At 43.0% G+C, this 72,089-nt stretch overlaps 2 protein-coding genes across 2 annotated transcripts; both read left to right on the forward strand.

The window, feature by feature from the left end:
• Positions 1 to 4,098: 4,098 nt before the first annotated feature.
• Positions 4,099 to 6,254, forward strand: PFDN4 (prefoldin subunit 4). The gene is made up of 4 exons (XM_053452735.1): positions 4,099 to 4,332; positions 5,029 to 5,136; positions 5,540 to 5,677; positions 6,051 to 6,254. The coding sequence occupies exons 1-4, from the start codon at positions 4,309 to 4,311 to the stop codon at positions 6,180 to 6,182; spliced, it is 402 nt and encodes a 133-aa protein (XP_053308710.1). The 5' UTR covers positions 4,099 to 4,308; the 3' UTR covers positions 6,183 to 6,254.
• Positions 6,255 to 8,748: 2,494 nt separating this feature from the next.
• Positions 8,749 to 13,967, forward strand: DOK5 (docking protein 5). The gene is made up of 6 exons (XM_053452734.1): positions 8,749 to 8,814; positions 10,736 to 10,843; positions 12,167 to 12,281; positions 12,655 to 12,774; positions 13,232 to 13,421; positions 13,506 to 13,967. Exons 1-6 carry the CDS (start codon positions 8,749 to 8,751, stop codon positions 13,672 to 13,674), a joined length of 768 nt encoding a protein of 255 aa, XP_053308709.1. The 3' UTR covers positions 13,675 to 13,967.
• The last annotated feature ends 58,122 nt before the right edge of the window (positions 13,968 to 72,089 follow it).

A 72,089-nucleotide genomic window follows, 5' to 3' on the forward strand; every position in this document is an offset into this window, starting at 1 on the left:
AATTTCAAGGAAAGAAGATGGGTGAGAGGAGTAGCTTCCATTATGTAGCACAGAGCCTGGTTGGATGAGGGAACCAGGTCAATATACACTATGTACACAAACGCATAAGGGCACCTGACCATTACACCAACAGGGGCTTTTAGGAGATTGCATTCTATATACATAGACATTAATATGTAGTTGGTCCTCCCTTTTGCTGCTACAACAGCTTCTGCTATTCTGGGAAGCCTTTCCACAAGCTTTTGGAGTGTTTTTGTGGGAATGTTTGCCTATTCATCGGGTAGAGCATTTGTGAGGTCAGGCACTGATGTTGGACAAGAAGGTCCGGCTCACGATCTCTGTTCCAGTTCATCCCAAAGGTGTTTGATGGGACTGAGGTCAGAGCTCTGTGCGGGCCAGTCAAGTTCTTTCACACCAAACTCATCCACCCATGTTTTTATGGACCTTGCTTTGTGCACTGGGGCACAGTCATGCTGGAATAGAAAATGGCCTTCCCCAAACTGTTACAATGACGTTGGAAGCATAGCATTGTCTAAAATGTCTTTATTTCCTTTCAGCATAGCAAGACATTTTAGACAACCCCATTGAACACCTTTGGGGTGAACTGGGAGGAAGATTATGAACCTTCTCGTTCAACATCTGCATCTGACCTCACAAATCCTCTACTGGATGAATGGAAAATGATATACCCTGTTGAAAACATTTTACGCACTCTTAGGCTAGGTTTCCACTTGTTTTTTTTTGCTAAAAACGCCCATAAAAACGCCAATAGCGCCACCTGGCGTTTTTTTAGTGAAAAAACGCTGCAGCCAGATGTTAGCTGTTCTTCAATAGGAAATCGCAAAATGCCATTTCCACTTGGCGTTTTTCTGTTTGGCGTTTTTTCAGTCCTCTTTGGCGTTTTTCTGCTTTTTTGGGCTCTGTGGCAGTTTTTCAGAATCGCAGCATGTTGACACTCTGGCGTTTTTTGCAAGGAAATCTTGGCGTTTTTCTCCAATAGAAGTCTATGGGAGAGAAAAAACGCCATGAAAAAGCCATGTGGGTTTATTGCCTTGGCGTTTTTTATGGCGTTTTTTCCACAGTTACAATGCAGAGGATGGACCCAGTATCTGTGTGTCCTACGAGAAATAGGCTGGAAACAAACAGTTTCACACAAAACAAAGTCCTGGACTGGTTCATATTGAATTTTACACCATTTGGAACAAACATGCCATTACAAACAAACATACCCGACGCATCAACTGGATCCTGCGTGCCAAAAGCAACAGCAAACAATTTGCACCATCATTTGGGGCCAATCTTCCCAGAGGAGCAGACATTCGGAATAAAGCATGCCTTACAAACCACAGAAAAGAGACAAAAGGGTCTACCAAGTAAATGACATCAGGAGAGGGCAGATACTTGCCATTTATCCTAATCCCTTTTAGCTGGGTGAAACTTCTAACTTGTAAAGGCTGGAAAAACTGCCTAAGGTCAAAAAAAGCAATTTCCACAGAAAGGCTAAAACGCCAGAAAAAACTCCAGAAAAAACGCCAAAACGCAGGTAAATGCAGTGGCAGTTTTCTTGGCGTTTTTCCTGGCGTTTTTCATCAAGAAAAAAACGCAGGACAAAAACCCAAGTGGAAACCTAGCCTTATACCTTGTGAAAGACAATGCCCTATTCCGAAGATAAACATTGTGGTAGCTTGGTTACATATTCTTTAAACATCAGTTGATATTTGCTCTAATCTAAGTGCCCCTCTTTGATTATTCAGTGTTAAAAGGAGTGGTTCAAGAAGAAAGAAATGAGGAAAGGAATGTGTAGGATGCACAGGGCCTTTCCACATACCTAAGAAAAGGCTTTTCATGGGAGCCCAATAAATGAATAAACAGTCATTTACATAATACTTTATTTTCTTCTATTTCATTTACAGTGGACATGCCATTTAGAACTGTCAAAACTAGAATCAAATTTACCTAAGAAGGAGGAGTAACTTAATAAGTAATTTAAGGAAGAATATTCTTAATGTTAAAAGAGGCAGGTACGGCAAATGCACCCACGTAAGGTGGAATTCTAACATATATATACATTTATAAATGCCATTGCAAGTGTTTATCCAGTACACAGATAATATTGGATAAATTGTTTATTTTTTACAGGGTGCCAAAGCTGTCCAAACCCACCAACTGGCTGAAGCAAATTTCCAGCCAAAACTATATATTCTATTATCATGTCATTATACAACCACTGACTTAGATTTAAACTGAACTAACAAATAACACTCCCCTATAGAGCATAAAAATGGCCACACTTTTTATAAAACTAACAACTTGAACTCCAATGAAGAAAAAGGAGGAGACCTTATGGTCGCTCTTATGGACTGAAAGTTCAGAGAAGGACTACTAAAATGGCTCATGGATTACAGGATAAAGCTTACCAGGAATGGTTAAAGGATCTTAAAATACCGTATTGGCTCGAATATAGGCCACACTTTTTTCCCCCACTTTAAGTTTTTAAAGTGGGGGTGCGGCCTATATTCGGGCTCTAGCGCCCGACGCCCGGGACATGCAGTCCCGGGCGCCGGGCAGGCAGCGGGGTTAAGATACAGATCCCCCGCAGCGGTGCAGGGGACCTGCATCCTACTGTCTGATACGCTCAGACAGCCTCCCCTGCCAGCACTTCCCACGGGGGGGGGGGGTGCCGGCACGGGAGGTTATCTAAGCGTTTTACCTCTGCCCACCCCCGACTTACCGGAGCAGACTCCCGCCTGTCTTGCGGGGCCGGCGGGAGACATTTACGCAATACGCCCATGCAACTTCCGGTACCGGTACCGGAAGTTGCATACGCGTATTGCGTAGATGTCCCTCGCCGGCCCCGCAAGACACCCGGGAGTCTGCTCCGGTAAGTCGAGGAGGGGGGGGCAGAGGAGGACAGCGGCAGCGTATCGCGGGGAGGGAGGACAGCGGCAGCGTATCGCGGGGAGGGAGGACAGCGGCAGCGTATCGCGGGGAGGGAGGACAGCGGCAGCGTATCTCGGGGAGGGAGGACAGAGTGGCAGCGTATCTCGGGGAGGGAGGACAGTGGCAGCATATCTCGGGGGGGGGGACAGAGTGGCAGCATGTTTTTTTTGGTGCTTTTTTAAAGAAAAAAAACTTTTTCTTTAAAAAAGCACCAAACTTTTAGGGTGCGGCCTATATACGGGGGCGGCCTATATCCGAGCCAATACGGTATATAGCCTGGAAGAAAGACGTGACAGGGGGGATATGATAGAAACATTTAAATACTTAAATGCAATCAACACGATAAAGGAAGAGAGTTTATTTTTTAAAAAAGGAGAAATACTACCACAACATAGTCTTAAGCCAGATGGGCAAGGGTTTAAAGGTAACATCAGGAAATTTTACTTTACTGAAAGGGTGGTAGATGCATGGAATAGCCTTCCAGCAGAAGTGGTAGATGTTAATACAGTGAAGACACTTAATCAAGCATGGGATACTATAAGGCTCAGCTAGATATAAGATAAGGCTAGGGACTAAGGAAAGTATTCAGAGGTTGGGCAGACTGGATGAGCCGAATGGTTCTTATCTGCCGTCACTTTCTATATTTCTATGTAAGCTGGGTCAATACCAGAAGATGATGAATAAGAACCAAAACAAGAGCAAGGTCAGGACAAGCCTGGTCAAAACAGGTAGAATCCAACAGGGAACTGCACTCCGCAGCGCAGTACAATGTGTCATATATCGCCATCATATTCCGCAGCGCAGTACAGTGTTTTACAGGGAACTTGAAGGGAGAGGGTCTCATGAGATACCCATTTGTGCAAAGCAATCTCATTAAGTCCAGGGAGACAGGGGAAGAAGGAGGGACTGGACAAGCTAAAAAGAGACAGCTGGTAGGTAAGAACTCAGCATATGGAGGTCTTGGACCAATTTCTCAGTCTCCGCTGACCCCCTAAATCCACGCTTTGAGAAATGAACCGCGCCAGGTGCACGAAGCCGCCACCAAGTGGCGCTATATACACATCTCTATATGGAGAAAGAGAGCGAGAGAGAAATAGCTTCCTCGCCCTCTCTCTCCATATAGAGATATGTGTATAGCGCCACTTGGTGGCGGCTTCGTGCACCGGCGCGACCATTCCTTGTCCCGCCCGGACCGTACCAAGTCCGTTTAACTCTTCGAACTGTGATCTAAATTATCACGGAAACGGACCAGACGGGTTGTTGTCGGTGATTTCTGCCCTCAGAGAAGCTGACAGTGCGGCTGGTGGCGGTATTTGGATAGACTCGTGTGGTTACAGAAACCCGACCGGCGGTTGGTTCATTCCCAAGATGGCGGCCACCATGAAGAAAGCGGTAAGAGGACTCGAGCTGGCGGTTTTTGGGAAAAAGTCGGTATTTCGGGTCATTTCTCAAAGCGTGGATTTAGGGGTCAGCGGGAGACTGAGAAATTGGTCCAAGACCTCCATGTGCTGAGTGCTTACCTACCAGCTGTCTCTTTTTAGCTTGCCCAGTCCCACCTTCTTCCCCTGTCTCCCTGGACTCAATGAGATTGCTTTGCACAAATGGGATCTCATGAGACCCTCTCCCTTCAAAACACTGTACTGCGCTACGGACTATGATGGCGATATATGACACATTGTACTGCTCTGCGGAGTATGATGGCGATATATGAATAATAATAACACACATTGTACAGCGCTGCGGAGTATGACGGTGATATATAAATAATAACATTGTACAGCGCTGCGGAGTATGACGGCGATATATAAGTATTATTATTTATATATCGCCGCCATACTCCACAGCACTGTACAACGTGTTATTATTATTATTATTAACACATTGTACAGTGCTGCGGAGTATGACGGCGATATATAAATAATAATAACACACATTGTACAGCGCTGCGGAGTATGACGGCAATATATAAATAATAACACATTGTACAGCGCTGCGGAGTATGATGGCGATATATATACACACGTGCGTTTGGCTGGAGTAACGAATACGTTGTGTGTGAAGCTTCTCGTTCATGTTCCGGGTTATCAGGTAGCGGAGGACGTTAACGTCACATTCGAAGACCAGCAAAAAATCAACGTGTTTGCAAGAAGCACCAGCAGAGCGACGGAGCTGAAGGATGAGATTGAGGTTAAGAAGGTGAGCTTTTACCAAAATGCTGAGAAACAGAAAAAACTAAAAAATATCCGCAGATTAGTCCCCGATCCCCGGAGCGTGGAGCTGGTTACCCTCTTGGGTGATCGGGACCCCTGCCAGCCTGTTTACATTATGGGGGCAGGGAGGGCTGCGCGGAGCTCCGCAGTGGGGCTGGTGGCTGGGAGTGCTTCTCTGCGCCACGGGATGTGCTTGGCAGCGGTTGCCTCTCGGTGTCAGTTCTGTGACGTCATTTTCTTGGTATACTCGCGGCTGTACCGATCCAAGCGCCGATCGCTATCTGCCGCCGTGAAATCGCTCACTCGTCGCGCAGGTTCCATGTCGGTGAAAGCGTGACACACGTCGGCCGGGAGACTTCATGCTTTTCCGTGTTTCATCTGTTTTCCAGAAGCAGCTTCGTAACTTGGAGGATGCCTGCGATGACCTCATGATGTTGGACGATGCGCTTCTCGTTCCGTATCAGATCGGAGATGTCTTTATAAGTCATTCCCAGGAGGAAACACAGGAGATGCTGGAAGCCGCAAAGGTCTGAAACACCGCTAAGAAGGAGCAAGTAGCCGAGAGACGCACCATTTAGTTTGCGCAAGTACAGACATGTAGGGGGCTGTAATGTGCAGAGCCGGCTGAGGGCCCCAACCCTCTGACTTCAGCTTTCCAGTTAGGAAAAATAGGATTTTAGACCCAAAATGTAAATCTTTCTAATGAGAGGAGAATTGTTATTAAGACGCATGCACAGTGCTGTACGGTGCGCTCCGTTATTCAGGCTGCGTGAAACACTAGGTTGTCCCTTTAACTTGTGAGCGGGAGCCTTATGTGCAGAATCTAAATCGTATAAATCGTAGTAACTGCTGAGCCCCCGTCTGCTGAACTCGTTTCCTGAAGTCTTTCTTTTTCCCCAGCGAGCTCTAGAAGAGGAGATCGAGGGGTTACAGTCTCAGGTGGGATCCATCCATCAAGTTCTTGCCGATCTCAAGGTCCAGCTTTATGCCAAGTTCGGAAACAACATCAATTTAGAAGCGGATGAAAGTTAAATAATAATATAAATATCCCCCCCCCCGTTCTCTTTTTATATTATTGTTTGCAAAAATAAAACCTGAAAGCTCTGCGGCTGTTTGTTGTCACTCGGTGAACCCCTTCGGTTGACCCTCGATGCCTTTTGCTGTCCCATGTGCACTTGACGCTCTGAGTAACTGATGGTTCTTGAAGGGTTAATGTTGGCATCCTTCTGAGGGGTATTTTATATCTAGTTCTATGGACGTGCAGCCGGTCTACAGCGTATTAGACTGCAGTTATCACCCCCCCCCCAGGGAGTAGGCCACTGCATACTAGCAATGACCTTTGCGTATATTTACCGGGGGCTCTGTGGGGTCCAGCACAGGCGAGAAAGGATAAGTTGGAGCGACTGCTGCCGTCTGTTCCGTTGATTGCTTGAGTTTTGCCCCAGTCCCGGCGTATTTGGCTGCTCCGTAAATCCTGTGCAGAATCTGTATTGTGCATGCACGATGTGAGTCCTTTTGAGGACTAAGACCGGAGCTGACGCACGGCTCGGGGCCCCACCTGTGCTGATGCGCAGCTCGGGGCCCCGCTGTCTTTACACAACAAAACACAAAACAAAAGTCTGGCATGTGTGTTTTTCTTGGTCTGGGCTCAGTAGCCACTGGTGAATCGCTAATTACTTGGCATCAGGTGTCAGCCTGGAAACACCGCATCCTTCAAGGGTGACGCACCCTACACTAGTGCCTGAGCATCCGGGGCACGCCGAGCGGATTACTCTCCTGTATGACGCAGGATGAGAGGAGAGCAATTTCAATGGCAGAAAAAAAAGACAATAAAACATGGCCTATTTTACCTAAAACTTGCAGACTACTGTTGGCTTGTCCCGCGTGATGGGAGTTGTAGTAATGTATAGTTGGGCTGCATGTGTTTAGTACATTCTGCTTCCTGGCCGAGTGAAGAACCCTGGTGGGGGGGTGATTGGTGTTATCCCTACAGGCTGTGCATTGGTTGCTATGGCAATATGCTTGTTTTTTTTATTTTAATGTATACAGGCAAAATGACACTTTTTAAGGAACGGGATCGCGCCCCGGGCCATGCATTAATGTTTGCTTTCTAGGTTCCAGATGCATATAGACTGATTGAATACGTGGACCGCATTCATGCCGCTGCGGGAGCGCAGACCCTCCATCCGAACCCCAATCCGACCCCCCCATCCGACCCTCTATCAGACCCCCATCATCCTCATCTTCAGCTGTCTGTGATCTGCATTCTCAGCCGGTAAGATGGAGTCTGGAATGAGCTCTATATTAAGGAGCAGACATTCCTGACGATCGGCGTGAAGTCCGTCCTGCCGCTATTTAAGGAGCAGAGAGATCCTGGGACGACTTAGGGCCGCAGCTCGGCCCGCGTTTTATTAAAACATAAATACTTGCGATGCGAGTCCCCCGACATCGGAGGGCCTGGAAATCCTGCATCCCGACGCTGCCTGACTCATAATATTAAGTAAGATTTTTCTGCCCTGGAATAAGATAAGTCCTGAGTTTGTCCTTGGAAATAAAAAACGGGATCGCATTACGCTTTATGTCGCTCCGATCAGAAATAATGTTCCAAATCTGAGGTTTTTGTACAGAAAGGCCGATTCGTTATTTTCAGAGCCTCCTTTTCCTGCGCGAGAAACACGGAGCACCCAACACGGGACAAAGGTGACCTGCAACATGCGCCGAGAAACCAAGACGGGCTTTTATTGGTCCGAACTTTATCGCTCATCCGCAGCTTATTGATTATGGTTCAGCGCAGAGTAATGGAATGAGAAAGTATTTCCCCAAGTTAACAGCAAACTTACGGGCTCTGGGTCATTCTAAGAAATATTCCACCCCCAAACTGCTCCCGTTCTATATATCCAGCCTCGTTCTTTAATCCTGCAGATCGGCTAAACAATAATAAAATATATTTAATAGATTATTAATTTATCTCCCCGAGATTCAGTAACCAACACAATCAACATACGGAACGAGCGCCATCCTCACGCTGTACGTTATTCACCCCTTCGGCACCGAGAGGGTTAATGTCTGCTTGTTAAAGAGAAACCCCGGACCTGCCAGCAGATCGGCCCCATTCGGCCCCCGTCTAGTCTCCCGTTTCTCCTGCTGTAACAACTCAAACCGTAATCAGTCGTTGGTCTCGTCTTAGATTCAGGAGCCGTATGTCTATCCCATGCATGTTTAATACCCTCACTGTATTACCCTCTACCACTTCTGTTGGGAGGCTGTTCCACTTATCTACCACCCTCTCTGTTCCATCTCAGCCTCTGATCCTCTAGTGTTTGAAATATATTCCCTCCCCTCCTTTACCCCTTTATGTATTTAAATGCTTCTCCTCGATCGCTTGGTGTGGGTACCACGGTGGGAAGTGTTTCTCCTGCCTCCCGTGATTATCCGGCTGTCAGCTGACGCTCTCTGAGCTCGTCTTTCTCTACAGAGTGGATTTAAATAAAGCGCAGAGTAGAGCGAGTCTCCTGGAGGAGCTGAGGAGCCTCCCGTGGCCTCTTTCTTAAAAATCTCCATCCTGCCCATCGCCTCCGGCTTCTCCTCCCGGCCGGGAATGGGCTCCGGTTTCAGTGATGTTGTGAAGCAGGGCTACGTCAGGATCCGAAGCAGACGACTCGGGGTGAGTTTATTCTTTATATATTTTCCAATTTCTTTTCTCCTCACAAATGAACTCACTGCTCAAGGGAGTTAAAGGGTCAAAACCCTCCTCATAGCGGATGACGGGACTAATTCCTGCGCCGGTACCTTCCATTATTCAGTAAAGTCCCACCTCACACTTTTATCCCGATTAATGCGATATCTATTACGGGCAGACGCCTGTCGAGCCTCGCTCTTTGTAATGGATCATTCCTCATTAGCCCTTTCTACCTGGATTCTATTAGGTCGTATCTGGCTTGGCACTAACGCAGGCAACTTGTGCCACGGGTAAAACTTTACTCCCCCAACAGCGAAGGAGCAGATCCTGGGGGTCAAACAGTCTGGAGCGGACTCCTTCCTAGTCTTCCCCCTGCTGGGATCCCAGTTGGTGCTTTTGCCCCAGCATGTTATGGGTGATTTACCTGCTTGAATGCAGGTGATTCCATTAAATGTATCTTTAAATAATGACAAGTCAAGGTTTCCATGACGACCGGTATTACAGCCATAAAGCTGCATACATTCCCATAGTGTCCCTGTATAGGCTGTATAGTGTGTCAGGAACTGGGTCCATACAGATGACTGTAATGACCCAGAGCGCTACTTTAAGCAAGGATAGGACATCATAACTGGGACATGGAGAGAGGAACCGAAATCCTCAGATGATTCAGGGTAGAAAGGCAAAGGTACACAAATTACAGACACACATGGATACAGGAACTAGCCTAGGACTATAAGATAACAATTGGAGATTCCGTCACATCATATGGCCATAGTACGCTTAGCCCACCACTACGCCAAAGTACTCCAATATTCGGTGGGTCCTAACGCTAAAGCCTGCCTACTGAATTACTAATAAACTGAAACTAAACATTGAATCTAAACACAAAACTGAGAAGGACATACCTTTAGACTGCAGACTGAGACTAACATAACAAACAGGTGGGGCAGACCTTATAAAGGAAACAGGAGCTGAAGCAAAGAGCAGGACTGGAATCCAGGAATCAGAGGTTCAAGACAGATCATACGGAAATGCAGGAACAGATTACAGCAAAACATGGGAACTGAGGCAAGGCAGGGAAAACCAGAGATATGCAGCTCCGCAGCCTGGATGGACCCTGACATGTTCCTTCTATAGGCTGTATACATTCCCATAGTCCTCCCCTTCTATAAGGCTGTATACATTCCCATAGTGTTCCTTCTACAGGCTGTATACATTCCTGTTGTCTCCCCTTCTATAAGGCTGTATACATCCCTATAGTATCCCTTCTATAAGGCTGCATACATTCCCATAGTGTCCCTTCTATAAGGCTGTATACATTCCCATAGTCTCCCCTTCTATAAGGCTGCATACATTCCCATAGTGTCCCTTCTATAAGGCTGTATACATTCCCATAGTCTCCCCTTCTATAAGGCTGCATACATTCCCATAGCCCCCCCTTCTATAAGGCTGTATACATTCCCATAGTGTCCCTTCTATAAGGCTGTATACATTTCCATAGTCCCCTTCTATAAGGCTGCATAAATTCCCATAGTCCACCCTTCTATAAGGCTGCATACATTCCCACAGTGTTCCTCAGGGGATGGAAATAAATGCTTCCCATTCACCGGCCTCCTGCTCACTTCAGATTCCATAAAGTGTATCCCAGGCCTTCAATGCCCCTCAGACCTTCCTGAGGCTGACATTATCGCAAGAACCTCTTTTACACAATAAAACACAGAGACCTGGAACCGACCCTGCTGATCCACGAATGACCGATCACAGTAACTTCCTTTACAGAGGATCATTGTGATAGGGCTCGACGCCTTGCTTCCAATTTCCAGCTTTTCATCTCTATCTGTTTCTCATATAATTTTGTTATTGTTATTATTATTGTTATTATTTGTATTTTCTTTGTGCTTTTTAGATTTATCGGCGCTATTGGTTAGTATTTAAGAAGCCATCGAGCAAAGGACCAAATCGTCTGGAAAAATTTGCGGATGAGCGGGCAGCTTACTTCCGCTTCTACCACAAGGTGCGTGGGGTAAACGCAGCAGAGGGTCCTTAGCTCTTCTACCGCCTCACTTGGTGTTCTTGCCCAGGCATCTCCCTTAACGCACCAAATCAGTTTAATGTGAGACTTGGGGACAAAACCCCAAAACCTGGAACAAAACAGAATCCCTGCCCTACGGAGCGCCGCCGCCTGTTCTCTCCCCACCCTCTCCATGCTCTCTCCCCACCATCTCCCTGCGCTCTCTCTCTCCCCCTCTCCCTACTCTCTCTCCACTATCTCTCTGTTCTCTCTCTCCACTCTCTCCCTGTTCTCTCTCTCCACTCTCTCCCTGTTCTCTCTCTCCACTCTCTCCCTGTTCTCTTTCTTTCTTCTCTCTCTCCCCACCCTCTCCCTGCTCTCTCCCCCGCCTTCTCTCCCTGCTCTCCGGCCAATAGAAAATCCACAATATCCTCTCGCTATCTGAATGAATGGCAATGAAGCACATTTCCCCAAACATGGCTGCTGCTTCGTGTTTATATCACAGGGTCCAAAAATACTGTGAGTTTAAAAACATTTAAAGATCTTTAAGATTGTAAAATTGTGACCTTTTAGACTGAGAATAGCGGATATTCTGCAAAACCTGAAAAATCTGCTAATTTTTGATAATAGGAGAAGTGCAGAAGATTAATTGGAATTTATTCACTGGGCCCGCAATAAAATCATAAATATGTGAAACCGAATACGGCCAGCCTCCCGCTTAATCCCCTGAAATCTAAATAAGAAAATATTGTATAACTAGCCTTGAATGTTACTATGGCAACCGATCCCCCCACCCAGGTCATGCTTAATGTGAGAGGGTGGGAAAGAATGAGGAGTCTGGATAGTTAGGATTAGTGGGGCCGTTAAATAAAATTCCTTGTTTATATATAACTCGTACTCCCTGTATTGCTATATAAGTATATCAATATATAACTTTATAGATTTAAAGCACCTGGCAGTCCCTGTATTGCGGTGTTCTTTTTTTTTCTTGTTTGGTGGTCATTTGGGGGACGTTACTGGGGTACTGTGCCATTTTGCTATGCTATTTGTTTCTTATCATGTTGTACCCTGGTCAAACGTAAAACACCTGGCAGTTATGCCACACTCCCAGCCTGTAACTGCCCCCTCCCCAATAGATGCCCCAGGCACCTTTGTAGGGGCTCCATGGAAGGCGTATAGTTGGGGTATTGTGCATCCCATATCTTTACTTCCCTCCACCAATGTATAAGCGTATACCCCAGAGTACAGTGCCGGTTGCATTAGAGATAATTTACCGATTCTCCACGTGGTTAACACATTTACAAGAAACATCCTTTTTTGGTCCAGGTCACAGAGCTCCGTAATGTGAAGGAGGTTCTTAGGCTTCCCAAAACCACCAAAAAACATGCGGTGGGGATCATTTTCTCAGATGACACCTCAAAAACATTTGCCTGTGAATCCGGTGAGCTGATACATCGACTCTAGGTTCTTAAATAAATGTACAAGACCCACGTCCAACTGCTTGGTGGAGCCAAGGCTCAGCAGGGGAGGAGTCAGCCAGAGACTCCGCAGGGGAGGAGTCAGCCAGAGAATCCACAAGGGAGAAGACAGCAAAATACTCTGCAGGGAGAGACGGTTTAAGATGGCACTTGCAGTTAATCTCTTTATCGTCTATCTTTATGTCTATATGTCGGTCTATTTGTCTGTCTGCGTCGAAGCTCTATCTTTCTGTCTATATTCATCTACCCGTCACCCACATCTGTAAAGACAAGCAAAACATAATAATATATTACTTCTAATAATAATATTTGAATGATTCATTTCTATTTGCCCAGAACTGGAGGCTGATGAATGGTGTAAAGTTCTGCGCAGCGAGTGCCTGGGAACCCGGATTAACCACATCAGCCTGGGGGAGCCTGATCTTTTAGCCAGCGGGGCAGAGCAGGAACACAATGGTGGGTGACGCTGTACTGTGTGCCGCTAGCGGAACCCGGGGCCCTTTATTTTAGAAATCCCATCCTCGTTACGTTTTTAAACGCATTTGGCCCAAATATTTATGCTGGGTTTCCTCCGGTCTCTGCGAGCAACCAGCTGGATTATGGATTTCCCAAACCTCATCACCGAGTTTATCCCTGCTGACACTGATAAAGATATATCCTGCAGCAAATGTTGTCTTTATTGTTTATTGGTCTGTGTATTTGAATATTTTAGAGGGATATTTGGGTATTTTGTACTTAGACACTGGATATATTAAATCTGCTGTGTTTGGCCAATAACAGTAGGAAGGTCTTTGGTGGGTGCCTCCAATTGGCTGAAACAATTCTGAATTAGAGACAGTTGGATTTTGTTTTTTATGTATTTTTGTGCTGCTCAAATAAAAGACTTAAGACTAATATTGTGTTTCTCCCCCAGAAAGATTCAATGTGTATTTGGTGCCATCCCCTACTTTAGATGTCCATGGGGAATGCACCCTGCAGATAACCTCTGAGCACATCAGCCTTTGGGATATCCAGAACCCTAGGGCCAGGCTGGTCTCTTGGCCGCTCAGCTCCCTGCGCAGGTACGGGAGGGACCCGGCGTGGTTCACGTTTGAAGCTGGCAGGTAGGTGGCCTGAAAAAAAACCGTAAGTTTCAGATAGTGACCTCTAGGCGTGGATATGGTAACCGGCATCGTGTCTGTTGGCAGGATGTGCGACACCGGCGAGGGGCTGTTTATCTTCCAAACCAAAGAAGGTGATGCCATTTATCACAAGGTCCATTCTGCCGCTTTGACAATGGCTGAACAACACGAACGCTTCTTGGAGAGCACAAAGAACACAATGGTACATGCGCGACTTCTATCTGACATCATTTAAAGGATTGCCTGAACCCCCCACATGCAGATGGGTCACGAGATATCGAAAAGGTGTGCCAGGCGCATGTTCTCCGACACTGATACCCCTCAACTATATCACAGCAAAGTGGGCATTAGTTAACCAAATTGCAATAAAAAGACTCCATTTCCCTTTAATGTTTTATTGTCTGCTGCTGGCATCATTCTGGTGAGGGTCTCCGCTCTGTGATCTGCTCTGTTTGGGCTTCAGAAGCCATTTTGTTCGTCTCTTCCTTCTGTTGTAATTAAAATCCTAGAAAACACGTGTTTGAAGTACATTTTTAAATCATTTGGTTTGATGTGAGGGACTGAAAGGAAACTCAGGAGGTTTGGCAGACAGTCCGATCCTCGCTCGTGATCAGGGCCCTCCAATTATTTTTTTTGGCGTTTTCACCTCCTTTCAGTATTAACAGACTTCCTAAGAGACCCTCAGGGAATTTTCTAATTATTATTCGTAAATGAGACAGTTTAATGTCCACATGAAATAACCTCGGAGGCTTGGAGGAGTAAAAGGCCCCGGGACGGAAAAATGGCTGCACTTTATAGAAAATGCGATTTCATCTACAGGTCACATTAGCCAAACGTTAAGGAAATGAATGGCCCTCCTCTGGGGCCGGCGTCCGCGTGGAGATCGGGGACCAACAACTAATGCTGTTAATACTCTTCATCTCAAATTATTTGCGGGAATATTTAGCCGTGCAATGGATGCCGTGACCTCGACGTCTCCTCTGTGTTTTATAATCCTCCTGTGATTTTTAGTAATTAGTAAATTGGGTGAAATTTCTGTGTTAGGCTAGGTTTCCACTTGGGTTTTTGTCCGGCGTTTTTTTCTTGATGAAAAACGCCAGGAAAAACGCCAAGAAAACTGCCACTGCATTTTCCTGCGTTTTGGCGTTTTTTCTGGAGTTTTTAGCCTTTCTGTGGAAATTGCTTTTTTGACCTTAGGCAGTTTTTCCAGCCTTTACAAGTTAGAAGTTTCACCCAGCTAAAAGGGATTGGGATAAATGGCAAGTATCTGCCCTCTCCTGATGTCATTTACTTGGTAGACCCTTTTGTCTCTTTTCTGTGGTTTGTAAGGCATGCTTTATTTCGAATGTCTGCTCCTCTGGGAAGATTGGCCCCAAATGATGGTGCAAATTGTTTGCTGTTGCTTTTGGCACGCAGGATCCGGTCGCGTATGTTTGTTTGTAATGGCATGTTTGTTCCAAATGGTGTAAAATTCAATATGAACCAGTCCAGGACTTTGTTTTGTGTGAAACTGTTTGTTTTCAGCCTATTTCTCGTAGGACACACAGATACTGGGTCCATCCTCTGCAACTGTGGAAAAAACGCCATAAAAAATGCCAAGGCAATAAACCCACATGGCTTTTTCAGGCTAGGTTTCCACTTGGGTTTTTTTAGCTAAAAACGCCTATAAAAACGCCAATAGCGCCACCTGGCGTTTTTTTGTGAAAAACGCATGCAGCCAGATGTTAGCTGTAATTCAATAGGAAATCGCAAAATGCCATTTCCACCTGGCGTTTTTCTGTTTGGCGTTTTTTTAGTCCTCTTTGGCGTTTTTCTGCTTTTTTGGGCTCTGTGGCAGTTTTTCAAAACTGCAGCATGTTGACACTCTGGCGTTTTTTGCAAGAAATCTTGGCTTTTTTTCTCCAATAGAAGTCTATGGGAGAGAAAAAACGCCATGAAAAAGCCATGTGGGTTTATTGCCTTGGCGTTTTTTATGGCGTTTTTTCCACAGTTACAATGCAGAGGATGGACCCAGTATCTGTGTGTCCTACGAGAAATAGGCTGAAAACAAACAGTTTCACACAAAACAAAGTCCTGGACTGGTTCATATTGAATTTTACACCATTTGGAACAAACATGCCATTACAAACAAACATACGCGACCGGATCCTGCGTGCCAAAAGCAACAGCAAACAATTTGCACCATCATTTGGGGCCAATCTTCCCAGAGGAGCAGACATTCGGAATAAAGCATGCCTTACAAACCACAGAAAAGAGACAAAAGGGTCTACCAAGTAAATGACATCAGGAGAGGGCAGATACTTGCCATTTATCCTAATCCCTTTTAGCTGGGTGAAACTTCTAACTTGTAAAGGCTGGAAAAACTGCCTAAGGTCAAAAAAAGCAATTTCCACAGAAAGGCTAAAACGCCAGAAAAAACTGCAGAAAAAACGCCAAAACGCAGCTAAATGCAGCGGCAGTTTTCTTGGCAGTTTTCCTGGCGTTTTTCATCAAGAAAAAAACGCCGGACAAAAACCCAAGTGGAAACCTAGCCTCATGGCGTTTTTTCTCTCCCATAGACTTCTGTTGGAGAAAAAACGCCAAGATTTCTTGCAAAAAACGAGTGTCAACATGCTGCGATTTTGAAAAACTGCCACAGAGCCCAAAAAAGCAGAAAAACGCCAAAGAGGACTGAAAAAACGCCAAACAGAAAAACGCCAAGTGGAAATGGCATTTTGCGATTTCCTATTGAAGAACAGCTAACATCTGGCTGCAGCCGTTTTTCACAAAAAAAAACGCCAGGTGGCGCTATTGGCGTTTTTATGGGCGTTTTTAGCAAAAAAAAACCAAGTGGAAATCTAGCCTTATACGGACATCTCGCAGGGAAAAGAACTCTCGTTCCTTTGCTGATGTTTGTTGGAAAACTAGCGGGAGACGTTAATTATCCTAAAGGAAATAGGATTTGCCGCCCTTTTAGAATAAGTTATTACATAAAAAAGAATCCAGAATATCTTGCAGAACAGACGATTTGTAGGAATTTTTACTAATTTGTTTTCTGCCTAATTTCAGAATTCCTGACACAAAATGACTTACTACGTGATTAGGTAACACTAGACGCCAAATTTAACGAGGCTAATTATGTTCACGAGGTAAAAGCTACCGTTTTATCCTTTCTCTCCCCAAACTTCTCCCGGATCCACAGAAACTCCAGAGGAAGGGCGAATTTCCAGCTTACGGATCCGAGCGCTGATCTCCCCGTCAGACGCTTTCGCCCCGGAGACCTGGTGTAACAGTTCTGGGAATTGTGTGAAAACCCCAAAAACTGAACATAACTTTCCCTCTACAGCACAATGTTTTACCTTCCCGCGCTGTTTATATATTTAAGGAGTTTCTGTTCCATATTCTGATGCAGAAAAGTGGAAAATTACATTTCTTTTTGCATTTTTTATATTTCCATTCTGCTGTCTGTCCTCTGATGTGTATCCGTTGGCTGTGACATCATTGTAGGGGAGGCTTGGTGTCTGTGTGAGGTCACTGACACAGCCCCATCTGTAACTGGTGAAGCTATCAGAAAAAGAGGGGTTATGGATGCCTGTGATGGGCAAACTTGTTGAGAGTGATTTAAAGTCCTTCCAACCTATGAGCAGAGCAGGAGGAGGAGACACCAACTATCAGTTATATGTTCACATGTTCATAACTTGTCTGAAGCCATGAGAGGTGGAATTAAAGTTTTTATTTCCGATAAATTTGTTTGTTTAGACGATCACACCGTGGCATCAAGTTTCTGCTTTCAGGGGTTTCACACTCTTTCACTTTGATGTATTTATCTTTTAGGTTGCGAGGCCGCTGCCACCTTCTGTCATCTTGTGCCCCGGCTAATGTCTGCGCTCAGATAACATCTTAATATCGGATGTTGATTGAGCGGCAGATTCCTCCGTGTCGGCCTTTCTGCTCCTCAGTGAATTTCCGAGACTTATTTAGTTCTGTCTGAAAAGGCTTTTGATATAATGAAATATCTCATTCCACACTCTGCCTTTTATATGGAGTCATCTCGGCTTCTTCTAATTTATGTTGTTATATTGAGAAGAAGTTCCTATGAATAGAATTAATTCTGTCTTATTTACAAAGAAAATAATTAATTCTGTCAGTGATTTGGACCAAGTCTAGAATGTTCTACCCCCTGGGTGGCTGCCCTGGGGGGTTTAACCTCCATAGATTAGGGAAGTTTTTGCCTCATTCCACTCCATGTTCTGGATACTGAGTGGATTTAATGTCAGATGTCTCCAGCGCTTGGGCAGAGTTTGACGATGAGGGTGGATAGAAGCAGAGATCGGACGTGGTTCCCACACACGCGGGAAAAGGTTTCTGACAGCTGCAGGTGATCTCCCCGCTGACAGTAAACATTTAAACCTTGTTTTCACAAATGAACGAAAGCATCTTTGTTAAATGAGGGTTACCAAAATATACAGTTCATGTTCACATAGTCTGCGCACGTATTTCCCCGCACACACGTGATATTGTGGCTCGTGATGTTATTAACCTCCAGAGTTTGCTGCAGAAAGTCCCCAACGTGCAGATAACATGGAAGGAGCTCCGAGACATCGAACCGACGCGACCTCCTGCTTTGGGTTAAATCATGGGGAAAAAGTTTCTCCTCAGCGCTGGGGATGTAATAGAACTGAAATAAACGAGTTACCGGAGAACACCTGGAGAAACGCCATCCATCATTTTCCAACCAGCGACACCGCAAAGCAATATATGGGGCCTTCCGGGCGTTTAACCACTTTACTACCCGCACGGTAATTAGATAACATCCGGTGTGCGCGGGGGATTATCCCGTTTATTGGCAGATTTTCGGGTTAATGCGTCTGTATCAGCGACACCCAGTTCTTGAGGAGACCGGTTTGTGGAATCTAAACTAAAGTCGGAACGGTATTTCGGAAACAACCTGATTTGGCGAAGCGAAAAGTCCAAACCGGAGTCCCGCATCTTTAGCGCCCAGGTCACAGGACCTTGTTAGGGTGAGAGTAGTGGTGGGGTAATAAAATATCCTGGTGTTTGTTATTTGTGCAGTAATAAGCCCCCAGCGCTGTATACAGTAATACAGACATTATAAGTATCCCCCACTGAGGGAGAAAACCCAGCACGTAAATCCTGTTAACGCGATGAATGAACTCCCTTTAATGAATAAACCCACTTAAGGCTTGAGAGGGAAAATCATCCAACAAACCAGGAGACGCAGCAGCAACTTCTTGGTACTCAATGGCAGACCCCAAAATATGAAAATAGGACCCAAAAACAACACTTATTCCAAAGATGTTAATGGCAACATAATTCCACACTAGATAAAGAGAGCTGGACCTATAGCTGTTAAAGGCTGTCAATGATTAGACTTCACATAATAAATAAAAAGCAAATAAAGCGCAACTAAACACAAACTGCTATAAAAAAGGGAATTGCACCCCTCTGTTTAATATACGGTTTGTCCACCAGGTGGCAGTCACATACCTTTATACCGGTGTCTGCGAGCGTCAGAGAGAGAAGCCGCTTACTTTATTATTAATTATTTCATTCATATAGAGCCATCATATTCCTCAGCGCTGTGGCTATCATAACATTATTAGTTATTGTTTGATTCCGTCTGTAAAGAGTCAATCCTTAATTAGGCCTTGTCTTGGATTCGGGAGCCATATGTCTATCCCATGCATGTTTAATACACTCACTGTATACCCTCTACCACCTCTGCTGGGAGGCTGTTCCGCTTATCTACCACCATCCCCAGTAAAGTAAAACTTCCTTCATTCTATTACTTCTGATTCTTGTAAATCACAGTAATCGGGTGGAAAGGTTATTCTGCTCATAATGAAAACCAATGTACCTCACTGACCCCAAACACTGACATCCGCCATCATAATAGTAACATTTTGTCAACCATTTATTTTCAGACCCACTTCTGTAATCAGAACCTAATGAGTAACAATTAGCCCCGTGTAATAAATGCGTTTTTCATTTTATGCCAACATTTCTAAATCTTATTCACATAAATGGCGCAATGAGTAGTTTAGGAAAATCTTATTTTAAAATAAGTGTCTTTATAGAAATTTTAAAAAATAAGGAAATTAAAAGTTATTTGTATCGCAGATGATTATCCCACATTAAAAAGAGAGAATTTTCAGAAGAATAAAGAGGGGCGCCTACCTTTCGAATTTCTATACTGTTTTAAGTTACTTTATTTGATATTCCTGAGAAGCCTGCTGTGTGTCATTAAAGGGCTATTTCCCTGAAAAAGTTCATATTTCTGCAAACGCAATAAATAACAGAAACCTAAACCTACCAATAATGACATGTGTGATGAGGACTCCTGGCCACTAGATGACACTAGCTGCTTCCAAAGCGGGATGAAGCCCACTTTCTGTTAACTCTTTTGGGGGGAGGCTTTGGAAGAAGCTGGCGGTGGCTGGAGGTTATGGGTTGGGTGCATCCTCTCCCTACACTTAAGCCACTTACAGTGCTCAGCATGAAGTTTTCTGATGGATCAACTATCCGGTCAAGGTGGTAGCAGCATCTCTCCCATGCCATTGGTTTGCTCGGCTCTGACCATCAGGCTTTGGGGTTTTTTTACCATCACAAATTGGGCCATTTTCTGCACTTATACACCAATCAGCCATAACATTCTACAGGTGAAGTGAATAACGCTGATAATCTCGTTATCATGGCTCCTGTCAGTGGGTGGGATGTATTAGGCAGCGAGTGAAGATTTCGTACTCAAAGTCGACGTGTTAGAAGCAGGAAAAATTGGCAGCATAAGGAAGAAGGTGGCCAGGTACGTCGCTGACCTGGAGAACACGCGGCACCTTGAAGTATCCATGGGGGCCGCACTTTGCAACTTAAAGGGTCTCCTGCTAACATCTCAGTGCCAGACACCACAGCACAGCTTCAGAGATCTAGCGGACTCCATGCCTCGACGGGTCAGGGCTGTTTTGAGGGACCTAGACAATATGAGGCTGGGGGTCATGGTGTTGGCTGATCGGTATAAATGTTTTGCTCCAGCAGTGCCCTCAAAAATAGGTTTAGCCTTCAGTTTATGACCAGATGATGATACAGTAGATTAATAACCATTAAGTTAACAATGACCTGACTTACAAAGTTTAATAAATGAGAGGTAAAGTATATTATAAAAGATCAAGAAGTAGTAATAATAGCTTTGTACAATATGTAATTTAAGTAAAATATACCAAAAGGGCGATTCCTTGAAGCATCTGACCCCCTGCCCCGCATGGAAAGGGTTGAGTCAGTATGGTGGGAAAGCAAGGAGTTAACGCGGCATTGTGAAGCATTTTTGCTATGTCTCTTGTGTCTCTCGGGGTCTTCACTTTTACTGCAGATGAGAAAACGTTGGATCTGGAGAACTTTAATGGAGACTTCAGTGACCCTGGGGAAATCTGAAGTCTCCTGGACTGACTCTATGAAAGCTCGGTCCCTCGTGTCCTGGAGAAAGTACTTTTATTTTAATGAATATTATTCTGTCACAGAAAAGCCAAAGGCGGATTTTACTGACGTTTTTTGCAAAAAAAAGTGAGCACCTTCCGAATTGTTATTTACTTTTAACTGGGCGAGTAAGTTCCCTGTTACAAGAACCTGAGACATGACCCTCTGGGAACCGTCAGAAGCCCTGCCTGTCTGGAGGAGTCTCATCCTGTTGAATTAAATGAATTGTGAAGAGTACTGAACACTCTCTGATTGTTCTCAAGTAGCTTGAAGTGCCTAAAACTTTCTGCAGTGCTTACAATCTAATACCCTCAAATCACGTTACTGGCTCTGTGATTCTGTAAAGACTTTCGGACGGATGCGTTTGACGTTAGACCCCTCATAGAGCCGGTTGTCTTGTGTATCCAAGATCCTGATTCACAAAATAGAAAGAATAATGAGTATAATGTCATCAGGCCAATTTATGATTGCAATTTAGATTAGACGTGACATAGTGCTTTACAAGTTAAAGCCGACCATTTAGCACCTGCGTATACGTGCGCTATACATCTGCCCCCAGGTATACTGTGCGCAACCCCATTTTTATATCCTTGCCCCATACCTTATCTCACTTCTCCAAGTTCATAAAATCAGATGCAAACCGCAGACTCCTCTCTGACCTTAGAATAATAACTTTCCCAACAACAGGAAGCATCTTCCCTCCCGTCCTTGATGGAATAAGACGCTCGACATTAAGCTTCATCAGCCTAGAGTTAACTGCGCATTTATTTGTTATTTTTTCCAGCTCCATTTTCTCCAGCTCAGTAATGCTGTTTGCGTGAAGAAGGAGCAGCGTCACGGCTGGTTAAAGGTGTGATTATCTCTTGCTGTGTTAAAAGTATTCTCCAGAAGGGATTTGCATTTAGTCACCAATAAACCTGCCATTATCTTCTATATACTTGTTTTTTTTGCAGGAAACATTTATTTTCTATTTACACTACCGGACTAACACAGCTATCCCAAGCTAGATCACATTCCCCCCCAAAGACTCTTCCATGTGTCTGGTCCCGGCACATAGGTGGAATCCATTGGGTCCTGGCATATTAACGTGGGAAACACTTTGTGAGATGGTCAAAGCAATAAGAGGATATAAAGTTCTTTAAGGTGCCCCGTCTCCCACATGACTGCAGGAGGGCCTACCTGGCAGCCCCTCTTTTCTCCTCCTCCCATAACCACAATAACAGACGTAAACCAAATGTAGTTTTAACAATTGAGTTTATTAATTTTTTTCTTAACAATGTCAATAAAAGTCAGATATGGATTATTTTGTCCACGGTGCAATCCAACTTGCATCTCTGCACTGTGACACTAACACAATGAAACTGTCAAGGGTTAAGTACAATTAATTCTTCGTAAACTTCGCTGCAATGTGTTGGGCGCTTAACGAACGCCCCCTTTTAACAATTAACCAACCACCATCAAACTGAAACACTAACCAGTGTAACCATCAATGAATAACACCAGCTGGTATAGGCGTGTAAACCGTATACCCGCTGTGACTGACGGCGTCCCTTGCCCGTCAGCCCCATGGCTCCACCTTCACTTTTCCTCTCACTGATTTCTGGGCCTAGAAAGTTTTGTGACTACAAATTCAGGACTCAGGATAATTAAAATGAAATAGTTCTATTTATTCTAGGGATGCGGCAAAAAGAAAATTCTGGACCAAAACATTCACGGTTCACTTAGCCAAAACCGAAAATGACCCCCCACCTAAAATAATAATAATAACTCACATTTTTAATAAAAGTAGGTAACACCTACAATTGGACAAAAAAATAGCAATTACAATAGCAACAGCAATTACACTCCTATCATACCCAGGCAGCCAGTACATGCTGGTACAGGGTGGCTGTAAGTTATGTGCAGACCCCATATTGCTGGCAGCATCAATACACAAGGGGGGCAGCTAGCTAGGTCTCGGCATGTACTGGCTGACTTGGCATGATAGAAGTGTGATTGCTAACAGCAATCACGGTCCCATCATACCTAGGTTCCAGCACTTACACATCCAACCAGTAAATGCTGGAACCTAGGCATGATGGGACTGTGATTGCTGTTAGCAATCATACTCCTATCATGCCAAGTCAGCCAGTACATGCTGGTACAGGGTGGCTGCAAGTGATGTGCAGACCCCATACTGCTGGCAGCATCAAGACACAAGGGGGCAGCTAGCTACATTTCAGCATGTACTGGCTGACTTGGCATGATAGGAGTGTGATTGCTAACAGCAATCACAGTCCCATCATGCCTAGGTTCCAGCACTTACACATCCATGCTATCACACACTCATTCATTCATTTACTCATTCATTCACAGATTAATTCGCTCAATCACGCATACTGATTCAAACACCCTCCCCACCCCCTTACCTGCACTACAGCTCCTCGATGCCGCTCACAGACTTCAGCAGGGGGCGCGGCTTCCCTCTGCGTTCTCTGGTACTGCACAGAGGAACCAGGATGTGATGTCACGTGAACTCTGCTGGGTTCCGCTTCCTCTGTGCAGTACAGAAAACCCTCCCACAGGTAAGTAGCAGGGCTCTTGTTGTAGCAGAGCTCGAGGTGCGGACTGCGTAAGATCAGTTTCCCTGGCTGCCGATCTTACGCGGGCCGCACCAATAGGTCTCGTGGGCCGCATTTGCGGCGTTTCTATTGGGGTGGGTTCCTACGGCCCTGGGGGGGATTTCTTCATTATCAGCCCCCCCCGCATGAGTTACTGGGGGGGATCTGTCCCCCCCTGGTTCCTACGCCCATGCATCCATGACAGGTAATATGGCCAAATTTCCAGCTGGAAAAAAACCCACCAGAGGAACCATGTGGAGGTGGAATTGCCTCTCTGCCGATCATAACGATGACACTCTGGACTTTTACCCTTCACTCACCTCAACTTTCAGAAAAATATTACGTCTCTCAAAGGAAAATTCTCGGACTGAGAAAAATGTGTGTTTCCATGACAACGCACAAAACTGATATCAAACTTTCACGAACCTTGAAACGTACAGCAGTGAATAGAATTCTTAAATATTAAATGAAAAAGAGTTTACAGTTTCAGCCGACTTCCTGGATTTTCTTAATACTCTTGGGTAGGTTTTATCTGCTGCAGAAATTCTGTTGATCTTCCTCTTGCCAATAAGCGTATCCATGATATCGATCTTTTTCATATGTGAGATGATATCTCTACCTCATAAATAATGCTTTGAGATTCAATCTTCAAATGGATTTCTTCACTCGAAAAAATAAAATAAACATTCACAAAAGAGCTTTCGTTTTTGGGCTGATAGATTGCATTGACTCACAAAATGCGTCGCATTCAGCTTTTCCACGTGAAATGAACTGTAATTTCCCGTCCGTCGACTTGTTGGAAGTAAATTGAGGAAGAAAGACATTTCTCGTGTCAGGGATTCATTTTCCTCATTCACCGACGGACATTTCCAGGATAGCTGATAATTTATGAATGTTTCAGTTACAGAGAAAGTTGTGCGTTAAATGTATGAAGAAGGATACATTGCTTTCACTCTCCTGGGGATACGTGGCGGGTGGAATAAGGCTGCGTTTGAAGAAGTAATTCTGTAACATTACTGGCTGGCAGGATGATGGGGGGAAATATATTTCCCGCTCTTAGGATGTCTGCTCTGCGTTGGCATCTTCAGGCCATGGTCAAGCAGCTCTCATAATATCTGATGTGTTGGTGGATGTTTTGGGTTCGATGAAGGTCAATGTGCTCAGCACTAAATATCTGTGAGCACTTAACATGGTGGCTTATTCTCTACATGGGTCACATCACTAAAACATGAAGAAGGCATCTGACCTTCGCCTACCGAGCCCTTAACAACACTGCACCCCCCATATATCTGTCTACAGTACAGCTCTCTGGAATATGACAGTGCTATATGAGTCCATAAATAATAATAAATACTCTTCTAGGTTCCTTCTTTGCTCTGCCGATTAGTTTTCCCCGCGCTGTATTTATTAATGAAAGAAAATGAATGTATTAAGTTTCATTCTTTTAAAGTCACAGTTTTTGTGTAACTGACGCATTATCAGTGGGGCCTCTGAATACTTTTTCATCTCACGAAGAGTTTGACTCTCCGGCTCACTAATTAAAGACCCTCTGTGGGAAACATGATTATGATGATGCTGATGCAAGAAATAGAGCTGAAAAAATGCACATGCAGGATATGACATCATCTGAGCGCAGACCCTTCTATTTTGTAGAAACACTGTTTCCGTGCGTCGTTAACACTGGATCCTTGTTATCATTTTTCTAACAATCCGCCATTCCTTCCTGCTTATAATTCTTAGAAATTTCCCTGCGGAAGCCTCCAGTTGCTGCCATTTGCTCATAAAACTTATTTTTACCAAAGAATAAGTGGAAAGTGAACTGATACCTCATGAAATTTCACCTTACGAGTTAAAACAAACTTAACCTTTCAGAGCAGCCATTCCCGCTTGTCTGATTGAAGGCGTCAATCACCTTGTTTTAAACTTGTCAGCGCCCGGAGCGCCAACACATTATGCCCCATTCACTTACACTTTATCACCATTTAGTAAAGATGGCCACAGGTCACTGAGCTCATCTGAGAAATGTGCACCTGCGGAAATGCATTAGGCTCCTACTAGGACTGAGCAGAAATATAACTCAACTCTGTCTTACCCCATCCATGCGTGGGATGTGCACGCTCCGTGACTTCATCAGCCCGAATGCAACACTCTAAAACCTTCTCAACAGAGAGGAACATTTCCTATCACCTCTGTTTGGGCTGATATTGTGTTCTTTGCCAACACATTCATTCATGCACTTGGCGAATTGTGAGATTAATCGACGTTTTTCACTCCTGTAATGATTAGAGAATAAAAACTGAAATAAATTGATCTAAGAACAAAAGAAAACAAACAGCACAGTTTCCGTGTTACTTAAGGAAATGTCAGGAATGTCAATTAGTCTCGTCTACATCAAGCAACTTTCGTCTACTTTTGGCAAGTCAGACAGAATGGCCATTTTCACTTTGACAGCCCTGGAACTCTTCAGGCTCCTCCACGTGGATGAATAATACTTAAGACCGTAGTGTTACGGTTCCATCGTCCAGTTTTGCTGCTATTGAAGGTTTCCTTTAGTGAATCATGACGTTTGCACACAGACAACCTCTTGTGGATATCTAGCTGGATCTTATGTGTTTGATATGAATGAGACATCTTCCTCTGTGATTCAGTGGGGATTATTCATCAAACGGTACGATAATTCACATCGCTTTGATGGGTGAAGCGCACATTAGAACAAGCATCTCATTTATATCACATGAGACAATAAATGTCTTTGATGAGTAGAAACCTTTCGTGGCAAACATTTTTAAGTAGGGGGTATGTTTTTTTCTCATTTTTGTGAAATAAATCACCATTTTGAGTGTTTGAGGGCACTTCCACACTTAACCGGTCTGTTTCTTCCAAAGGAAAAGCAGTCACAGAATAACATTGGGAGCCTGGGGCAGACAAAAGTTTTATTGTATCCAATGTAGGGGACAGGCTTATGGCTCCAGACAAAGACAGAGGAACGGTAAAGCTTTGAGTCTTTACAGCAGAGATAATTATAGACGGGGCGAATGGCTATTATTAACTGTCGAAGTCTTTAAATGTTCCCTCTGGATTGTAAGCTTATGTGCCGAGCCCTTGTTACATAATGTTTCGGTTTGTCTGCCAATCCTGGTTCTATTAGACCCTTTGAATGTATGGCCTGTAAGGAGAGCTGTGAAAATCGCTGGCGTTATAGAAATAATAGATCATAACACAAAAATAAGGTGAAGAACTGTCCGTATACCTTCTAGAACATTGTCTAGGTTTCAGAGTTGCGGAGGGCAGCAGGAAGTTCCCCTGGGACTCGGTGCTGCAGTCGTAACAGGTACGCAGCCCCGGTGCATCGCGCGCGTTCGGGGGGGAGACGCATTTAATTGGCTTTAATTAACTGAGAAGCCGGGATAACGATTTCCAGACGGGAGAGATGTTGGAAGATATGATATTTAATTAAGTTCTACTGCAGAAAGCTGATGCTAATTACCCCCAAATAATCCCGTTTCCTTTCACTTGACGGATATCGCTGTGTCTTTTCTCGCAGGGAATTTAAGAATTAGAAATGTAGGTGTATAGATTTACAGACCCCCCCCCCCCCGAAACTGTATTTAACGGGCAACGGGAGGATTTAAAGCCGTTAAGCAATATCCTCTGTATATCAGGGAAAAGTGACAGGTTCAGGGATGTCGCGTGACGGTAAATGGGCCCGACTGCTGCACGCTCATGCGCTTCGCACTTATGGTCTTTATCGGCCATCGCACGGAAATAAAAGAGATGGGAATTCACACTTTAAAGCAGAATATGCGCTAATTAGAAAGCGAATCGACTCCATTTAGTTTAGATTCATCGGCTTGTTTGATGGGATTTGTCCTGCTTGAACTAAATCCGTGTTCGAATCCCACGGTCTCGCTGGAAGTCACGTCCTCTCGCATGTCAGCACGTAGGACACAGATCTCCAGCTATTAACTCTTTATTACCAGCCAGAAACATAGATGAATCACGCTACAATCATTTAGATTAAACATTAATAAGAAATCACGCGAGCGGCAGAGATTTAAAGCCCAGAGCGCTGCCCGGTTGATATTATTACATTTATTGTAATGGAAATACATGGATTGTGATTCTTTGTAAATAATTTAATATATCATTGGTGTTATGGATGAGACCCCTAAATAAATGGACCCTAAAAATGTTCCTGTCTCCCCTCTGTGGTACAGAAGCAAAGAATTTGTCATTTGAGATGTTTCCTTAATGTCCCCTCGGGGAAAACTCTACTGTTTGTCCTACTTTTTCCGCCCCGGAGCGAACAATCCTTCTCCATGTGAACATCCGCGCTGAATGTATTTCTATGTAACGAGACGCCCCGCGTCACCTTGTGTCAGACGCTGTCATTGGCAGCTCAGCATGAGACGTGTTCGTCGCGGGGAGAGACTTCGAGACTCTCGGCAGAGTCTCCAAAATGAGAAGCTGTTCAGGAAAAGTCTCCAGAAAACATTCGGCGTTTTATTCTCTGTGCTTTACAGTTGGAGCGTCTCGCGGGTTACAGACGAAAACGCTTTCATTCCGATTGAGAGGAAAAACATTTTGGAAAAGTGATTTTCCTGATTCCCCCGTCAGTCTTACAAATATTATAAAGTTACTGGGATTATTACATCGCTGTACTGGTAACCAGTACACATCCTATAGAACAATAAATAATAATCCTGAGTCGTCCTAACCCAGCATGTATTCTTTACTTTCTTAACCAACTTGTGATTGACTCGCTGAATTAATTTGCGTCTTTTTTAAGCCTCATCCGGTTTAGCGCAATGACCCAATTTATTGCCCCCGCAGGGCTTTGTACTCATGTTTGCAGCGGGTCCTGGTCTGGGGTCTGGAAGGTTGTTGTTTTGCCCCAACCCTCTTCTGCATAGCAGCCCAAACCCCGTCTAACTACTAATTATTCCTTATAAGGAAGGAAGGTCGTTGTGTTATTTAAACATTTCTTTGCTGTTTTTAATAGATTTTTTGTAATCCGCGCCCCCGGCCCCCTTTGCGTGAGATCCGCGCTCTGTCTCTGGTTATTTGAAGGACGCCACACTTTCCACAGTTGCAGGGATTTCTGACGCCTCTGCGTTTGGTTTAATGTAAATTCCACAGACACCGACGTTCTTGAACTTTACTCTCGATTATAAATGTCACTTATGGTGGATTTAAGCAAAAGCGATGAGAAGGTCTAATGGCGGCTCATTTCAGCTCGTTCTGGAGGAACAGATGCTGCCACGATCCAATAATTCAGAGCAAATACTCACCTTACACCGCACCCTCCAGCCCTAATATTAAAGCCGGGGGGTTCATAAACTTTTTTCAAACGGAATTAGGTAAAGAGGCTCTGTCCGCTGGGGCCGGGTGAAGTGTGTGTTTTGTCTTGTGCTTCAACATCCTGAACACAATAAAATGAAAGCAGCACATCTCTGCGCATTCTAGGAGCAGAGCCCCTGAGACCAACTCAGGAAAGACCACTAATTATGCCAACCATGGACTGCGTGCCCGTAACATCCAACATATTATCCTTACTATGTGGACGGAGGGGCAATCACCAAGTCTGAGTCCTCCCCTTGATTCAGTTAAATGAGATTTGCTTACTTTGGGCTGAACCCCTTCTCATCACTAACCAATATCTCATCGATTATTAATTGCTGCTGAAATGATTTGTCGCCCTGTCTGATAAATTATATTCCTTTTTGTAGTCTTTGGATAACCCATTTACACCCTCTGGGTGGCACATATAAGGTTAGGGCAAACTGAGCTAATGTGTAGAGCCTGTGTAATGGAGGACCGCGGAGGTCGTCTATCCCACCTTAGTGCACCCCCCCCCACTGTGTTATTACAAGCGTCTTTTGACTGTGGAGTTTATTTTGGGTATTGGGGGGCTCGATCCACCGATGAAATCTCTGGTGCATCAAACAACCCGTTGATTGTTTTAATTTATATAATTGGGATATAAATGGAATTATGAGAACGAGGACCGGTTTCTGCCGGCGACCCGCGAGGTTTGCATTAAATCCAGCCCTAAATTGGCCATGTTGGATCATGTTTGCAACTTTGTTTGCTGCTCACCGGCAGCGGACCATGGCCGCTCATGGCAGAACAGGTCCAAAATAAGTAAAAACTTGTGTTTAATTATTTGTTGGATTTAATAAAATCCATCACATTTTAATACTGTGGAGGATCGATCGGTTACTAAGACCACCTTGTATCTTGCTTTAGATATCGTCTGCTGTTACGAGAGCTTAATTGGACCCTCGCCGGGGTTTTCGGATCCGAGTCCCAGCAGGCGACTGATAGGAGAGGCGTTCTGACGGCTCCATCTTCCGGTTTATTGTCAGTTCTCATAATGTTGGAGGATCAAAGGCTGCGGGAACCCGAGACGTACAATGAAATATGGAAAGACGGCTCAGATAAAAAGCAGTTTCACCGCCAGGCTGTTTGTCCGCGCTCGTCTTCTCTTACGCACGTTTATTTCATTTTCCATTTCAACAAAAAAGGAATATGTGTTCATGAATATTTTTTAGTTTAAGGTCAATTGCCCTTCATTCCATATCACTAAATTATAAAAAAGCACCTTACGATTTCTGGAATAAACTCCACGGTTGCCAAGAATCGCATTCCAGAAGATGAATGAAACTCGTGTTTTCCGTGTGAACCGTGAGATCTGGTGTCACAGTTGCTAACGATCCTCAGCTTTATTGTGTTATCGTTGGTGCTAACAGCACTTAGCACTCTGACAACAGATCATCACGCGGCATGCGCGCCTGCGAAATTCCTCACCATCAGCCAGTCTGCTTAGAGAGGTTCCTGTGTCAATAAAAATGGACATTTTAAGCCTGTTTTCTGCTAATTTAATAAGATTCGGCACACGACCATGCACGCTGGAGCTAGAACGTTTCCAGAGCGAGGCCTGAGATTTTTCCAGCCATTCGTACAGTAACTGAGCTGGTTAGGACCCCTTCTGTGTTCAGTGGGGTCTTCTCTTTGGGTTCGTCTTTACAATCCACAGCACTTCCAGGTTCGCTTTGAGAGAATAGAGACCTGTGAGTGTCTGCAGATGTTTCTCCAGAGAGAGAGAGCGAGAGAGAGAGAGACGCTCTTGGAGCGAGAAGTCTGCCTTTTACTCTTTTACTCTCAGTACTTGTTAGGCTTTGCATTTTTTTGGAGGGTGAAAGGTTTTTTTTTTATCATCTGTGGCTTTTGCCCAAGAGGTAGATTATTAACCCTTTGGGAAATATTGTAATTTCTTACAATAAGTAAGTTCTAAGAAAAGAAAATGGCTTGTGATTCCGCGGCACGGAAAGCGCACGAGCTGGAAGCCATCGCGAGCGTCACGGAGCTGGCAGCATGCACAGGCGAGGCTTCTATCTGTTCTATCTATTCCTCGGACAAAGAAGAATCCAAACTAGAAATCAAAACTTTTCATTATTTAGATTTCATATGAAACGGAAAAACGGTATCCTTCATAGTTAACTATAAAAAACTCCCTTCTGTTTGCATTTTTTTTCTTGTGATTACAACAGCATGAAAAATACTTTTCGCTAATTAGTCTTCTTTTGGCTTCCCCAAAGAAAATAAATTAGAAGAATTTTATATCAAGCTGATATACTATAGACGTTGAGTTTTAAGCAATGATTAAAATATTTCCTTTAGTGACGAACAATGGGGACAAAATGTTTGAAAACAGTGGATAATTCGTAGATCTTCTTCTGCCTGATGTGAATAGAACAAGTTTTCGTTTTGGATTGGATTGTGCAGCACCACGGTCTGTGTGCTCCCCACTGTCTGCATGGGGTGAGACGGCAATTGCAAACTGTCACCATCGCTGCGGGCCATCGCTGGTGACCATCACTGGGAACAATCACTGGTGGTCGTCACTGGGGCCAATCACTGGTCACTACCACTGGGGTTCATCATTGGTTCCCATCACTGGGGATCATCACTGGTGTCCATCACTGGAGACCATTACTGGTGGCCATCACTGAGGACCATCAGTGGTGGCTGTCAATAGGGACCATCTCTGGTGGTCATCACTGGTGCCCATCACTAGGGACCATCACTGGTGGCCATCATTACGGAACATCACTGGTAGCCATCACTGGTGCCCATCACTAGGGACCATCACTGGTGGCCATCATTAGGGAACATCACTGGAGACCATCACTGGGGACCATCATTAGTGGCCAGCTCCTAATTTGTCTTATGTTTGTGCCTCTGTTTAACGTTATCATAATAATAATAATAATAATCAAACTGCACTTTTAATCATAATAATCAAGAAAGGGCTGGCATTTCTTTCTCAGCTGAATCGCCTGGGTTAAAATATTCATACTGTTGTGGCACTGTGCGGTTTATTTAACTCTCTTGACTCAGACATGTTTAATTCTTCATTCAGTAAAGCTCTGCTGGCAGCGTCTCCAATGGAAGGATTTTGCAGATAATTTCTGTTTCATTGAGGAAATAAAGTATTTGGGCGGCACTCGGAGGGTTAACAGCCACCTTAAAGGCTACATTCCTGGACCATTGCCTGTCCTTGGCTTCTGGTCCTTTTAAATGATTTCAGAGCCCTCACGGCTGCATTGTCTCATTGTGTGGCCTGAAAATGGTGCTTTTCCCAGTTAGCTGCGACCATGCGCATGATCCTCCCATACAAGCGTTAGCAGCTGGCAGACGACCTGTTGTCATTCGGATGAACAGATGTGAAGATCCAGATGTTCTGTCCTGTTACTCCCCACCATGGGATCCATCTGATACTATTTAGGGAAAACCATTTCATTTGATATTAATATGAACAGGTGAATTTCACCATGCGCCGCCTGCGCTTCCTAATTAATTACCTTATAAACAAATGGCCGTTCTTTTAGGGTTTTAATAATATTTCTTTGTTCTGGATTTTCCGTCTTGTTCATGCTAAGGGCTGTTTATATAGAGAGGTAAGACGCCATTATTGAGGCTCCTTTCTCGAGGCGCAGTCACTGTTCATTCTTGATTCTTGAAAGTTCAGTCTTTGGAGTGCAAGGTCTGTAGAAACATCATCATGCCTCCTGGGTCTAGGAGCTGACAATCTATCATTGACTCATGAGGACCCTGTCTTTACATGAGAAATAGGTTTGAAATTAGAGTGGCACCATGTTGTGAGGGTTCTGAACCGCTATCAGTTTGGTTTTGCCCAGGGCTCCACTTTGCTTCACAATTTCGTTGCATAATCCTGTAAATAAATTTAGTAAATAGAAGATTATATCTTTCTAATTTTGCCAATCCCCAAAAAATTCAGTCTAAGAATTCTCAATTATTTTGTGTTCGATTTCCACGATTTGTGAGTCTGAAAGACAATCAGATATCAGCAGAGAGAGGTAGCGAAGTCTCGGAGAATTCACCCGGTGGGAGCGGCTCGGGTAGAGTCTCCATTCCTGATTGATTGAGACCATCGGCTGCAAGCGTCTAGTTATTGTGGGAATCGGCCATTCTCTGAAGTTAAACATGTTATGGGGGCCACCGGGGGAGCGCTTTGGCTTTTATCAGTTATTTCAGGAATCTGAGGCTCCGGGCCCCTGAAGGCTTTAGTGACAAATCAGATAAGGGGGAGCTGTGGCTAATACTCTGCGCGGCTTTAATAATATTATAGATGCTTCCGGACGTTCATAGACACTGACGTTTATTTACTGAAGGTGGCCTGATGGGACCCGCCGTGCACTTCACCCGCTCATCATAAACTGGTTTCTTCTTCTGGAAGTTAAATGGAACACATTGTTTGGGCGATCGGAATAGTCATAATTTAATAACATTTTATAGCTTCCTAATTATTCGTTTACTTAAAGGTCACGCAGAACAAATAAAGGCCAATTCACTAACTAGAAATCTTCCCACCACCATGTTTATATCGCAATTCCAGCGACACACGCGGCCTGGATTCCTGCAACAAACAGCTCAGGAGCAGTCGCCACAACAGGCAATTCTGACGTAACAGGAAAATGCCAGAACAGCCATTAATCCAGGAAGAGCGCTAATTCAGAAAGAGCGCCAATTCAGATAGAGCGCTAATTCAGAAAGGGCGCTAATTCAGAAAGAGAGCTAACTCAGACTCTCTCCTTCATTGATCATTGCTTTAAAGAGCTTTTGACCTTTTTTTAGTAATACATTTTAGCCCACAGGACCCCCCCATGGAAAAATAATATATTGCACAATAAAAGGAATGCGTCATCTGTGTCCACCAATGGCGACCTGATACACAGGAAACAGGACATGATTTCCGGTTCTCTCCAAGCACCTGGCACTGGGTCAGGGGGATGGAGCTCCTGTGGGGCAGACGTGGGTTGGGGGCAGATAAATGTGGGGTCACTCAAATGCCTCCCCTAGAGTCATCCTCTAATTCGGGGTAGGTCAGTTTCTTTAATGTGGAGACAAGTGGAGAATACATATATGTGTAGGCATAAGAGATGCTGTATATATATATATATATATATATATACATACATAAATACAGAGAAAGAGAGAGAGGGGATATCTACTTTGTGCCAAGCTTTCAAAGGGGTAGAGAGATTTATCTGCAGACGCAGCAGCCGTTCCATTTTGTTCTGTTTGGAATGCAAAACGTATCCCGATAGCGCCGGTTCCAATGGTAAAAACAGCAGCCGATCAATAGGTTTGATAGCAGAAAATAATTCAAATAGATAGCGCCATATAATTCACGGAGAGATCACCGGGGTAAATGCACGTGGCATCACAATAAGGGCTGGAGAATAAGCCACACTGTGTAACGGCTCATGGGGTACTCAGCACCCAGCGGCCGTCTCGCTAGCTGTGAGTTAAAGTGCTTCTGGGTGGTCACTTTATGATTTATTATCGTGAGATGTACCCAGAGGCCGTCACCATTCCCTTGTTAAGGTTTTCCAATTTGACTTGATTATGAAGCAGATCTGGCGCTGCTGGGATCTCCTTTATAAGCTGATCCTCCAAGGAACAATAATCACATTTTTCGCTTTTCATTATATTTTTTTCATTCAATTAACTCTTATTTCTTAGCAAAATGTGAACAATGAGGAATCAGCGATGCAGATTAAGGAGATCTCGCCGTCTTTGATCCTGGTTTAGTTCCCTGGAGTTAGTTTGAGAGATTTGCCGTTCTGTGTCCTTACATCAACCGCCATCAATTTTCTCTCGGAATAATGGAACAAGGGCTCGTAATGTTTTTAATTGTCTCGATTTTAATTTCTTGATTTTGTACGAGCGTAGTATTGGCTGGTTAATTACTCTGCGTTTTATTTCCATGTACTTATTTGTTGCGCATGAACAAAGGCATCTGATTGAAATATAAGAGACATATAAGAAAACAGAGGTGAGTTAAATTATGAAATTATAAAATTATTATAATAAATTATAATATTATTATTATATTATTATAAATTATGAAATTATAGGACGTCTGTAAACTCATTTAAAGTTTTCATTTCTAATTAATTTTCAAAAATATTTAAACTGCTGAAAAACTTTCGACTGCTCAGCTGGCGGCCATATTGAACTCTAAGCACCTTCCATGTCATCTATAGGATAACGAAAAGCCTTCACACCGTCACATTTGCGGGTGGGGTTATGGGGGATAATGAAAGCCTATAAACTGTCACATTCACGGGGTGGTTACGGGTGGTATTGAAACTCTATTAAACCGTCACATTCACGGGGAGGTTACGGAGGGATAATGAAAGCCTAAAACCTGAAATACCTGATGATGTAAAAAAATGACGGGGGCCTATGAGGTTAAATTATGAGACACACACGTATGCAATAAGTATTTGGTAATTAATAATTTGGGTAACTTAATAGCTTAACTATTTGTGATTGGGAGCTTTTTTCTAACCACTCACTTCCAGGAAGATTACACTCACTTTGTGGCTGTTGCGCTCATGAGCATCCAGAGGGGAGCAAGAGTGGGAATTTACCCCCCTGGATATTCAGAGAGGCCCTCTGAAACAGCAGCAGGAGAGAGAAATGCTGTTCACAGTAGGTTAACTGGACACAGAGTCACCTGGTGGTCAGCAAAAAAGTTTTTATTAATTCTGTACACCCCTCTGCTGTCAGAGTGGTTTGGCCGACGCAAGGTCGTTTTATTTCAAACATGTATTGCAGCTTGCGTTAGTTAATACTCCAGTTCTCGTAACTCTCAACCAATCTGATATGTTAAGCATCATAGCAAAGTGAGTACAACTGGAGTGTCGAAGGTTAGTTTTAATATCATTATGGATTGGCACTGGAGCTGCTGTAGAGTGCACAACTCATCATTCTCTGCCGTCATATAGTTGGCTGAAGATCGCAAGGAGTATATTAACAGCACTTTGGATGCCAAATTTTACCACAAACTGCTGGAAGACTACCAAGTGTCCCATTTTGGTTCCAACCCTTTACGAGGAGCACTTGCTCAATTCTGCTACGGGATGTAGCTGGGCTGTAATTGGATGTGATGACTAGAACTAGACGTGGCTAAAAACAATTATGGACCACTGCTGTCACATACAGCGCTAGGGGCGGTACTATGTAAATAAGGTAATAATTAGTAATTGTACTGGAAGTTTTGGCGCCCAGCTACATATTTTGCCCTGGGGTGCAATCAGCCCTGGCCTTACAATTGAGCCCCCACACCCCACTTGCCCATCTATCTCGAGCTCTGCAGAATTTGCAGTCTCATTAATTTGCTTGTCACAGTCAATTCAAAAGAAAGAAATACGAAGACGCATCAAACACTCAGGTGTTAGGAATAAGACGTCTCACATTATTTAGAAAGAAATCTGCTTTGAAAGCGGCGTCGTTACATGCGCGAAGCAATTTGTCATCTGCGAGGAGAGAGATAAAGTCGCGTGGTATGAAATTGTGTTTTTGATGAAAAAGTTGAGGTGTTGACAGTACCCAAAAAAGACAAATTCATGTTATTTTATGAAAATAATTTCTGATTTAACAGTTTCCCTGCCTCTGATATAAAGCCGACTGACAATCCTTCACCGTCTTCCATTTTGCTGGAGAATCGTCAGATCCCCAGTGGGTTATCTCCCTGAGATTATTTGCCCCTTTTATACTTTTTTTAGGAGTAGAACACCCCTTTTCCAAAAACAAAATAATTGTAACTCTAAAAAAAACAAACAGAATAAAACGCGGTATTTAGCGGAAATAGGAAAAAGGTTCAGGGTGCGCATGGGGTAACTTGTGTGCCAGTCGGACCCGTCGTGCCGCTGAGGAGTTTCGCACTTGGCTTCATCAGCGGACCCACTCATGACATTTTCCACACTGTTGTCTGCAAATCAGGCCTCTAAATCCAGACAGAGCGGTGATGGGTATCGCATTTCCTCCGTTTCCACGGCTCCATCCTCATCGCTCTTTGTAATTATTTGTCTGTTTTATTCAAACTGGATTGTTTTGACTGAATTTTGTGAATCTTGGTGGCCTTTTGGAAATATAGGTGGTGACCCCTTGACCTGTGAAACGGTTAAATTAACCCAGTGAAGGTAAAATTTATCTCTTATTGAAGTCAGTCTCCTATTACTTCTTTGTCTGCTGCCTCTATCCTTGCCTCACATTGTGTCTGCGCAGACTTCTTTGAGTTTTATTTAAGTACTAGGAATGGCAGGAGTGCTGCGCATGTATAGAAAATATAAGCTGTAATATAATGCAACCTTCTGATTTTTGGACTCCTAGTGAGTCTCTTTGTTACGATTGCCGAAGAATTGCAAAGTTCGAGTCCCGGCGTAATAAAGATTATTATTCCAAGGTTTAAATTGTCAGGCGAGTGAATTAATTTAAGATTTATGCTGCTTTCAGAAAGGATTTCTGTTTAATTGATCCATACAACCCCCAGCTGGACCGGGAAACTATTTCGCAAAATTACTCTTTATGTAAGATATCAATTTGGCCTCGAATTGTTGGAACAAATTGAGTTTTTAGTTGATTTATTTGTAATATGTGGTTGCAAAGTAATAGATGAGATTTCAGCCTTGGGGACTCAATTGGAAAAAAGTCTGAATTAGAGCAAAATTACGTGCGAGACGAACGTTAGAATTAACAGCGGATCCGCAACAAGACGTGAGGGCACAATGTCTCAGGGCTTCGATTACTGCTTCTGGCAGCATGGAATAACTGCCCCTCAAGGGTATCCTCATATTATTCTCATCCCTGGGAGCTCTCAGCGTTTCTGCCTCTGAGTCTCGAGATTTTGGGTAGCATAAAATCTCCATGGTGGGACGTTAAAGAGTCACTACGTGGCGTCAAGCCCCATATATTTCAAAGCAGGAGGGTCTGTCAGGGTACCATGAACTCTTCAGGGCTCCGGTCAGGTCAGAGACACTTGTATTCAGGCCACAACCAGCGATGCACAAACTAGTGGGGTAGATGTGATTCTAAATGATGAAAAGTGTCCTTTCTACCCAATCCATCGGCAGACAACAGGATCTTCTGCTTAGAAAGAGACAGGTATTTGCAGATCCGTAATTAACGATAAATATCTCGTATTCACCGTGTATCGATGCAGCAACGACTGGGAAGAATCAGAACGGACAGCTCCGTAGGTTAATGAAATTACGCTTTCTCCGCAGGAAGCATTTGAATGCTCATCATTTTTGTTTCAAATCAGACAATTTAGAAAGGACGGTGTTTCTCGAATTGAACTTTTATCTCTGTCTTGATTCACATTTCAGTCGGCCAGGAATTGTGGCTGCAACGTAAAAGATATGCTGGAGAAATACCGACTTCATTCAACACAATGGCGCAGGGGCTGCGCGGAATATAAAGCGCCTGACAATAGATTCGAATAAGAAAAACCTGGTTATTAAACTAAAATAAATCTTACAGAAGAGAACGAGCTAACATTTATAGGCAGAATATTTTCAATATGTGACTTTATGGAGAATTGGATTCTTTGGCAATGATACATTCATTTACTTACATTCTAAGGAACAATAACATTTCATTTAAGCTCCATAAATGCCTCATGCTACTGAGTCCAAAAATAAATAAGGTGAGTGATTTACGTCTGCCTATATTCATCATTATAATGAAGCTTTTTCTAATAAGCTGCCACCTTTATCTGACTTTACAGAATCTCTTCCTCCTTAAAGGTCTCGTATCATTGGGCTAGCATTGGGCTAGCGCACCCCAAGCATATAACCATACCTGGGAACTTGTGGGCTCTCGTTACCCGGAGCCTATGCTTGCGGGATGTTTTTTCCGCCGATGTGAGTGGGTGTTCCCCCTGGGCGTGGAAACCGCCCCCATTTAAAGGGGAAATGGGCAGGGAGTGGGGTGTCTCTGGACCCCGATCCCCGACCCGGAGGACTCGGCTGCTGAAATGTAGAAGCAGAGCTTCTCCTGGAGTTCTCTAGGCCAAACACAGCGAGATCCAAGATATGCATTTAATGGATTAGAAATCCCGTATCTCTATGATTCCCGCTGAATATCACACCGAGGACCGAGCAAACTCTATCCCAAAGTTTGATACGTGAGGTACTCAGACTCCTAATTTTCATCTCCCTGTAGAAGAAAAAGAAAAAAGAACGGGCGCAAGAGAAGCAGCCAATCAGGAGCTGAAAACCCTTTCCTAAAAATGAGACTTAAAAAAGGATTTGACAGAGTTTGTTGAATTTTTGACCCCGACGAGATTCTATAGATCTTGAAATACGACAGCATCTTCATCGAGTTCTTTTGAAAGTGAGGATTATTCGTTTTTCTCAAGATTCTCTGCTGTCAAAATACTCACTTCAGCGAATTCACATAAACTGGTTTTATGTCAGAAAGAGAACTGTCGGAAATTACAGCTGCAAACTTTAGCTTTAATTCTTTATGATGCCAGAAGCGCAGCTGATAGAGCTTCAATGCTCTCAAATACTTTCAGAGAAGAAATTACCAGAAGCAGATGCTATGGCCGCCCCGTTAAAACCAACTCCGCTGAACCATCCTGGACACAAACTCAGCAGCGATGGACTCGGGAGAATGGAAGGACTCGGGCGCTGGAAAAATGTAACGCTCAAAGGAAAGTGCTGGTTTTACGTGCACGGGGCTGGGAAGGGGCAGGAAACATGTTCTTCACAGATAAAGACAAATAGTAACTTAGTTATTTTGTATCCTTTTCTTTACTTCCCCACCAGGTTGTAATAAGGACGAGAACGGACACTGGAGTTTTGGTCCGTGGTGTGTCTGTAATTTGTTCTCTTATATATTGATGCTCTTTGTAGAAAACATTCTATGAATAAATCTGCATTTTTGGTAAAAGCTGGATTTACAGCCATTGTTATCCAGTGAATCGGGATATGATTTAAAGAAAGGATATTTCTAACCCAGTGCGCCCCATTGTGTGTTTCTTTTAATTTGCTGTCATGGAAACAAGAATATGACATCAGAACAAACAGATAAGGTCTACAAAAACATTTACAGACCAATGAAGAGACACAGTTTATTCAGAGAGAGAATGAAAAGAGTTCTAGCATTAGAACAATGGAGACAGCCAACTGGGGACAGAGCTTAGAACCCAAACATCTTTTAGCCTGACCTCACTCTAGAAAACCGTGCGCATGCTTAGCAGAACTTTTTACCACAATACTATTGTATGCCATCCACGCTCATGCCTGGAACAATAAAAAAATAAACAATTTAACCAATCAGAGAGAAGCAAAATGATCACATGATGTAGGAGTACAAGTCACAAATACCCAGAGAGTGGAATCTGGAGATTGGGGCGTCACAAAACATCATCATGGCCTGTTTATAACAGCTAGAAAGACATTTATCCTGATGCTATGACATCACTGCAGATGGTTGTGTCACCACTCAAAAGATATGTTTAATGAATGGTTGCAAAAGGTAATTCTGCTTCTCTTTAAATATCTGGAGTCTGCTGGTACCATATGCTGAAGAAAGCGCCCCGTCTTTCCTCTGTCTCGAGGGTCATCTTCTTACATGTGCCCCTTCCCCCTGTCTCAGAGGGCTGTTTCTTTACATGTGCCCCTTCCCCCTGTCTCAGAGGGCTGTTTCTTTACATGGCCCTTCCCCACTCCTATCATTCATTTCCGTTCACTGATTTGTTCTTTTCTCAAGAGCCGAGCGATCATTTAATTAAAAGGAGATAATCCCTGCAATTTCATAGTTTGGAAAGGTCAAGGTGACCTTATTAAGCAGGTACGGAGTTTTATGTCAATCACAGGATATATAAGATACTGACCTATATCTAACTGTTCATTTCCATGCTCAGCGCTATTGGCAAATCTAACATTTCCTGGCGTTAGAGGGGGCTTCGCGGGCCTCATTACTAAAAACATCCCCCATTCCTGATTCATTTGATTTCTGTCTGGTGTCCTTTCCAAGTCAGTAGAATAACCTGGCGCTTTGTGATCAGGACAAAGTACCCGGGACTGGCCCGCCGGGACAGGGGTAAAATGTGTTGTGGTCTGCCTGCCACGGGCCGGTCTGAAAGTCTCCACCGCATGGCTGGCTGCTGCAGGGGGCCGTGGCTGGCCATCGTGCACATAGTGTAACCCCTGGAACGGGATGAGCGATGATGGTTGACCTCTCTAATGCCGGAGTGCATACGTATGGAACCTCTATAATGTTGAGGTTAAATTATTAACCTATATATAAAATGGTGGGAAAAATAGATTGCAAGCTCATAAGGGTCCACCTTTTACTAAAAACTTGCTAGAGCGATAGGCTATAGAGTGATAGGAATTGGGGCAGGTGTTCAATTACTTTACCTCTGCTGGATAAAAAAAGATTCAGCCCTTATTAATGCCCCATCAGAGGAGTCATTGAACAGCTGTTATATAGTAATCTGCCCCAGAGCGTGGCTACATAAATATATATATGCTATGTAAATAAAAGTAATGTATATATATATATAGGTATATAGAGCGTGATATCAGCTTCATACGATATGACATTATATAATAGAGGTGACCCAAGGAGCAGTAAAGAGGGCAAACGAGTTTAGTGATTATTTTTTTTATTACACAAACAACACAAAAGTCGGGTATCATTATTTATTATATTTTATTTTATTATAAAAGAAACCTTCAGATTCTCAGATAAGTCGTAAGGCTGACAGTTTAATGAGTCGTTCGGGTTCCTCGGGGTCTCTAAAGGTTGAGGCCCCTGAGATTTAGAGTCTCATTTGCATAAATTAAAATTGTGAAGAATAAATCCTCCAACGTCATCATGGGCTGTAACCCGCATTACATGGAAGGACCTTTCAGTACATAGAATTAGAGTCCATATTATGTGTTCAGTGACGTGTAATATTCTCCTGACGAACACTTTATCTCGGCTTCTGGGATGGGGGTTTCCTGCTGTGTGTCTTTAAAATGACACAAAAAGGGTTAATAAGCGGCAGAAAATGCTTTCAGTTCTTCTGAATCTTTTCTATTAGCGCCGGCGGATCTTAACACATCCGTGTTTCATTATGCGGGTGACATTTCTTCTGACATATTATGTATGCATCGGCCTCTGTTTTGAATGTAAAAGACCAGAAACGTTCAAATTAAATGAAAACATGTTGTGTGAAACTGACACTTTTTGCACTAAGACTGTTATAAAAGGTTTGAGTAACTATCATTCTGCTCCATGCAGCTAAAATAAAAGCTCTCAAAGTGAACCCGCTAAGTAAGCAGAGAAAGGGACATGCGCGGCAATGAACTTGGCTCGTGTAGGGGGGGGGGTTGGCCTGGGCTGCTCGTTAAAAAAAATGTCACTACCTGAGATGCCATCAGGGTGTCTAACATAATATTGATTTTAGGCAGTATTAACAGCCTAACTGGATCCATTCTGTGCTCCTATGTATTCCCTTTGTGTAAATGTGTTTTGGACAGGACTGGCCAGTGAACATTGAGCCTGTTGCCTGCTGTTCTGATGGTTTATTCGTGGACCCCATGGCTACACTTACCCCCCAGCCATACCATGGACCCACCAATGTTAACATTGAAACATCCCACTATTGTTTTATAATTGGGATCCTTGGAAGAAAGGACTCTCTAAACCATGGCCAGCCATGAGAAGGTTAAATGTTTTCCAAAAGATATGGCAAAAGTATTTTTCCAGGCCGTTCACTAACACAGAAGCGTTAAATTCCGAGGCGCTCAACGTGACTCCGAGGCCGATGCTAAGAACCTGTCGCCTCGCTCTCCCGCTCACTGAGACGACACTCGAGAAATCAGGGGCAGACAGATGTTCTCCAGTTCGCGGTGACGACTTCTCCATCTGTTAGAAGCCGTTTGCGTGATTCTCTGATCGGTGTCTTGTCCCCGTATTCCTTAACACCCAACAGATGGTGGGCTTCAAAGGGCACAGAGAGGCACAGACACGCCTGCAAATATGGATCCCGTCCAAATTACTAACGTTCTTTTTTATTCAACACAAAAGATAAAAATGTGTTATTTTAACCTTTAAATTATTACATGTCAAAAAGCGTCATAAAAAAACGTCCACAGTAACAGGAGTGGATGTTAAATATCAGATGGGAAATTAACTCCTTCTTGTTATCAAATCTGCATTTAAACCAGAGCCTACACCATACGTTAGGTTCATGTTTTATCAGTGGTGCCACTAGGGTTGGTGTCACCCAGTGTGGTAACTCTTGGTGTCTCCCTCATGGACAGGACTAGCCTGCGTCCCCCAGCGCTGACGTCCCCGCGTTGTGTCTCTCTCGCACCCCCCTCTGAGGTTCTGTGACGTCTTTTTCTATGTTGACCCAGTGAAAGGTCAACTGAAGACTTGTCTTAGCTTGGCTGGATCCATATTCATTAGTTATTGTCGATTTTAAAAATAAGGTCTATATCAGCCCAGGAGTACGATCAACCGGCTGCCGCGCCATTCACCAAACTTCACCAAATACCCTTTAAGGGGCTTTTCGCTAAAGTTCTGAATCACTGACGTAGCGTGAGCTCCTGTAAATCATGCACAATGCTGGCGTGATTCGGATGTTTATAACCTACTGTAAGATTTTGCGCCTGAGCGCATGCTGTGGTCCGTTCCCTTGCCGTGTCTTCTAGGCATCTGGGTGCAGCCGGCTTGGCATTTGCGGGGGACATCATTGTTTAATTTCATGTCTCACTGCTCACTTACAAAGCCGGTTCCTCAGCCTGAGCGCACGTCCTCACATGTCTTATTGATTAAAACGCCTGCAACGTTTGGCTTCAATCAAATCAGAAGAGCAGAGCTACAGAAATAATGGACAACCTCAACTTCATGTTTTAGACACAATCAATCACTTTAAGGGAACTGCGTCTTTGAGGAGGTCATTGTTCCGAGCTCAATCCTGTATGTGGTGCTGGATTAAAGGATTTGTGGCCCCGGAGCACTCCTAGCAGTTCGCTCTCGGCCCCCTTGGCCCTTGTTGTACTGCACTCCCCACCCCGGGAATCGGGAGGTAAAGTGTCACTCAAACTGGCAGCACTACTGTGCACAATTCTGGGCATGCGCAGTATGCATACTCCGGTGAATAAAATTGAGCCCGTGGGATTACAGTCCTGAATCCCACCGTTCCCCTGAAGTCTAATTCTGTCATGGAAAGCAGGGCAAAGCTAAAGCTCGGTGGGACAGCGAGATAGAGAGGCAAAACGTGACTGGGAGACATGGTATTGGTGCATGAGGGATTTGCCACCAGACAGAACACATCATTGAGGGACAGAAAGCAGCCCCTGAACCCCTGGTCACCATAGAGCGGGTGATAAAGGTGTTTCATTCTCAGGAGTGCACTCGCTGGTAACGGGGCAGTTGGTAGGGAGTGGGGCTGTGATCAGCGAGATACGAGCAGATGAAGTAAATTTACCATCAAACTACTAATAAATACGAAGTCCCACATACACTATCCCGGTGCATACGTTTGTTAAATAAATGGATTAAAGAGGATCAGGGGCTGATCTGGATATAGAAGGGTTAAGTGTTTCTGAAGGCCATTTTTTCACCTTTTTATAGTTTGATAATCTGATTTGGATCTCAGACTGTCTGAACCTGATATAAAGGCCGCTCCGACGCAACTGTCACAAGGATTGTCACAACAAAATCCAATAATTCTGACACTTTTATCATATTCTGTTATCGCTGATTCATAACTGTAAAAAACTCAACTCCCACCAATGTCACACATTTTATTATATTTCTTGAAAAAAGAGGATTTTACAGATTTCTTTTACTGGGAGCATCCATCTGACCTGAAAATCCTGTTTTACCTCCAATTATTTATTCATTCGATAGACCCCTCCAGCCCATGTCTGTTTTATCTATAAGTTAGCCACTTGTTTCATCCATCTGCCCTCATAGACTATGGCGTTTCATTTCATTTTTTTAACCTCAGAAAGTAGGCAAGATCTTTACAAATGAGTCGCAGCTTTCACAGATCTGGCAGTGGACGTGGAAAAACCGAGAACAATCGGAAAACAATTTTAAGAGAACGCGATCTCCCTCCATTCAGGGGGCTCCATGTGCGACTCGCTTTAAAACCATTTCTGGCGGGCGCAGGAACAGAAGGTCTTCAAAGCGGCGAAGCAGCTGGTTCATTCATTTCTAGAACAAAACATCACTTAAAAAGGACATTTTACTAAATAAAAGCCGACGATGTGACTTACAGGGACACACAAAACATTCTCCGCCGTCCTCAGAAAACGACACTAAATTGGATTGAGTTTAATTTCTGCCACCCGTTTGGCTACAGGTGTTCACAGATTTAACGCGTTCTCAAAGTGTCCGGAGCGTTAGCTCCTGCGGTTCCAGGTGTCTGTTTGTCTTGATATAATTGTTTAAATGTGTTTCAAAAAGTTTAGAATTTTTTTTCCCTTTTTAAAAGTTGCCGAGTCCCTTTCTTGGTAACTCGCTGCTGCTTTGAAGCCCTGTGATTATGCGTCGTCAGGAGCAGACGCCGTTTGAACAGGGAGATAAAGTTTCTTACTCGCTGGGAATGCGAGATGCCGCCAGTTTATTTCAGGCATGGCCAATCACCCGCCGATAAGGAAAATATCCAATGAATATGGTAAACCATTACTTTCTTAATCTGCAGATGTGAACGAGTCAATAAACCTCAGCCGGTGAGACGATGTTTAAGGTATAAAGGGGCAAATCCGGGATTACAAAAAAAATCATTGTATGTTTTATTTCAAATTGGTCATTTGAAACAGATTTAGGAATTTCCGCATAAACACGGGAAAATGAATGAGGTTGGACGTCACGCGTATCTTCTGTTCTAATTCCCGGGAGGTGGCATTGCGCCCAGACAGCGTAAATTACCCTCGGCTGGCAGATACCGCGACCGGTTACACTCAGACGATTGCCTTTGAAGCTCATTGGTGACTCCATGCGCAGTCTGCGCCGGCAGCTAAACCTCGTCTTAAAGACAGAAAAAACACCCCAGATAATGGTGAATATTTGTTCACATTTACACATCACATTTTCCTAATTTGTGACGTTGGAATAGAGCCATCAACCACGAGTCCCAGTGACATCATTAACAAGAAGCGCTGCCCGTGCAACTGTCCATCCTAGTTAGTAAAGGACTGCAAGTGCAAGATGAACCTTAAGGGTGGGACTGAAGGGTAACTGATCCGGTTTTTGAAAGTGAAGATATGTTACGTGCGGACAGACACCAATCCTCCTAATTTATCATATCAGCATTTTTAGACTTTTTTTTTTACTGCCTTCTCTCATTGTCTGCAATTTTGCTGATTTTTAGGCTAGGTTTCCACTTGTTTTTTTTTTTGCTAAAAACGCCCATAAAAACCCCAATTCAGCCACACGGCGTTTTTTTCGTGAAAAAACTCTGCGGCCAGATGTTAGCTGTTCTTCAATAGGAAATCGCAGAATGCCGTATCCACTTGGCGTTTTTCTGTTTGGCATTTTTTCAGTCCTCTTTGGCGTTTTTCTGCTTTTTTGGGCTCTGTGGCAGTTTTTCAGAATCGCAGCATGTTGACACTCTCCAATAGAAGTCTATGGGAGAGAAAAAACGCCATGAAAAAGCCATGTGGGTTTTTTGCCTTGGCGTTTTTTTATGGCGTTTTTTCCACAGTTACAATACAGAGGATAGACCCAGTATCTGTGTGTCCTACGAGAAATAGGCTGGAAACAAACAGTTTCACACAAAACAAAGTTCATATTGAATTTTACACCATTTGGAACAAACATACCTTTACAAACAAACATACGCGACCGGATCCTGCGTGCCAAAAGCAACAGCAAACAATTTGCACCATCATTTGGGGCCAATCTTCCTCGAGGAGCAGACATTCGGAATAAAGCATGCCTTACAAACCACAGAAAAGAGGCAAAAGGGTCCGCCGGGGCGTTTAAGTAGAACTCTACCAAGTAAATGACATCAGGAGAGGGCAGATACTTGCCATTTATCCTAATCCCTTTTAGCTGGGTGAAACTTCTAACTTGTAAAGGCTGGAAAAACTGCCTAAGGTCAGAAAAAGCAATTTCCACAGAAAGGCTAAAACGCCAGAAAAAACTCCAGAAAAAACGCCAAAACACAGGAAAATGCAGTGGCAGTTTTCTTGACGTTTTTCCTGGCATTTTTTTTATCAAGAAAAAACGCAGGACAAAAACCCAAGTGGAAACCTAGCCTTAGAGTGATTTTCTCTCTCCGGTGAGATGTTCTGGAAACTTCTCTTTAATTGCTTCTTGGATGCCCCTCCATCTATTTATTTCTAGTGCCCCTCTTCCCACTTTATCTTTTGCCCTCTAATTACTTATCTTGTGAATGTGATGCCCCCGGTCACACGCTCCAGTCTTTGCCAGCATTCAGTCCCCATTCAGTCCCCGTCGGGAGTGAACAGTAAACGCCCCAGAAAGGAGCGAACGCAGAGATTCGTCCGGCTTTTTTTCTTGTGATAAAACAATCAGATCTAATAATCTGTGTTGGGTGCGTTCGCTGTGACACCACGGTGGCGTTATCCTTTCCCATACTCATGAAAAGTTCATTTAACTAGAAAACGAGAACAAAAACCTGTTCTTTTGTAACCTGATACGAATCGCGCCTGCATAATACAGCATTCAATTCAGGTCGAGCTATAAATCTTGAAGGAATGAGGGAAGCACCAGCGGATTCTGTCCCAACTCTTTTATACAACATTCGCTTTCTGTGATCTCCACCTAAATATTAATATTTCCAGAACACGTTGCAACGGGAGCCGGAAATCAACCATCTTCTTCTAGATTGTAAGCTCCTTTGAGCAGGATCCTTTTCACGTTCTGTTCAGATTATTATGTGCTACATGTCCTGCTCGCCATCATACGGCGCTGGCGCTATACCAAGCAATAACAATTACCATAGGCTTCTTACAGATGTCTTGTTGAAGCATCGACTCGTCAGAGGAGTTACTGAACCAAATCACTTTACAAGTTAAAGCTCAACAATTAAAGGGGTCTCAGATCAATCCCCTAACCGGCCGGGTCCTCGGGGCAAACACCTGCGTCAGGCCCAACCTCAGTGGTTTCTCTCAGTAATGGATCAGGAAGGCGTTTAACGTGGAAAGTGTCAGCTCATTGATGCCAAGGTGACTTCATCCACCGAACACGCTAATTACACGCGTGCTGTACTGTGCAATGATTTCGGCTGGCATTAAAAATGCCGTAATGTAAGAATTCCTTCAAAAACAGGCACGCTTATAGTTTATTTTTATCATTTGATTTAGAATTCTCTTCTGTTCACTTTGCATTTTGTTAAATTTGGGAAAGAATTCTTACTTTACAGCATTTTTTCTTCATACTTGCCTAAAACTTTTGCACGGTGCTGTACATTTTTAGCCGTAACGTTGCATGAAACATGCGCGCCCAACGGCATTCATTTCTTATTGTTAAGGGAGGAATTGAAGTCTTGTGTCTTCTAATGCCAAAGCGTTCCTGTACTCGTGTATAATGCATGTTTATGGGGGGTTTGACGCTTGTCTGGAGGGCAACTAATTTTTTTGCTAAAACGAGCTGAGTTGTTTCTCTGCATTATTTATAATATTGAGATAATGATCGCAAGACTGTACAGCCATCCCTCTGGCTGCCGCCTGAATTCTCTGCAGTTTTTATTGCGTTACTTTTGTAATCGCTGGTCGCATTTGTTTTATTAAGCTTTTTTTTCTTTGACAAGATGCTCCATGGAGCAAATAATCCAGTCCCTACTATAAATATATAGCAAGCATTAATAATTCCTGAATACAGAATCACAGCAGGGCTCAAGTCCATGAGTTCACATGGATGTAATGGGGATCTCTGCGCAGGTCCATGAGCTCCTCAAGAAACAAATAAGAGACTCCGAGCAATCTCAATGCAATGTTTGCAATATATATATATATATATATATATCTTACAATATCTACGTCTCGTCCCGTCATCAGGCTGCACGGTAACTAAACTCCAAGTGTGACCTCCCCTCCTTTGGCTGCAGAGACCCCGAATTATTGCTCATGATTCCTTATTGGGTTTGATAAGCGTTTCAACCAATGGGAAAGCAGCAAATGAGGTCGGTTTGAACTATCCTCCTCCAGAAACGTAAAAAGGATATTAATTCTCATTTTTTATTTGATGTTTTAGTTACAGGTTTTGGAACTCCTGAAGATTTGCAGAATTGCAAAATTCTCTTTTACTTTCACTTTCTCACCAACACAAACTCCCCTCGTCCTCCAGCTTCACTCTGTGAGCTTTGTGTATAATAAAGGCTGAGATTGTTTCATGGCCTCTCAATGAATTAGCAGTGTGCTTAGACACGGCCACAGCTGTTATAGGATAATTAATGCTTTTAGAGCGAGTCCCTGTTGTAATTAAAGGTCTAGCCGTTTTTTACCTTCCTAATCACAAGTTCTGACAAGATGTTTGTTTTATTTTTGAGAAATGAAAAACTTTCTTGATGCTGCGAAGACCCCTTTGTTTGGCTTGGGAGACTCTGAATAGATCCAAATTTTCCCGATGTCCTATACGATGTCCTATTATAAAACTGTTCAAAATGAGAATAAATGCATGCTGAGGATTTGTTTCCCCAAACTAAATGTTCTGCTGAGCAGAGGTGGTTATCCAATGGTTTATTCTTCAGTTTAATGAAATGTACCCCACAATTTCCAATCTATCCATCTATCTTTACACTCCTGCCCTCGGCGCCGAGTGAGGTTCTATCAGGAGCTTGCATCATTCCTCCTCAGTAGAATTTAAAATGTTGCATGTTTCACTTTTCTGCGCGGAACAACCAGTTTTTTCTCATTATATTAAGGCAATTATTTCTAGTGCATTAAATACAGATTCTGCAGTTGGTGAGTATAGAAGGCATCTTTCCAGCGTCTCCAAAGGAGTCCCCGCATCTTAAGAAAGTTCTTTGTAGCTGTTGCTGTAAACAACTCCCCAAACCTTAGAAGTTCCTTCTTCAGATCTGCTGGAGATGTATGAAGGACGAACAAAGAAGAAGGAGGTGCATTTAGAGGAAAATGAACAGCACCAAACATCTTCGAGAGGAGGATGAGTTTATTGTTTTCATTAATTAGGAATGCAGGTACCACATTTTGCAATCGTCTGATATTCAGCCGTAAGACTCCGAACATCTATAGAGTGTGTCGGGCCGAGAGGTGAGTCAAATGGCCAAAGCCTAAATCAACATCAATGGCCTAAAAGGAGCAAATTGTGTGTTCGCTGGTGTCAACCACACGACTCACAGCAAATAAACAAGAGGGAAAGACAACCAAAGCCACAAAAGCAACTGGACTTACTAAAACCACAAAGCTGGGAATGTTGGGTTAGTGAATAGACAGTCTTTACTGGGAATGTTGGGTTACTGTATTCACAGTCTTTACTGGGAATGTTGGGTTAATGTATTCATAGTCTTTACTGGGAATGATGGGTTAGTGAATAGACACACTCTACTGGGAATGTAGGGTTATTCACTTACTAGCTAGTAATATTAAAGTAATAGGGCATGTTAGGACATGACAACATTGTAACCGTACTTTTATAGAAAGAATTAATGAGCATCCTTCCAGCAGAGGTAATGGCCTCACCTAGGCAGATGGGCACCTGCTACATCACAATGTACCACCAAAGATTTTGAGGTGACACGAATAAATAATCCAAGAATTCATATCTTCTTTCTACTTTCAAATAAACCCACTAGACCCTTAAACTTAAACTAATGTATAGGATGGCAGAAGGAAGTATCCTGGACGATAGCCTGAACAAGCTCCTCCATCTTTCCTTGCTTGTGCTTTGTCTTCTTCTTTGAGATTCAGAGCTCGGCTGACACTCGAGAGACAGACGGTGAAGAGGAAGGTGTGTGTTAGTCAGAATAATTGAGACAGAGAACCCTCAGGCTCATCATAGTGAAAGAAAACAAACATGGATCATAAGAGAAGCCTCCAGGAACATGGTCGGGAGAAATTTATCTGCTGCTTGGATTCTCAATGATACAGAGTTACAGGTCGGGCAAATAATTTCCAAACACTCAGAAGTCTAGCTGAAGGCACGTTCTGTACATAAAAAGGGAGCTGTTTTCATCCAAATAAACTTCAGTTTTTAAGGTTCTGGCCCCTCTGTAATGGTTCAAAGACAAAAACCCAAGAAAACAATAACAATGTATCTCCTCACGGCTTTCACTCAACACGTCTTTCTGATTAAGAAATGATAAAAAGATAGTTGGGAATGTTCATTAAATGTTACCGCGATTTTGGAAAGTTTTCATGCCAATTATACCCATAAATTGTACATATATTATTGAAAACGAATGTAGAAATATTTTATACAAATATACGAGCCTTCCCATTACTTGGTGATCCACAAGGCATGAAATTGTTAATTATGGAGAAAATTATGATTTATTTAATTTATTTATAAGTTATATGCTTGCGCTACAATAAGCAGTAATCCTTCGCCAGCAGAGAAAGCCCATGACGGAGCCAGTACAGATCACTATTCTAGTCCCTATCTAGGGGTATGTATTCCGCTAAATAAACAATCCTTATGAGGTATTTGGATAAATACCTATGAAATGAGAAATACATTTAAGGCCAATGACTGAAGCAAAGGAAGCCCTCTTTCTTAAGGGGCATTTCAAATTGCCCTAACCCAAACGCTAAAAGGAATGGGAATTTCTATGCACTAAATTGTATGGTACCAGGGAGATCATCAATGTCGTGGACTGACACTGGAAACAGTAAGCAAAGCTTTCTGGACTATTAGCCGTGAACTGGTTCTCATGTTGGGGTGATGGTGGTTCCCAACTTTGTGGGTATTTGACCTTTTTCACCTCCACCTTGCCTCCTTCTCAATACCCAAAGCTCCCCCTCTACTGAGAGAGAGTGGCTTTGTGAGGGGACAAGGATAGGCACAGTAAGGATTGGGACTAGATCCAGATAGCACTAAAATAGATAGGAGTGGGAGGGCAATTGGGAAGGGGAGTGGGAGGGCAATTGGGCGGAGAGTGGGAGGGCAATTGGGCAGAGAGTGGGAGGGCAATTGGGCAGGGAGCAGGTGTGGCTAAGACTGCTCTCCTATCTGGAGAAAGAGGTTTGTGATCCAGAGACTCGGGTTTGCAAGACTTCACTATGAGACTCTGGGTCAAATCTGGAAGATTCCTGGAAATATACATTGGAGAAACAGTACAGACTATGGTGTCCATGGTGGGCCACTAGTTTTTTTTTTCTGAAAAGAGCTTCTTTATAAGTTTAACAAAACTCCTTTAAATAAGAAAGGAAATAAATATGAGGGCAAATCAATATCTCCATCCGGCACAATACATGTTTTCATTCTGCAGGAACCTGGCAGTTTTATTTTGACTGAAAACACCCAGAAGGGGAAATATTTTCTTTATAAATTATAGAGAGATCTGATGTTGTCATCCCAGGGTGCAGACTCCAACTTCATTCACTTTACAGGTGTGTTTTCCCACATTCACAATGTCGATATTCGCCTCTCTAAATAAATAATGTTTGCCCCGGTGGATGAACCATGATGTTGTAATTAAGCTGCCTTAGCAAGTATATTAATTGGAAACGTACATAGGGGGTCTGTCAGGAATGATTTCGATGACACATGAAGCAAGGTATACTCTCTCCATTTTTACATTTCACATAGAAACTTTAAAACCCAAACCCGGGCAATTTAAAGAAATTATTTTTTGACCCAAAATATCTCAACAAAAATAGTTCTCTTGGTAAAGCCGGACTGGATGACCCCCTCAGGGACACGGCTGGACATATACAAGAAAGGACAAAAAGTTATTATAAATAAACGAAGTAAATAATAAAAATAAATGATAAAGTAGTGCAGAATCAGGTGTTTTCTGTGAAGTGCTCAGGTGTAGTTTCCACCCTTTAATTTATGTTAACGGAGTTATCGGGAGGAGATTCTGCACTACTTCCAGAAGAGCACTTTATCTTACGGAGGTGTCCGGTAACCCTAATTTAATCAAAGCACATTTTGCACTCGAGCTGGTCCTCAGTGCAGGTTTGTTTGTTTATAATAAGTTTATTTATAATAAATTACCGTATTGGCTCGAATAAGTCTTTAAAGTGGGGGTGCGGCCTATATTCGGGGTCTAGCACCCGACGCCCGGGAGATGCGATGTTTACCCGCATCGCCGCAGCCGGTGACCGTCCGCACGATGCGTTTTACCTCTGCCCCCAAGACTTACCAGAGCAGACTCCCGGGTGTCTTGCGGGGCCGGCGGGGGACATCTACGCAATACGCGTATACAACTTCCGGTGCCGGCACATCCGCTGAGTCGGGGGGGGGCAGAGTGGCAGCATATCTCGGGGGGGGAGGAGGAGGACAGTGGCAGCATTTCTCGGGGGGGGGGACAGTGGCAGCATATTTCGGGGGGGAGACAGAGTGGCAGCATGTTTTTTTGGTGCTTTTTTAAAGAAAAAAACTTTTTCTTTAAAAAAGCACCAAACTTTTAGGGTGCGGCCTATATACGGGGGCGGCCTATATCCGAGCCAATACGGTATATACAGTGATTTACAGTATTACACTATTTTTGTCCTTTCTTGCATATGTCCACCTGTGTCTCTGAGGGGGTCATCCAATAAGGGTTTCACCAAGAGAGCTATTTTTGTTGAGATATTCTGTTTTTAACTGGCTATATTTCTGTGGAATTGTGTAGTTCATTTTTTTTCATTTTAAAATAGCTTGCCATGGTGTTCCTGGGTCTAATGATCAAACCCAGACTGAAGATATGATTCACTGTCAGCAGAGGTTCCTAAATATATGAAAGATACATAATCCCTAGAAGAATGAAGCTTATTGTATTTGTCTCTGGTCGTGTGCGGCCTTAACTTCCAGCTCCTCGAAGGTTGTGTTGTCACACATTGCTTCCTTCTAAGCAGAGATGAAGTAATAATTGTCTCACATTGATACTGTAGCAGAATATTAAAGTGTTACCAGCCTCAGAGTTTTTGTGTGTTTTTCTATAGTTCAATCAACTTTTTCTTGTGGCTTCCACAATACTCTGTAAGATTTATATTTTTTTCCAAACTCCAGTTGCTCTGAGCCTTAGAAAAATCCGTCTACATGGAAAGTAAAGTGTGATTAAATGCAGGGGAACTGAGGGTGGAAAAAAGAAAGAGGAAAAGTAATTTGCTTTGACCTAAGCAATAAATTGGAAGGGCAGTAATGACCATCTCCTGACACACGTTGGGACATTGATTAAGTGGACACCTTGAGCCAAATGTTCACGTTCCTCCCTACCGCGTGTCACTTTATCTTAGAGAAGAATCGGGCCTGTGAGCATATGATCCTTAAATCGAAAAAGTAATAAAGAAATATCACTTTCTGAAGTGCAACGGTATCCATCTTTACTGAAGTTTTTGTTTATTTTTAGATTTGTTTATTGAGTATCAGTAAAAACCTCTGTGTTCTAAGAAGAATCCTTGTGGCTACTGAGACCAAGAGTGCATTTGTCTGGTATTATATAGTGATGTATATATATAGAAAGAGACGATAAAGAGTATAAAGGCCCCGTGCGATCAGACATTATTAGGGCCACATCTCATACTGGTGAACTGCATGCCACGTGATATGTATCTGCGACATCCGTCTATGAGAAAACACATTTATTAATAAGAGGAAACTGTGTTTTCTTTTTGGAGTATTACGGTATCTTCTTCCTGCCACCGACGGGGTCCTCCTTCTCCTCATGGCTGATGTAAGGTCTATGAATTATCCTCCTCCCAGGCACTGCGTGTGCTGCACTTGATGGGGGTGCCAACTAAGTGAATCCATGTGCAATGTATGAGTGTTCAATAGCTGGCCGGCTGGCTGTGTCCCTCTGTGGCCAATAATACATATGGAGGAACCTGTACAGCAAATACATAACCCAGCACTTCCCATTCCCATATTCTAGGACTTCTGAGCCGTGACCCTCATTCCATTAACAGCGTTTATTGTAACGCAACAATCAATTCTATCGGTTTCCTTGAGGTTTATTCACTTGAAGTGTAAATACATACATACTGTACAATTCAATACCCACACAAAGCCAGTCTGTGTTTCGTTATTAGAAAATACAGGTTCACTTTAAAAACCTTGTTGGGTTTTTTTTTGGAAAGATATTTCAGACGCAAAAAATAAATGAATAATTTGATTAACAAATAAATTGGTCTGTGCATTAGGGCTGTAAGAATCCACAAAACTGTCTCTTTAAAGAGAAAGTGAATTTAATGTTAGAAGCTGGCGGGTCACAGATGAGTATTAACAGCAGACAGACCACTAAGTGACACCAAACAGTCATAAAATCGTGTTTCTGCTATAATGATTGTTGCTAATGAGCCACAAGTGGCAGCCCGTTTCTTGCAGCTAGACCGTCTTTTAAAATGATCTCCGAACGGCTGTCGGGAGACAACCTCAGCAGCCGATATTATCATGTTAAGTCTCAAACTTCCCTGGAGCTTCCATTGCAGGTAGATTGCAAAGGTCTGTGATTGTCCAGGGAATTCCACTCACTGCGACACTTTAGAACGTATTGGGTGTCTACGCTCTCATTCCACTTGGATTAATATCCTTCGATACAGATAATAGTCCTTTTGGGCAGAACATTGTTGCCCTATTGCCTTCCTGCTGACCCATTCCATACCATGGGACACGGTTTTACGGAGCACAAAGTGTCACTTGTTGTCTACAGTTATGAACGCTGTACTACACCGTAACTGCTTTACCCGCCAGATTCCACTTTCTGCCTCTCGTCAGATCTCCTGTAGAAGGTCAGAGTGGGTCATGTCTATGTCATGGGTCTGCTAACAAGTTACTGATTTCTCTCTTTTATAAACTTTAAGGTTCAGAACTTGATGTTTTTATTTCATTCTATAAAAACTAAAAGCTCAAAACCAAAGTTAAAAACAAAATAAAAAACCTCGCAACAACGATTCTTTCCAAACCAGAAAGTGACATGAGTCGTGATCTGCTCCAGGGAAATGAGAGAAGTCTTGCTTGATGCACAAACCTGCACAAACAATAATGGAGTCCTTAAAAGATGCCTTTCATCTAGCAAAAGGGCCCAGGGCAAATCTACAGGGGGAATAAAAGTAGTAAAGGGGAATTATTTGGGTGTTTTTGTTAAGTGATAATTTTTTACATACATTATAGTAGAATTAACACTGATAGCTCTTTTACATCAATAATATTAGTTTATATATAATGTTACAATATATTAACAAAGGTATTGGGACACCTGACGATTACACCAGCAGGGACACTAATGACATTCTTATAATTAATATGATGTTGGTCCCCTTATAACTCTTCTGGGAAGGCTTTCCACAAGATGTTGGAGTGTTTCTGCGGGAATTTTTGTCCTTTCATCCAGTTGAACATTTGTGAGGCCAGGCACTGATTTTGGTCCCCATTCCAGTTCATCCCAAAGGGGTTCAATGGGGCTGAGGTCAGGGCTCTGTGCGGCAGGTCAAGTTCCTAAACTCATCCAGCCATGTCTTTATGGAGCTTGCTTTGTGTGCTGGGGGGGCAGTCATGCTGGAATAGAAAAGGTTCTTCCCCAAATTGTTCCCATAAAGCTGGAAGTACAGCATTGTGCAAAACATCTTGGTTTGCTGAAGGTCAGGTCGCTGTTGGTGTAATGGTCAGGTGTCCCAATACTTTTGTCCATATAATGTGGATGGTCTGATGTTGGGGGGAATAAAGAAGGGGAAAAGAGAAAATATCTGCTATATATTGTCTAATTATTATATTGTTTAATGCATTCTATCTTTTATTATAAATCTTAAGCTGCCCATGTGGCTTTGGTGGTGCTGGGACCCACTGGCTCCTGATCAGTGGGTCTGCGTGAGAGTACGCCATGTGTCTGGAATATTAGTTTATAAAATCTTCTGTTTTATTTATTATTTGGGCGTTTGAAAGCATCGTCCTGGTGGGTTTTTTTTTTTTACCTTGCTTTAGATGTGAGACGCATTTTAAGGTTTGTGCCGATTTTCAAGCAAAACGTTGTGGGCCCGGCAGCCGTGAAAACCTCAAACGCTGCTTTTTTTGTCTTCTCTGCATAGTTTGCCTCTTTTATCTTCCTGGCTTATCCCCAGGGCTGAGAGCTTTCATGAGCAGGATCTTTAATCTGTCTCCCCGTTGTTTTCCAAAGCGAGTGGACAGGGGTTTGTACCACAGAATAATCCTGAATGCAGAACGCGCTGTTTACCGATGTTCGCCTATCATCTCACTGTCAATATTTAATAAGCATTAGATTTTAGATCTCTTTACTTGTTTGTTTAAGGGGAGGCATGAATGTTTGGGGGTTATGTTCATAACCTGTGCCATAAATGCAACTAGACCATTACTATTTTCATTCTTCTGATTTGTCTAAAGGGCCGGGTGGTGAACCCAATGTTCTGTTCTCTGGGTTTTCTTTTAGGCCGTCGGCGTGTGCCATGATTTGCCTAGGTGAGAGGGTGTAGGCATTTTTGCTTGAAACTGTAAAAAAACTAAAAAAAAGGCACCATGCACAAGTCTGTTCCATAGACGTGTATCTCAATGTCTGCTCTGCCATAGTTCCGCTGGAACGGACGAGCCGACGACCCACCATTTATTTGGTTGTGCCCTGAATTCACAATTAGTGTTTTTATTTGAAAGGTAAAAGGCGCCATTTATCTATCCGACTCCATGACTGCGGACGTTCATCATTCTTGTGTCATAAAACTGTTGAAATCGTAGGGAAAAGATTCAGTCACTTGCGTGAAAAACTAGATGCCACTTAGGACAACGTCATCTTCAGAGACGCAGCGTATATTTTACTGTGAAATCCTTAAAAAATAGAATTTTCTGCAATTTCAGAATATTATTGTTCCCTGACGGCGCGAGGATCATTTCCCATATTTCTAAATATGTGTTTTCTACTCACTGGTTACGTCTCTTTGCGTCGGCGCACACCCAGCAGCGATATACGGATGAGATAAGGGTAATGACGAATCAGGAAATAACGACAGAGAGGAAAACATTCAGGATCTGAAGCCGGGGCTGGAAGGTACTGATCTACACAAGGAATGAGAGGGTGGTAGATAAGTGGAACAGCCTTCCAGCAGAAGTGGTAGAGGCCTTATACGGTTAGGGAATGCAAACATGCATGGGATAAACATGTGGCTCCTGAATCTAAGATGAGACGTGATTAAGTGACTAGACGGGCTGAGCGGGTCTAATTCAGTTTCCAGGGGAGATGGAAAATCTTTCGCTAGTTATGAAGTTTGGCCGTCGTTATTGTTTGTGACGAGGATCCCGTGAACATTTTCCCTGCAATAGTTTTCTCCCCGGACCCGCGTGTACACCCCGGTATCTGCCAATGTAATTCAGGTTCTAATATAACGCACCCGGCACGCGGTTTATTCCTCCTCGGCTTATACTTCCTCGTGTGCCGTGGAATGTATACGGAGATTGCATAATTAATAAGGTTATTGTCACCATATACGGCACTCGCTGCTGCAATGATGTGCAAATGAGTAATTAAGATACATAAAGGTTCGCATTTTCCCAGTAATTATGTTATTAATGTGATTTAGGAGTAAAGACGACCTTGTAAAAATGTTTGCAACATTCAGCAAATTCTGAAGAGAAATCATTTATTATTTAATATCGATCAAAGTCATCGCAGCTTGTGCCAGACTCACGCTCCGCAGTCCTCAAGACCCTCAGCCTGATGGGAGTTGAAGCGACAGGCACAGGGTTTATAGACGGGACTGATTCACCGCATTGTTTGACTCTAATATTAACACAACTTAAATAACAAAAAAAGATTTTTTACAGTTTAGCCTTCGTCCTGCTGGGCGAATGTCTCTGCGGCTGCGAAAGAGTCTCATATATTTCAAGGTTCTCATCCTAAACATGATTTGTCGAATATATTACACCCAAACACACAAATATATACGGAGAATCGTTCTGGGACATCTGCCGTGTGATCAGACGGGAACTGCCCTCACCCTGCCTGGGGTCACACAGGGGGGTATATCTAGTGCACCAGATTAAGACACTTGGGGTCCTGAAGCACTTCCACAGAAAGGGCCCCTCTTTTCACGCTCCCAAATATATCTCCACGTAAACAGGCTGGGGCTGCGGGCCTCTCACTGGATTTTGGTAAATGCCTTAATTAAATCAACTGGGATATACAGATTCCGTTGCAAACTGGAACATTTTATACAGATTCCTTTTCAAACTGTTTTTTAGACAGTTTTCCAGTCTACACCCAGCGTGGTGGTGGGCTATGCACTAAGGAGATCTCATCAGTATAGAGGAGGGATCCGCTCCAGGCTTGGGATCCAAATCTTCAACTTATCCAACTGGCTTTTATGTTTTTGGGGAAAATTCATTTTCGATACACATTACTGTTTAGACATAACGTCCGCGGATAGGTGCAGCTATAAGCTTATTATGTTGTCCCAAAAAGTTTTCATTGGCCAGGGTCACAGAATCAGGGCCTATCAGAGCGCCCCGCCAGAGGACCCCTGCTTGTCAGACATTTTGCACGTTCTGAGATTCCGATCTCGTGCGCAGCATTCACCGCTAATCATCCGTACCAGGAACTCGCCTTTTATGTGTCTTGAATCACGTCGTCTGCTCCATAATAAACTTCCGTCTGTCATTACCCCGCTCTCTCCACAGCCCCGCTTTGTATTTCGGCAGGTAAATGATGTGAAGGATTTTCGGATCTCGTTGCCGTCTCGTTATATACAATCTCCATCAAGCGACGCCATCTGTTTTGAATTGTCTTTGCTCTCCCCCTTATCACAGAAAATGGCTCTCCTCATAACCTTATGGCTGCGGATGATGTACGAGCTTAGCATTTAAAGCTCTTTCTGGTTGAATGCCACTTCTTTTATAATATATTTCCTTAAAATGTTGTTTTTGATGGGGTTTTATTTTTTGCAGTATGGCTAATGCTAAATACTGAGACTTTTCTGTCCCAAAACAGGAGGAAGGGTTCCATGTGCATGTCACAAAACCCCTAACACTGTTTTAATTCATAATGCTAGCAGAGATGGCCAGGGGCCAACAAATAATTAAGAACCAAAGCTCAGCTTGATGGGGCCAGCGGAGCCCGGACTGCCATGAAGTGATATATCTAGGAAATAGGCCAGAGCTGCCATTCACCGCAGAGTGGAAGTATCAGCGCATGCACATAGATTCTGCTCTGTGGGATCTGCTGGTTCGGGGCGTTATAATGTATGTGGTACAAGGTATGTTGCGAAAACCTTACTACGCGTACAAATGAAAGCTTTGTGTGGGAGATGTGTGAGCTCGCTCGCAGACATATTGAATTAAATCACACGCAAAGAGCATCACGAGCTCATAGCCCTGAAGGGGCTTCTTCCATCCCTTTGCTAACGTCCTGTGAAGTGGATTTCAAAATCTCTTTCATTCAGATGCTGCCGGGAAAGAATGGCAGGAGGCTCCATATTGGAATGAGCCATCGAGACCTGACGAGCGATGAAGGTTATAAAGCCTGCGTCTCGCTGTATCTGTCAGGTTTTATAGATTGTAATTTTCAGTGTATGAGAGTAAACCTTTTCAAGATATTCCCTGATTATCTATCTCCATTCATCAAAATAACCTTCATCCCTGATCACAGCTCTTCCAGTTACCCCTAAGGGGATATGTTCAGATTAACCTCTTGATCCAAATGTATTCTTTACAGAGGCTAATAATATATTCAATACTCATACCCAATACTCATATGGACTTGGCCAGGCACCGAGAATCAGATGACAGATTCCAGAGCTTTACTGCCCTTTCTGTATTTAATATGAATAACTTGTCTTAACAGGTGGCTTCTTGTTATCTGGTGCGCCTGTCAAAGTACCAGGTCCCACTCCACAATTGACAGTGTTGCTAGCAATAATATCTGCATCTTCTATATAAAAGGATTTTGTAAGGTTTGGAAATGTATAAATGGTATAGGACATTTAAAATGACTATTTTAGGGGGAAGTTGTTTCCTGTTGCACACAGTCCCTGAGCACTTCCCTGATGCTGCCTGATTTGAAGAATGTTCTACTTCATTTCATTTTTTGTCATTTCTCTTTACAGGTCCTGTTTACCATTTTTTCTTACATTCTGTAAGCAATTTCATAACAGAGAAACATTTATTTTTTTTCTTTTTGAAGATAAAAGAAAATGAAAAACATGAAAATACCAGACAAATCTGATCTGGTTATCAGTGAGAACAGAAAAAAATAGAAATCTAATGAAAATTAATCTAATGAAAGCAAACAGCAAACACAATGAAAAGAGGAGACTATCCGGTACATAATGTAGCCGTGCATTCTGGGTATGGAGGGGTACTAAGATATTAAAGCCGTCTGGTGGGATAAGGCCCACTGCCCATGGGCTTTTTTCAGTTGGGAAACTATAACCCCCTGGAAAGCCGTAAGCCTCACCGAAATCCAGTTCAGTTGGACTATACATTAGATTACATTAAAAATAAGAAAAAAAATGGGAAATTGTAGCTTGTGGTTTATTAGCTGGATCTGGACCTTGGAGAAAGCTACAAAAGAAAGAATTGACGGTTCTGCGCAGCATCATCACTAAAGCTGCTCTTAAGCCTGACCTGTTTCCATTTTGCTTTATAACCTCCTGTTCAAGATCACAATAAAAAAACAGGCGCTGATCTTCTTTAATAAAATTTCTGATTGAAACCAACGTCCAAACTATATGTTGCCCCACAAGATGCGACGGCGGCAGCACCGGAGAGGGAATCAAACCCAGCCTTGGCGAGAAATTCTCTGTTTCTGTGGCTTGAATGTCAGTGTAATGAATGTTTATAGCAGAAACTCTTCACATTCCACTTTTTTTAACATTATTTTGCCTAAATGACATTTCCCGGTGAAAAGGCCGCGGAATCAGCTCCTAATTGCCGGGAACTTGTCTGTCTCCTCTGAAAGTTGCTCCTGTTATTAGACTGAGTGGCCATTGACTTGAATGCCCTGGCTTTATCACTAATGTAGGTTTTAATGAATATTTTGTCTCTCTTCCAGCGGTTCTTCTTTCCTTATTTAACTTGTTCCGTGCCATTTTTTCTACACTGCGCATAGCGTTAAAGCCAAAATATTAATATTGTTATAAAGGTAAAGCAGCAGATGCGGCATCCATACACAACATAACTATGTGGATTATGATATGAAACAAATCCCAACCGTCCATTAGTCATTTCACCACGGGGTCTGTCGGCCCTCTATAGCACAACGCCAGCCATGAAGCTCATTACACTGCTGGTTATTGGGGAAAATATTTCCTGAGTTATTGTTACAAAGATTTAAAATCATGTAAAGTAGCAGCCAATGAGATGATATTTAATTTAACCCCTTAAGGACAATGGGCGGTCCCTAAACCCATTGAAAACAATGCATTTTGAGCCCGTACATGTACGAGCTTTGTCATTAAGGGGTTAAAATCCCTTTTCCCCTTGGTGTGAAGCCTTTATTACTAAAATAATAGTAAATGAGAAGCTATTACAAAGTGCAATAATTAATAACATTAATTATAATCTGGATTTGAGTTTGAAGCTTAATATTGCTCTTCTTTCAGTTGATTTTTCTCCACTCTCACTTTAAAGGAAACAAGTGAAGGATCCAGTCAGGGGAAGGTAACGTTCTTGATCGTCCGCTGGCCTCTGATACAAAGAAAAGTCAATTACCGGAGAGGCAGATGTCTACCTAATTGGTGAAATTGCTGAGCTCTCCAAAAACCAAGTAAACGTTCTCTAACCCATGTTGTTCTGATGTACCTTTTACTCTTTTTCTAACAAAAATTCCTCAAATTAAGGAAAAGGCTTCGGTATAAATGTGCGCAGGGTCAGACAGCTCGGCCACGACAAGAGGAACGCTGCTAAGATCTCGATGTCTTTAAGAACGGAGAAAAATGTTATTGTGTTCCGAGACTTGTGTTCCGAGAATTTTGCTGTAAATATAATTAGTTTTAAATATTTTTTTTTACAAAATCTTTACTTTAGAGCTTCTATGTGTTGGCTGCAGAGCCTCAGTATCCTACCAGCTTAAACGATCATAACCTTGAATGCATGTCACGACTTATGAGACATTAACGTGGCTATTACCTGACACTCACACATTTAAAAGGCTTCATTTTTCTTGCATACAGGGCCGGCCCTATAATGGGGCAGACTGGGGCAATTGCCCCAGGCGGCACTTTAGAAGGGGCGGCACTTTGCCGCCCCAAGCGCTTTTTTTTTTTTTTGAAGCGGAGGAGAGAGAGAGAGGGGGGCACCGAGTGGTTTTCGCTTACCCGCTCGGCGCCCCTCTCTCTCTCTCTCCTCTGCGGCGAGTCTCCCTGTTCGGTCCCGGTGCCGGCTTGTAATGCAGAGCGCCGGAAGTGACGTCAATTTCCGGCGCTCAGCATTACAAGCCGGCACCGTGGCAGAGCAGGGAGACTCGCCGCAGGACTGTTTAAAGGTAAGTACCGGGGGGGGGTCGTAGATTATGGCGTCGGCGAAGTTTAAAATGCCCCCCCGGCGTCGGCGGGGGTGGCGGCGTTTTAAACTTCGCCCCAGGCGGCGTTAAGTCTTCGGCCGGCCCTGCTTGCATAGGATACATTTTTCAGTTATATTACATATTTACAGAAAATTTCAGAGAATTTATCCTTTTTTGCACAGGCTCTTCGTTCCTATTATATGGTAAAACGATATAAGTAGCTGTTACAGAGCTTTCTGCCTCCGAAGTGAAGTCTCCCCACTTTCCTCACCTAAGTGGACTCAGGCCTCAGACGTTCTTGTATAATTAGAGGAGGTTTTCTAATGTTGAGTATTTGTGAGTTACGAGTCTCAGCTCGGTCTGCAGTCTAACTGGACTAACTCCAAGCGAAACAAACGCTAACGATGAAATTAAACGGGGGCACGAATAATACAATCTCCACAAATTCTTCACAACCAACCCACAAAAATAGTCCCCGGGACAATCACTTTATCCTGCGGATAACGCACACCCGGTAACGCGGCTCAGCAGACACGTAACCGCACCATTATACGGATAAAAATACATTTATTTCTAATAGATCCGAATTTCTTTATTCCGAGTCTGTTTCTACCATCTTAGAAGTAACACTGTAACAGTGCTGTGTTTCAGACTATTTAAAGTCTTTTATAGTATTTCACGATGGTGTCATGACTGTGATATTTTGCACAGGATACATTATTTGAGAGCACTTGCCATTAACCCATCACAGATATTCCCCACTTTAGCACAATTTTCCTACATTAGATTGTTAGCGGTCTCCTGTGGAGCGCAGGGAATCAATACACGCGGCAGTAAATACTATCAAAAGACTGAGGACTCGTCATTCTGATTAGACCGCATGACGAAGAAGAACCCAACGATGCATGCGCGTTCAATGCAGAAAATGTCAGGACACTAACGCTGTGAACAACAAATTAACGAGCTCTCATCTATGCAGCTATTTGCAATAAATTTCATGTCAAAAGAAGCACCCCGGGCAAATCTAAACGCTGAACTCCAGAATGCCATTTCAGATGTTTGAGAATCTGATACAATTGATTGAAGATGGTGATGAGATTAGGGCCGACGCGTTTTTCCCTTTGGTCCTGAGCATTTTATTAAATTATCAAGTTAATGTAGCGACGCTTCCCCTTATTGTGAACATGTCATGTGTTGATAACAGGGCTACATAGTATCCTGCTCACGATAATCGGCCTTCACACGGGTTCAGTTGCTTGTCTTGTGGATGGATGATGTCCCTGATGCCTTCATGTGGGGCTCATTCTGATTATAATTATTCATTAATCCTCCTGTGAGCGTAAAAACAGATACCTGAAAGAAGATTAAGTGACCGTGTAGTGTTATATAGTCAACCCATTCTGTGCTATTTCCCTTAATCCGCGCTCCCTGTGGAACATTAAACTATAACTTGACTTTTCTTACTCTCACGCCCCATTGACACCCGCATGAGACATGAAGACAGACTAATTGCTAGAACAGCTTTAGCTACCAGACGAGCGATAGCATCCCAGAGGAACATTACACCAATCCCCTCAATTCGGTTGGCAGAGAGGCAGCGGAGATGGACCGACTAACTGCTCTATGATACGACTTACAAAACTCTTTTCATAAGATTTGCATGGCTATACAACCCACAATTTCACACCCGAGCTGTAAACTATGATATGCGGAGGCTATCCCTCATTCCTCCCACCGCGAGGGGGTAATCCTATCCTATATAATATACCGTTTGATGAACAGTTGTGTGTATTGTCTAGTTAGACTTTCAGTCTTAATCTGCCGTTTCTCGCCCTTCTAACACGATATATGGGAAGTTTCACTTTTAGCGATGTAAACTGATGTCTCGATATTCTTTCTTTGTGGCGCTTTATGTTGAGTTACACTTTTGGTAATGTTAAGGTGAATTTTGTATGTATTTCTCATGTACAATTTATGTTTCAATCTAAAGCATAAATAGTTCCAGATAACGTATAATAAAACAATTAAAAAAGTATCATTTATGGCATAGCTTCCTCAGAGTTTAATGGTTGAGAGGTTTATCATATAAAAAAGGGATCCATTGGAAGGACGCGGTTTTGCCGTTTTCAGCCATCCTGTACGAGAAGATCTGTACTTGGCGGATAATAATTTACACATAATTGATTTGACAGAAGTATTTATTGATTAAAATACTTTATAGAACATTTAAGGCTTTGTTGAAGGGTAAATGTTGAACTGAAACGGTCCCTTTAACCAACGGCAGGCGAATTTTCCGCTATTCATTTATACAGAATAAATCTAGGTTTTCATACATTTTCTTCACTGTACAGCACCGGTAGCCGCACGGCTCCCTGACACTAAAACCCTTGTTTAGGATGAGCATTATATGATCATTGCCCTCTTTACGACTGCCATAAAAACACCACAAATATTTTGCACCCTTCCGAATGCTAATTCCTGCTGTTAATGTTCACAGTTCACAAGGCAGCAAAGCAGCCAGGGAGCTGCAATCTGACACAGATAATGAACCTAAAACAACATGTGCGGGGTAATCAGCTATTCATTAAAACCCGCTAATCAGTCACTGCGTACTTAACAGCTAAACACAGTCGGGTGGCAGCCAGTTTAACCCCGTGAACTCCAGACGCCACGAATGCAGCCCTCTGTGTTACAGAGAGTCTGAAATTATAAGCAATTACACATTTAAGATTGAAAAATCAGCACAGGCTGCACCTGTTAAATGCTTAAAAACCCCAAAATAACGTTTAAACTAAAGTTCAGACAGTTTGGTTATTGAGGCGATCTGCATTCTTCCTGATGACGTTTCTTTGATTTGTTTCAATGGACAATCTTGTCCGGCATTTTTATCCCAGAAAATCAAGTGATTTGGGTGTTTCTAATGCTAAGAACCCAGATGATTGCATTCATTCTGAAATATCTTCAACATTACTTATTTAAGAAAATCACAGTTTTCATATCACTGTAAAATAGCCAAATGTGATGATATTGTTACACAGCGTCACGGGGGACTCTATCTGGTGCTAAGCTGCGTAACCTTACATTTATTACTGTGAATAGCCGCTTGTGACCCAGTTCGGCGCGCGTAGTGACACTCAAATGGAATTTGTGTTTTGTTTCTTGAATTGATGAGATCTTCACGTTTCAGTATAATATGTAACAATCTGTCTTCAAATCAACAACTGCCTACGTGTTGGTAGGTGCAGAGACAGTATACGTTCCTGACACTTTTAACCCTTGCCATTCCACAGGGATAAGCAGTGAATGCATTGGGCTCTCCACGCCACAGATAGTTCAGAGGGATCACTGAACAGCATTGGTTTCTGACACTTATGAGTTCGTAAGCTAGATTTATCACCATTTAATTCTTTATTTATTATTACCTATTTTATTCAGTAGACACAGACAGTGAAAAGTAAATCTATTTAAATGCAGATTGTATTTTATCTCCGGATTAGTTAATAATTCCCAAAGCAATTGTTACAGTTTCCGGTATAATTGGATGTTATTTAGTAACACGGCCCCCAGGCCAGGTAAACACTGGAGATGTATTTCTTTCAGATCCATCCAGAAGCATTGTTTATTCAATATAATTCTCCCTCTTCCCACCGTCTCAGACTAATTTATATCTGTTTCTTGTAGGACCCTCCAGCTATTCATCTAACCTATTTTTTGAAAACGTGATAGTTTTTTTGCTCTCCGGGGTCACAGCTGGCATCATACCCCGACAAAGGAATGATATTATTATTACTGAGACGGCAGGGGCGGCTTCATTCTGAACGTAGTCTCCTCGATATTGTCTCACTGATAGCTCCCTCTATATTCGGCAAACAATGGCAGCTGTTCCTGAACATCCTTAAAATTAAAAATGCCATTCTTCCCTGTAAAGACTGCGGCAAATAAGCATTACTTGGCAAAGCTGCTCTGGCGTACAGGATGAAAGGAACACATTTGTGGTGTATTACGTAAATGCAGGAGTTTTGATACCAGTAACTACTGGTTGAACTATTCATTTTACAAGAAAAGATGGTTTGTGTCCTTTCCAGGGTAAAGGGGTAGCATTGGGTTCATCAGGAGCTCAGGGTGCGGGCAGAAAACAGAAAAATTAGACCTCTGAGGTCCCAAAACGTATGTGCTTGCATCTTTCTCCATGAGGAATATACATTGCTTTTATTTCAGGATGTTTGTTTCAAAACAGGTGCCCTGAATCTCAACACGTCACGTCTACTTTTCTTGCCTTAGAGGGAAGATTGGACTTTGTGAGAAGATGTTATCCCAGATTGGATATAAACCAACAAGTACGTAGGCTAACACAGGAGTTTATGAGATACGTGACCTTATTATCACTTTAAATACTTTAACCATCCGTCTCTACTCCAGTGATATCTTTTTCTAAGGGAAACTTTGGCCAACTCTGTTTAAAATAGAGAAACTTCTCATCCACTCATTCTTCTTAATTACAACTGCAAGACGTATGCAATGTTCACACCTGGCTGGGATTCATAGCGTTTCCACATTCACGGGGTAGTAATTAATAAAATTGTTGAACAATAGAAAGCAAGTTGGCAGAAAGACTTCCGTTCTCCAGAACCATCTGACCTGAGCATTCCGTGGAGTATCCACAGAACAGCCAGAGCCGAGCTTTGCCTGCAGAACAGCTTAATGAGCTGGAATTGAGTCAACTTAACGTGATTTGTCCAGAAACGCGCTATCATGAATGAACAGAAGAGTCCGGCTGTCCAGGTGCGGCTTGGCAGGGTTATTACTGCAGAGAACGCAGCCTCTAGAGTCACATTCTGGAACTTGCTTTGTTAAGGGTTTTACTTTATGGCATCTGTTGTACATCACCCAGTGGCTTCCGTTTTGCTGGTATTTCTTAAAGAGATTCTTGTTAAGAACCTGCACTAATGAGATATGGACTGGTATATAATAAGTATATATAATTAGTATATAATAAGCTTGACTTAAATAGATCTTACACACACATTCCAGACCACAAATGTTCTAGAATCCACAAGACACTAAAGAAACTCTATGCTCTGTAAAAGACCTAACAAACTTACGTCACATGTGCAGAGACAAACACGGTATTCCAGTCACAAATATATCATTCAAATATCTGAATAAAATTTATTTTTATATAAAAAAAATGTATAGATGTTTTAGATATTATTTGCTGCGTTGCCAATATATTCACAATCTAACCAGTGGCTATAACACATTGACTGCAATGAGCTTCTGCTGGGGCAATGACCTGCACTGACATCTATGAGGCTAGGTTTCCACTTGGGTTTTTGTCCGGCGTTTTTTTCTTGATGAAAAACGCCAGGAAAACTGCCAAGAAAACTGCCGCTGCATTTACCTGCGTTTTGGCGTTTTTTCTGCAGTTTTTTCTGGCGTTTTAGCCTTTCTGTGGAAATTGCTTTTTTTGACCTTAGGCAGTTTTTCCAGCCTTTACAAGTTAGAAGTTTCACCTAGCTAAAAGGGATTAGGATAAATGGCAAGTATCTGCCCTCTCCTGCTGTCATTTACTTGGTAGACCCTTTTGTCTCTTTTCTGTGGTTTGTAAGGCATGCTTTATTTCGAATGTCTGCTCCTCTAGGAAGATTGGCCCCAAATGATGGTGCAAATTGTTTGCTGTTGCTTTTGGCACGCAGGATCCGGTCGCGTATGTTTGTTTGTAATGGCATGTTTGTTCCAAATGGTGTAAAATTCAATATGAACCAGTCCAGGACTTTGTTTTGTGTGAAACTGTTTGTTTTCAGCCTATTTCTCGTAGGACACACAGATACTGGGTCCATCCTCTGCATTGTAACTGTGGAAAAAACGCCATAAAAAACGCCAAGGCAATAAACCCACATGGCTTTTTCAGGCTAGGTTTCCACTTGGGTTTTTTTTAGCTAAAAACGCCTATAAAAACGCCAATAGCGCCACCTGGCGTTTTTTTGTGAAAAACGCATGCAGCCAGATGTTAGCTGTAATTCAATAGGAAATCGCAAAATGCCATTTCCACCTGGCGTTTTTCTGTTTGGCGTTTTTTTAGTCCTCTTTGGCGTTTTTCTGCTTTTTTGGGCTCTGTGGCAGTTTTTCAAAACTGCAGCATGTTGACACTCTGGCGTTTTTTGCAAGAAATCTTGGCTTTTTTTCTCCAATAGAAGTCTATGGGAGAGAAAAAACGCCATGAAAAAGCCATGTGGGTTTATTGCCTTGGCGTTTTTTATGGCGTTTTTTCCACAGTTACAATGCAGAGGATGGACCCAGTATCTGTGTGTCCTACGAGAAATAGGCTGAAAACAAACAGTTTCACACAAAACAAAGTCCTGGACTGGTTCATATTGAATTTTACACCATTTGGAACAAACATGCCATTACAAACAAACATACGCGACCGGATCCTGCGTGCCAAAAGCAACAGCAAACAATTTGCACCATCATTTGGGGCCAATCTTCCCAGAGGAGCAGACATTCGGAATAAAGCATGCCTTACAAACCACAGAAAAGAGACAAAAGGGTCTACCAAGTAAATGACATCAGGAGAGGGCAGATACTTGCCATTTATCCTAATCCCTTTTAGCTGGGTGAAACTTCTAACTTGTAAAGGCTGGAAAAACTGCCTAAGGTCAAAAAAAGCAATTTCCACAGAAAGGCTAAAACGCCAGAAAAAACTGCAGAAAAAACGCCAAAACGCAGCTAAATGCAGCGGCAGTTTTCTTGGCAGTTTTCCTGGCGTTTTTCATCAAGAAAAAAACGCCGGACAAAAACCCAAGTGGAAACCTAGCCTTATGGCGTTTTTTCTCTCCCATAGACTTCTATTGGAGAAAAAAAGCCAAGATTTCTTGCAAAAAACGCCAGTGTCAACATGCTGCAGTTTTGAAAAACTGCCACAGAGCCCAAAAAAGCAGAAAAACGCCAAAGAGGACTGAAAAAACGCCAAACAGAAAAACGCCAAGTGGATATTGCATTTTGCGATTTCCTATTGAATTACAGCTAACATCTGGCTGCATGCGTTTTTCACAAAAAAACGCCAGGTGGCGCTATTGGCGTTTTTATAGGCGTTTTTAGCAAAAAAAAACCCAATGGAAACCAAGCCTTAGACGTGTCTCTTTGGTCTTATTAGCTGTCCAATGCTTTTCATTGTATCGAGCCTGAATAATGGGGTGGGGACATGGGACGTATCAGGGTGTAGGTGATGGGCCCTGGGGCATTATAGGTATTTTAGAGGGAATTCATACCATGGAAGGGGATCCTGTAGTGAAGTCCTAAAAAGGAAAGAGGTTGGAACGGAAAAAAATGGGGGACTGGATGGCGCGGTGGGCTGATGGGATGGATTAACGTAATAGGGTAAGTGAATTCCCCCCAATCAGCCCTCATTATCTAGCTAAAATATAGAAGTAATAACACGGATTGAGGGGACACTGGATTAATGGGATACCAATGGGACTACTACAAAGTAGTAATATAATAATAATAAAATAATATATTATTACAATAAATAATAATTTCCTGCACCAATTCATCCAAGATTCCAGTAGGTAATGTAACGAAACTGTTTGCACTGAAAGGTTAACAAATAAACCAACAAACAAGCAAAATAAACACAAGAAAGGGATCGGGCAGGTGTTAGAGGAGAAAAAAGCATCTTTAAGACACAGAAATCCACATTCATCCGGTGCCAAAGCCAACAGCAATTTGCAAGTGTAGCAGCCGTGGCGAGAGTTTCCCGGCTCTTTCTGCGAGATTTATCTAACAAACATTTATTTCTTCTCTTGCAATAAAACACCATAGATCTTAATTATTCTGGGTGCGCTGCCATTTTCAGCAGAAAGCTGATGGGTGATGATATATACCACATCTTTACCAACCTCCCTGGCCGGGGTGCTGACTAATACTTCTTGGGTTATTAACTAGCAAGTGGCAGGACGCAGCTTCACAGGAGTGTTTGGCCCTCTAGAGAAGACACGTTCCACACCGCCCATCTCAGGAAGACATCGTTATTTTACACTAAGCACTAAATTCTGTGTTTTCTGGTACATTTTATGTTCTTTGTGCTGACTCAACAAATGCCAAGCGCTGCTTTGTTTCTAAAAGCCGTTGACCTCTTTTCAAGAAGAAAAAAAGTCGCATAGAAAATTTCAGTTTTGGATCTGGGATTGACTCAAATTATTGCAAATACAATATCGACTCTAATAAGGACAATATGTTTGTTTGCCTTGGACTTTCTGCAACAATAAGTTAACAAATATGTTTTGTGCAACAAAGATTCCTAACTGTAAGAAACCCACAACATAATAGATTGTTTTTGAATTCCAGAATTGGGACGTGTTATGGGATTACTTTAAATAGTGATGTCATACTGCCCTTCAAAATGCCTGTCTCTACCCACTAATTAGATCCTACCCTCTGGAGGGAGCAGTAGGGCAGTAAGTGGAAGTGTTAGCGGATTTGCATGGGCCATGTGACGATGAGGGCCCAAAGGGAACACAGTATGGTGGATAGCGATCAACAGAGGTATAGAATCCCAGAGAATGGACGCAGAAGGCATCATGTACATGAGAGGGCGGTAAATCAATGACGTGTTGCCACCAGGTTCTATTGCTTCGTTTGTAAGACTGCTGGCCTCCAGCTCCATGGCATGTC

The sequence above is a fragment of the Spea bombifrons genome, chromosome 13 (genome assembly GCF_027358695.1).
Source record: "Spea bombifrons isolate aSpeBom1 chromosome 13, aSpeBom1.2.pri, whole genome shotgun sequence".
In the NCBI taxonomy this organism is placed as follows: Eukaryota; Metazoa; Chordata; class Amphibia; order Anura; family Pelobatidae; genus Spea; species Spea bombifrons.

Bases quoted from the DNA above. Each gene is read 5' to 3' on its own strand.
- PFDN4 (XM_053452735.1), top strand. From the start codon at position 4,309: ATGGCGGCCACCATGAAGAAAGCG. The intron at 4,333-5,028 runs GTAAGAGGACTC...CCGGGTTATCAG, and splicing joins CGGCCACCATGAAGAAAGCG to GTAGCGGAGGACGTTAACGT. The intron at 5,137-5,539 runs GTGAGCTTTTAC...TCTGTTTTCCAG, and splicing joins ATGAGATTGAGGTTAAGAAG to AAGCAGCTTCGTAACTTGGA.
- DOK5 (XM_053452734.1), top strand. From the start codon at position 8,749: ATGGGCTCCGGTTTCAGTGATGTTGTGAAGCAGGGCTACGTCAGGATC. The intron at 12,282-12,654 runs GTGAGCTGATAC...CTATTTGCCCAG, and splicing joins AACATTTGCCTGTGAATCCG to AACTGGAGGCTGATGAATGG. The intron at 12,775-13,231 runs GTGGGTGACGCT...TTTCTCCCCCAG, and splicing joins GGCAGAGCAGGAACACAATG to AAAGATTCAATGTGTATTTG.